The sequence below is a fragment of the Cannabis sativa genome, chromosome 1 (genome assembly GCF_029168945.1).
Source record: "Cannabis sativa cultivar Pink pepper isolate KNU-18-1 chromosome 1, ASM2916894v1, whole genome shotgun sequence".
NCBI classification, from domain to species: domain Eukaryota; kingdom Viridiplantae; phylum Streptophyta; class Magnoliopsida; order Rosales; family Cannabaceae; genus Cannabis; species Cannabis sativa.
The window spans coordinates 52440811-52512899 of record NC_083601.1 but is presented as its reverse complement, the minus strand read 5'-3'; the positions used below and the strand labels follow the sequence as shown (position 1 = coordinate 52512899).

Here is a 72089-nt window from a genome sequence, read left to right as displayed (position 1 = left end):
CTTAAAATAGCATAAAATTTTATCATTCAATTTTTCTTTATACTATTAAATCTTATGTCTTCATAAAATTTTAGATGACAATCGACAAGTCTTGGACCACTTTGCGAAATCGTAAATGTCCACAATATTGGGATGGTCTAAATGCATTTTTAGAGATGGCCTCGAAATGTAAAGATTGTGATGGTAGAATTAGGTGCCCATGTGTAAGATGTGTGAACAATAGGCTTCAAACTTTACCTGTTGTGAAAGCACATATATTCGATTGGGGTTTTTTTACTGGTTACGAGAAGTGGACTTACCACGGGGAGGCATAATCTAGTGCCACTAATGCAATGAATGACCATGATGCCGCTGATGATGATACTGAAATTGACGAGATGATTCCGATAGTGGATGACTTCCTTCAGCCGTCATTCGAAATGGATGATAATCCAGATGCAAATCAATGGCGCGACGAATTATTTGAAGAAATTGAGGCCGAGTTGTATCCTGATTGTGATTGGATATCTTCTCTTAACTTTTTGGCAAAGTTATGGCATTTGAAAGTTAGGGTAAAGATTCCTAACAACATATTTGATGAATTAATGAAGTTATTAAAATTTGCTTTTCCAAAGGAATCCAAAGGAAAATAAAATTCCATCAAACTATTATGATGCCAAGAAAAAATTGAAAAAATTAGGGTTGGGGTATGAGTCAATTCATGTGTGCAAGCACAATTGCTGTTTATTTTACAATGAACATGCAAATGAAGATTCATGTCCAGTCTGTGGCACTAGTAGATGGATAACTTCAGAAAATTTAGGAGCAAAAAAGGTGCCTCATAAGGTGATGCGTTACTTTCCGTTAATTCCGCGACTGAAGAGACTGTATACTTCAAGGCATACGGCAAAATTCATGGTATGGCACAACAGTGGTAAATCAAAAGATGAGGGTGTGATGCGACACCCTGTGGATGGTGCAGCATGGAAGGACTTTGATGCCAAACATCCTGATTTTGCTAGTGAACCTCGAAATGTTTGTCTCGGTTTAGCTGCCGATGGCTTTAATTCGTTTGGCAACATGAGCCAACCTTACAGTATGTGGCCTGTAGTTTTGGCGAACTATAATTGTAACGCCCTAATGCTAAGGCACGTTACAGTACTTTTTCAATTATTGTGCAATCTTTGCTAATCAACGAAATTTCTTGAAAAACGTGTCAAATTAAAACTTTTGTTTTAAATATTAAACTTTGCAATATAATATAATATTTACAGATTCTGGGATCCCGTTTTTAAACTTTGTAAAATTTACTTTTCAAACTATACATTTCAAAATACATAACTTTCAGGTCGCACAGCGACTTTCAAAATACAACTCCCAGATGTCCCGAGACCGAACACTCCAGGTCGCGCTGCTTGACATGTACAATCTCACCCGAGCTCAGGTTCATTCTTGTTCAGCCTTCGCCTTTCCTTTACCTACACATGGAAGCAGAAACTGTGAGTCAACAGACTCAATAAGAAATGCATATAACATACCATATAATTTCCGACCTGTAAATAGGCGCCCATACACCTATTTAGAGAGCTTAACAGATGAGTATGAACATTCAATACCAGGGTACAACCACTATACCACATACACATCGTACCTCACTGTACGAGTGTTGGTAGGGTTTACCCCGAACACTGAGTAACACTGAGTGATGTACCACACACCTTAGCATTTTCCCGTGCCCGTGTTGGTATCACTGTATCGTACTCACAGCCACAATAATCACTATACCAATGCACTCTATAGCTTATTCATACAAGTGTTGGTAGTGCTTAACATAATTCAAGCATGCATATATAAACACATATACACACATTCAGATAATCATATCATACATTATACACAGTTCTTACCTGTTTTCCGAATTCAAGTGTGCTGGCCGACCTGAACGGAATTCACGTGCTAGATGGATACCCTAATCACAATAATTGCAACACAGATGAGTGACTCGCTAAATCACTTTTCGGGATTTAAACTTGAAACTAAAAGTTTTTCTATCGATAAACCTCATGGCAATACCATCAATATCTCAAAATTGGCCAAAACTAGGGTTCTGGAATTTCCCCCAACAGGCAGACCGGTTCCCAACCGGAAATCCGGTTCAGGGTCACCATCCGGTCGACCGGTTGGTACTGGTCCCCTAGAACCGGAATTAGGTTACGTCTCGGGAACCCAAAAATCATCCCCCTTAACTCAATTCAATCCCAAACCTTACCAAACTCTCCAGTACACCTATACAATGTATAAACAACCATTTCCAACCAATAAATCACAGAACAAACCAAAAAATCAAATCATGCCATTAAAGCTCAAAGCTTGAGTTTCAAAACTCAAGCTTGCTTAAAACTAACATCAAGCAATAAAATCAGCTGCTAAGGACTTCAATCAACTCAAACCAACCCTAGAATTCGAACCCTAGGCACTTCAAACCTTAACAGCCCCTAATTTACAATATCACCATTTCAACCTAACTTAAAAAACTTGAAAACTAAGAAGGGTTCATTGGAGCTTACCTTAGATTGATTTTCTTCTTTGAAATCCTTGCTGAAATCCAACAATCAACAACAAACTCCTTTGATTTTGGTCCCAGCCGAGAGAGAGAAAGAGAGAGGGTTCAAGAGAGTGAAATTCCAATTTTTTTGATTTTTCTTCCAAAGAGAAATGGATTTTCTCTAACTAAACCCTTGCTGAAATTAAAAGCCACTTGGCACCTCCCTAGGCAGCCACTACACTATACCTCAAAAAGACTTAAATGCCCTTAAGGTTAAAATTAAATATTTTCCAAGATTAGGGGTAAAATGGTCAATTCCATAACCCCGCTCAATCCCGATAATTTATTTTCTCTAAAATATTTCCCACTATGAAATAAGGTTCTAAACTTACCCATGTGATCAATCTAGCCATCCATCGCATTTTCCGTTGTCGCCGAACAAAAATTACAAAAATAACATATTTCACATATAAGCTAAATAATACCCGTAGAGTTTAATAAAATCTCCGGAATTGAGAAATTATAACTCTAATATTTATTTCTAAATATTGGGGTCCACAATTAAATTAATTCACAAATAATAATAAAATAATAAAAATTAGTGCTAATTGCCTTTACTAATCCACATTACTAGAGCGGTCATTACAATTATCCCCCCGTTAATAGGATTTCGTCCTCGAAATCTAACCTGAATAGCTCTGGATGTTGAGTCCTCATATCGACTCCAATTCCCGAGGTGGCTTCTTCCACCTTACTGTTCCTCCAGAGCACCTTAACCAGTGCAATAGTCTTGTTCCGAAGAACTTTTTCCTTTCTATCTAAAATCTGTACAGGTTGTTCTTCATAGGTTAAGTCCGGTTGCAGTTCAAGGGCTTCATAACTCAAGACATGAGTCGGGTCCGACACGTATTTCCTTAACATAGAAATGTGAAATACGTCATGAAGTACGATAATGCTGGTGGTAAGGCTAGCCGATATGCTACCTGGCCGACCTTCTCGAGTATCTGAAATGGCCCAATGAACCTAGGGCTTAGCTTACCCTTCTTTCCGAAGCGCCTAATACCCTTCATTGGTGAAACCCGCAGGAAAACATGTTCCCCTGCCTAAAATGTAACATCTCTGCGCTTCGGATCAGCATAACTTTTCTGCCTGCTTTGAGCAGCAAGCATCCGAGCCTTGATCTTATCAATAGCTTCATTGGTCCTCTGCACTAACTCTGAACCCAAGTACTTCCTTTCTCTTGTCTCGTCCCAATGAAAAGGAGAACGACATTTTCTACCGTATAACATCTCATAGGGAGCCATCCCTATTGTACTCTGGTAGCTGTTATTGTAGGAGAATTCAATTAAAGGCAAGTACTTACTCCATGAACCCTCAAAGTCCATGACACAAGCTCGCAGTAAGTCTTCCAAGATCTGGATAGTTCTTTCTGACTGACCATCAGTCTGAGGGTGAAAGGCTGTACTAAACTTTAACTTGGTACCCATAGCCTTCTGAAGACTCACCCAAAACTTCGATGTGAACTTTGGATCCCTATCTGACACAATAGATTTAGGGGCTCCATGGAGACGAACTATCTCCTTCACATACAATTCAGCGTACTGATCCACTGAATATGTAACTTTCACTGGTAGAAAGTGAGCTGATTTTGTAAATCTGTCCACAATAACCCATACTGAATCATACATCTCCGTAGTTCTAGGCAAACCAGTTACGAAGTCCTTTGCAATGTCCTCCCACTTCCATTCTGGAAGGACTAAAGGTTGCAATAACCCTGCCGGCCTCTGATGTTCAGCTTTAATTTGCTGGCAGGTTAAGCACTTGGACACGTAGTCCACCACATCTCTTTTCATCCCATACCACCAGAAGTAGGGTTTCAAATCTTGATACATTTTGGTGGTTCCCGGATGCAACGAATAAGGCATGGTGTGAGCTTCATCAAGTATCTCTTTCTTAAGCTCACCAACATTAGGAACACAAACTCGAGCTTTGTATAATAACATTCCACTGTTCGAGACTGAAAAGCCTCTAGGCCGACCAGCCATTACTTCGTCTCGAACCTTAACTAGCTCGGGATCTTCCAGCTGTGCCTTTCTGATTCTTTCCAACAGATCAGATTGGAGTGTTAGATTATGTAATTTCCCGACCACAAATTCAATCCCTGCACTAACCATTTCCGAAGCTAGTTGAGGGGCTATCATAATTGTGGTACAAACTTGCCCGGGACCTTTTCTGCTTAAAGCATTGACCACAACATTGGCTTTCCCGGGGTGATACAATATTTCGCAATCGTAGTCTTTAACCAACTCCAACCACCTTCTTTGCCTCATATTCAGATCTTTCTGGGTGAAAAAGTATTTAAGACTTTTATGATCAGTATAAATCTCACACTTTTCACCGTAAAGATAATGTCTCCATATCTTTAAAGCAAAAACCACAGTAGCGAGCTCTAAATCATGAGTTGGGTAACGCTGTTCATAATCTTTCAATTGACGAGAGGCATAGGCTATGACTCTGTCAGCTTGCATCAGAACACATCCCAGACCCTGTCTGGATGCATCACAATAAACCACAAAATTTTCTTGATCTGATGGCAAAGCTAACACCGGAGCTGTTATCAAACGTTGCTTCAACTCCTGAAAGCTTGTCTCACACTTATCTGACCACACAAATCTCTGATTTTTCTTGGTCAATTCGGTTAGGGGCATAGAAAGTTTAGAAAATCCTTCAACGAAACGCCGATAATACCCTGCTAATCCGAGAAAACTTCGAATTTCTGTCACAGACTTGGGCCTCGGCCAATTCTTCACTGATTCTATCTTATTTGGATCAACCATAATTCCATTCTTTCCAACAATATGTCCCAGAAAGGACACCTCAGACAACCAGAATTCGCACTTTTTAAACTTGGCATACAGCTTGTGATCCCTAAGTTGCTGTAACACCATTCGAAGATGATGCTCGTGCTCCTCTTCTGACTGAGAGTATACAAGAATGTCATCGATAAACACTATAACGCAGTTATCGAGGAAATCCTTGAATACCCTATTCATGAGATCCATAAAGGCCGCAGGGGCATTAGTCAATCCGAACGACATTACCAGAAACTCATAGTGCCCATATCTGGTTCTAAAAGCAGTCTTCGGTATGTCCTCCTCCCGAATTCTAAGTTGATGATAACCAGACCGTAAATCAATCTTCGAAAACACTGTCTTTCCCTGAAGCTGATCGAACAGATCGTCGATCCTGGGCAATGGGTACTTGTTCTTAATTGTCAACTTGTTTAGTTCCCGATAATCAATACACATTCTGAGGGAACCATCTTTCTTTTTCACAAAAAGAACCGGAGCTCCCCAGGGCGATACACTGGGTCGAATAAACCCAATATCAAGCATCCCCTGGAGCTGCAACTTAAGCTCCTTGAGTTCCGCTGGAGCCATCCTATATGGAGCTTTAGAAACAGGTTCGACTCCAGGTGCCAAATCAATTATAAAATCAATCTCTCGCTGTGGCGGCAATCCCGGAAACTCCTCGGGAAATACGTCAAGAAAATCTTTCACCACCCGGACTACCTCAGGCCCAAATGTTTCAGGTCTGCTGGAGTCAAATACAACCGCTAGAAATCCTACACAACCATTGCACAGTAAATCCCTAGCCCTCAGCACAGAAATAACCGGGATTCGAGACTCCTGAACTGGTCCAACATAAACAAATGGATCTTCACCTTCCGGCTGAAAAGTCACCATTTTACGCCTACAATCTATACTGGCCGAATACTTGGATAGGAAATCCATTCCCAGTATAATATCAAACTCAGTTAGTTTCAATTCTATGAGGTCAGTACTCAATTCCCTATCTTCGATCCTAATTGGCATAGACCTAATGCGCCTATTAGAGATAACCAATTCTCCGCTAGGCATTAGGGTTCTAAACCCTCTTTCTAAAATATCACAAGGCCTACCCAAAAGATCAATTACTCTTGTAGCCACATATGAACGTGTAGCTCCCGAGTCAAATAATACTGTAAATAACAAGTTGTTGACGGGAAGCTGACCTGTCACAACAGAAGGACTGGTTGCAGCATCAGCTTGGGTAATGGCAAACACTCGAGCAGGAACCGGTTTCATTTCAGCTTTCGGCTCCTCTTTCTTTGCCTGGGGGCAATCTTTCTTAAAATGCCCCACCATGCCACACAGGAAGCATGTCTTCCGGTTACACTCTCCCGGATGATGTTTCTTGCACCGAGGACACTCAGGGTAAGAGTAACCCTGGCGTCCTCCTCTGTCTTGGTTCCCACGAAACCGCTTACTTTGCCCCGAACCACTAGAAGCCGGAAAAACTTTTCTTTTCTGCTCAGTGGTGGAATCACCACCATCCCTACCATAATCAGGAGTAGGAACAGTGGGGGTTCCACCAACACTCGGAGTCACCCGGGGCTCCTGAAGGAATTTCACTGCACCCTCGGCTCTCAAAGCCTTTTCAACCATCTCTGCATACGTGGTTGCTTCAGTGGTAGTAATCACTAGATCATGCCGAATCTTTGCACTCAAACCCGCCAAATATTTTTCTTTCTTACTGAAGTCGGTTGGGACAATCCCAACTGCAAGCTTGGCCAAACGGTCAAACTTTGTCGTATACTCTGTAACCGACATTCCCTCGATTTGAACCAATTCGGTGAACTCTTTCCGCTTTGCATTGCGGACTACTTCATTGTAATACTTGGAGTTAAACAATTCCTTGAATTCTTCCCAGGTCATCAGCGTGACGTCTCGAGTGAGGGTTATCAGCTCCCACCACACGAGAGCGTCTTCCTGAAACTGAAAAGTGGCGCAGGTCACACGGTCATTTCCAACCACTCCCATAAAATTAAGGATGCGTTCAATCACTGAAAGCCACTGCTCGGCCTTCATCACATCAGGGCCTCCCAGAAACACTGGAGGTGCCTGTTTCCGGAATCTTTCATACAACGGCTCCATACGGTTGCCAGCAACAGGTTGTTCTGCTGGCACCGCAGGAACTGCAACGGCCTGAAGCACTTGAGGAGGCACGGTAGGAGGACCCTGCTGCCTCAATCTTTGGATCTCTTCATCTTGCTGGCGGATTCTATCTTGCATTTCAGTGAATCTTTGCTCCCAATCAGGAGGAGCTTGAGGTGGATTTATAGGGCGACCACCCTGAGCTCTGCCACGGCCACGGCCGCGACCACGAGGATTTTGAGGATTCCCCTAACCGCCTCCGGTCTCAACCATGCCACCCTGACTTCTTGTATTTCGCGGGGCGTCCATTTTATAGGACTTAGCCTGCGAATCCATAAGCCAGGCAGGTTAGACAGCGATCAAAACTTAACACCGCTCTTAAAGACTTAAAGGCAACACACTTTTATAATTAATTAATTAAAATCTAATATGCTTCCTAACATGCTTTCACATTCATATTTATTTTAAGTACTAAACAAGTACAGGCTTACTGAACCGTGAACCGAGCTTTCTCTGATGAAGATTGTACATGTCTTAGCAAGCTTCGGTAGACAAACCTGGCGGCTCTGATACCAAAATTGTAACGCCCTAATGCTAAGGCACGCTACAGTGCTTTTTTAATTATTGTGCAATCTTTGCTAATCAAAGAAATTTCTCGAAAAACGTGTCAAATTAAAACTTTTGTTTTAAATATGAAACTTTGCAATATAATATAATATTTACAGATTCTGGGATCCCGTTTTTAAACTTTGTAAAATTTACTTTTCAAACTATACATTTCAAAATACATAACTTTCAGGTCGCACAGCGACTTTCAAAATACAACTCCCAGATGTCCCGAGACCGAACACTCCAGGTCGCGCTGCTTGACATGTACAATCTCACCCGAGCTCAGGTTCATTCTTGTTCAGCCTTCGCCTTTCCTTTACCTACACATGGAAGCAGAAATTGTGAGTCAACAGACTCAATAAGAAATGCATATAACATGCCATATAATTTCCGACCTGTAAATAGGCGCCCATACACCTATTTACAGAGCTTAACAGATGAGTATGAACGTTCAATACCAGGGTACAACCACTATACCACATACACATCGTACCTCACTGTACGAGTGTTGGTAGGGTTTACCCCGAACACTGAGTAACACTGAGTGATGTACCACACACCTTAGCATTTTCCCGTGCCCGTGTTGGTATCACTGTATCGTACTCACAGCCACAATAATCACTATACCAATGCACTCTATAGCTTATTCATACAAGTGTTGGTAGTGCTTAACATAATTCAAGCATGCATATATAAACACATATACACACATTCAGATAATCATATCATACATTATACACAGTTCTTACCTGTTTTCCGAATTCAAGTGTCTTTGGCCAGGCACGAACGGAATTCACGTGCTAGATGGATGCCCTAATCACAATAATTGCAACACAGATGAGTGACTCGCTAAATCACTTTCCGGGATTTAAACTTGAAACTAAAAGTTTCCCTATCAATAAACCTCATGGCAATACCCTAAATATCTCAAAATTGGCCAAAACTAGGGTTCTGGAATTTCCCAACGAGCGAATAGGTTCCCAACCGGAAATCCGGTTCTGGGTCACCATCCGGTCGACCGGTTGGTACTGGTCCCCCAGAACTGGAATTCCGGTTCTGTGCTGGGAACCCAAAAATCATCTCCCTTAACTCAATTCAATCCCAAACCTTACCAAACTCTCCAGTACACCTATACAATGTATAAACAACCATTTCCAACTAATAAATCACAGAACAAACCAACAAATCAAATCATGCCATTAAAGCTCAAAGCTTGAGTTTCAAAACTCAAGCTTGCTTAAAACTAACATCAAGCAATAAAATCATCTGCTAGGGACTTCAATCAACTCAAACCAACCCTAGAATTCGAACCCTAGGCACTTCAAACCTTAACAGCCCCTAATTTACAATATCACCATTTCAACCTAACTTAAAAAACTTGAAAACTAAGAAGGGTTCATTGGAACTTACCTTAGATTGATTTTCTTCTTTGAAATCCTTGCTGAAATCCAACAATCAACAACAAACTCCTTTGATTTTGGTCCCAGCCGAGAGAGAGAAAGAGAGAGGGTTTAAGAGAGTGAAATTCCATTTTTTTTTATTTTTCTTCCAAAGAGAAATGGATTTTCTCTAACTAAACCCTTGCTGAAATTAAAAGCCACTAGTCACCTCCCTAGGCAGCCACTACACTATACCTCAAAAAGACTTAAATGCCCTTAAGGTTAAAATTAAATATTTTCCAAGATTAGGGGTAAAATGGTCAATTCCATAACCCCGTTCAATCCCGATAATTTATTTTCTCTAAAATATTTCCCACTATGAAATAAGGTTCTAAACTTACCCATGTGATCAATCTAGCCATCCATCGCATTTTCCGTTGTCGCCGAACAAAAATTACAAAAATAACATATTTCACATATAAGCTAAATAATACCCCTAGAGTTTAATAAAATCTCCGGAATTGAGAAATTATAACTCTAATATTTATTTCTAAATATTGGGGTCCACAATTAAATTAATTCGCAAATAATAATAAAATAATAAAAATTAGTGCTAATTGCCTTTACTAATCCACATTACTAGAGCGGTCATTACAATAATCTTCCACCTTGGTTATGTATGAAAGACAATAATTTTATGTTGACCATTCTTATTCCTGGAGATAAATCACCCGGAATGGACATAGACGTATTTTTAAGACCCTTGGTGGATGAGTTGAAGGAGTTGTGGGTTAACTGAGTAGATACGAGAGATTGTCGAACCAACACTGTCTTCAAGTTGCGTGCAACTCTTTTGTGGACAGTGAATGATTTTCCTGCTCGTAGTTATTTGTCTGGTTGGAGTGGTCAGGGATATAAAGCTTGTCCTACTTGTAATGAAGATACATCTTCTATTCGAGTAATTGGTAAGACATCTTACGTGGGTCATAGAAGATTTTTGCCAAATAACCATCGAATGAGAAGGGATACTCAATTTGACGGACAAATTGAGAGAAGACCTCCTCCAAGACGTTTTACTTGTGAAGAAGTATTAGAACAAGTAAACAAACTCCCACCCACCTCCCTGGAAATCATGAGCTCTTTGGTGGTGTGAAGCGTAGGCGAGTTGCAAAAAATCATAATTGGCGGAAACAAAGCATCTTCTACGAGCTTGACTATTGGTGTTCAAATATTCTTAAACACAATATGATGTCATGCATGTTGAGAATAATGTTTGTGATAGTTTATTGGGCACAATATTGGACAATGAGAAATCCAAGGACACTACCAATGCAAGACACGATTTATTCGAGTAATTGGTAAGACATCTTACGTGGGTCATAGAAGATTTTTGCCAAATAACCATCGAATGAGAAGGGATACTCAATTTGACGGACAAATTGAGAGAAGACCTCCTCCAAGACGTTTTACTTGTGAAGAAGTATTAGAACAAGTAAACAAACTCCCACCCACCTCCCTGGAAATCATGAGCTCTTTGGTGGTGTGAAGCGTAGGCGAGTTGCGAAAAATCATAATTGGCGGAAAAAAAGCATCTTCTACGAGCTTGACTATTGGTGTTCAAATATTCTTAAACACAATATGATGTCATGCATGTTGAGAATAATGTTTGTGATAGTTTATTGGGCACAATATTGGACAATGAGAAATCCAAGGACACTACCAATGCAAGACACGATTTAAAGAAGCTAGGCGTCAGAGAATCGTTGTGGATTTATGAAGATGAGAGGGGGAAGCTGTTGAAACCTCATGCACCTTACGTGCTTAAACCTGATGACAGGATCCAATTTTGTAAATTTATTAAGGATGTGAAATTTCCCGATGGCTTTTGTTCGAATTTGAGAAAAAAAGTAAATGAAAATTTAACAAATGTCATCGGATTGAAGTCACACGACTGCCATGTAATAATGCAACGATTACTGTCTGTTGGTGTTCGCAAGTTTCTCCTGAACGCTATATCGACCACCATCTCTGAACTGTGCAACTTTTCAGGCAAATTTGTTCAAGGACTATAAATGTTAAAGACATGGAGGTTGCTCAACAAGATCTTATTTTAATCTTGTGTAAAATGGAGTCCATATTTCCTCCTACATTTTTTGACATAATGATTCATTTGGTCCTTCATTTGCCTGAAGAAGCAATTTTGGGTGGACCTGTTTTTATGAGGTGGATGTATCCATTTGAAAGATACATGAAAAAATTGAAGAACTACGTAGGAAATAAAGCACGTCCTGAAGGGTCGATAGCAGAAAGTTACGTTATTGATGAGGCTTTGACATTTTGTTCAATGTATTTCAAGGGGGTTGAAACAAGGTTTAACCGTCTTGATCGTAATGAAGATGAGTGTAGCGTCCCCGCTTCAAGCCTCCATTGGGCCCTTACACCCACGGACTAATGGCTCTTATACACGAGTACGCCACTCTGGCTGCTTCCTGGATTGATGACTGACCCTACAGACCAACACAAGTGTTTCCAGCGTGCTTTGTCCTCACTCACACACATCCTGGGAAAACTTCCCAGGAGGTCACCCATACTTGAAATTGCTCCAGGCCAAGCACGCTTAACTGTGGAGTTCTTTCGAGATGGGCTACCGAAAAACAAGATGCACCTTGTTGACATAGGTAAAACCAATCAATTCATTTAAGCCCTCTTCAACTGTGTAGTCCCATACCTACGCAGTCTCAGAATCATCCCACTTGACCTTCCCCAGGCGGTGTGGGATTGCACAGCTTACCCGGTTTTTCCCCTTACGGATCACGGGACTACTGACTGTCACAATCACCCCCCCTTACCGGGTCCGACGTCCTCGTCGACCACACTTCCAGCTGGGTCAAGGCTCTGATACCATTTGTAGCGTCCCCGCTTCAAGCCTCCATTGGGCCCTTACACCCATGGAATGAATGGCTCTTATACACGAGTACGTCACTCTGGCTGCTTCATGGACTAACGACTGACCCTACAGATCAACACGAGTGTTTTCAGCGTGCTTTGTCCTCACTCGCACGCTTCCTGGGAAAACTTCCCAGGAGGTCACCCATCCTCAAATTGCTCCAGGCCAAGCACGCTTAACTGTGGAGTTCTTTCGAGATGGGCTACCGAAAAACAAGATGCACCTTGTTGACATAGGTAGTACCAATCAATTCATTTAAGCCCTCTTCAACTGTGTAGTCCCATACCTACGCAGTCTCAGAATCATCCCACTTGACCTTCCCCAGGCGGTGTGGGATTGCACAGCTTACCCGGTTTTTCCCCTTACGGATCACGGGACTACTGACTGTCACAATGAATACAACAACAAACTTATCTAGGTACTCCTTGAACACCCTATTCATCATATCCATGAAGGCTGCTGGGGCGTTAGTTAGTCCGAATGACATTACTAAGAACTCATAGTGTCCATACCGTGTTCTGAATGCTGTCTTGGGTCTAGCTGGTTACTACAGACGCTTTGTTGAAGGATTTTCCAAGATCGCAACTCCTCTAACCAACTTGACTCGAAAGACGCAAAAGTTTGTCTGGTCAGAAAAGTGTGAGGGTAGCTTCCAAACACTTAAGGAGAAACTAATAACAGCCCCTGTATTATGTGTTCCCAATAACAAGGATAAGTTTGTCGTGTACTGCGATGCATCGAAACAAGGGCTGGGATGCGTGCTGATGCAAAATGACAAAGTAGTAGCGTATGCCTCAAGACAACTTAAGGAGTATGAACAGAGGTACCCAACACACGATCTGGAGTTGGCAGCAGTAGTTTTTGCGCTAAAAATATGGAGGCACTATCTCTACGGGGAGAAATGTGAAATTTATACCGACCACAAGAGCCTGAAGTACTTCTTTACGCAGAAGGAACTCAACATGAGACAGAGGCGATGGCTAGAGCTTGTTAAGGACTATGATTGTGAAATCCACTACCATCCGGGGAAGGCCAACGTAGTAGCAGACGCGCTAAGTAGATGCAGTTATGCCAGCTTGGCTATACTGGCACAAATGGAAATGCCACTACAACAAGAACTCCAAAGAAGTGGTATAGAGATCATTACACAAAAGTTAGCTAACCTAACCATTGTCTCGACGCTACTATAAGAACTTAAAGATGCACAGATTGTTGATGAGTTCTTACAGAAGAAAAGAGCAGGCATGCCAGAGAAGGAGGCAGAGGATTTCTCAGAAGGTACATACGGCATGCTAAGGTATAAGGGAAGAGTGTGTGTAGCCAACGACATAGAGCTTAAAAGAAAGATCATGATGGAAGCACACACTACACCCTACTCAATGCATCCAGGGTCAACCAAAATGTACAATGACTTAAAAACCTTGTATTGGTGGCCAGGGATTAAGAAGGGTGTAGCTGAATTCGTAGCTAGATGCCTCACTTGTCAACAAGTTAAGGCTGAACATCAGAGACCAGCAGGGATGTTGCAACCCTTGGAAATCCCAGAATGGAAGTGGGAAGATATAGCCATGGATTTTGTGACAGGACTACCCCGAACAACCAAGCAACACGACTCAATTTGGGTAATTATAGACAGACTCACCAAGTCAGCACACTTTGTTCCAGTAAAGTCTACTTACAACGCAGAGCAGTATGCTGACCTGTACGTGCAAGAGATATTGAGGCTACATGGAGTTCAAAAGACGATAGTCTCTGATAGAGGTTCAATATTCACCTCTAAGTTCTGGGAGAGTCTACATAAGGCAATGGGGACGCGATTGAAATTAAGTACAGCATTTCATCCCCAAACAGATGGACAATCTGAACGCACCATCCAAATACTCGAGGATATGCTTCGAGCGTGTGCACTGGACTTCACTGGCTCGTGGAGTAAGTATTTACCTCTAATGGAGTTCTCCTACAATAATAGTTATCAAGCCACAATCGGAATGGCACCATATGAGATGTTGTATGGACGAAAATGCAGGTCACCGCTTCACTGGGATGAAGTTGGAGAAAGACGTTATTTAGGTCCAGAAGCAATAAGAGAAGCTTCAGAAGCAATTGAAAAGATACGGCAAAGGATGCTCACCGCCCAAAGTAGACAGAAAAGTTATGCAGATCTGAAAAGACGGGAGGTTGAGTTTTCTGTAGGGGACTTAGTGTTCTTGAAGGTATCACCTATGAAGGGGATTATGCGTTTCGGAAAAAGGGGAAAGTTAAGCCCAAGATTTATAGGTCCTTTTGAGATACTGGACAGAGTTGGTCAGGTAGCTTACCGTTTGGCCCTACCGCCCACATTAGCAGAAACGCATAATGTTTTCCACATTTCCATGTTACGTAAGTATGTACCTGATCCGACACATGTGCTTAAGTACGAGAACTTGAACTTACAGCAGGACATGAGCTTTATAGCACGCCCTGTGCGCGTGATAGAAAAAGGAATAAAGGTCTTATGAAATAAGACTATACCCTTAGTCAAAATCCTGTGGAGTGAAACTTTTGATAAAGAAGCGACATGGGAGTTGGAGAAGGACATGCAGAATCAGTACCCCGAGTTATTCTCAAGTAAGTAAATTTCGAGGACGAAATTCTTTTAAGGAGGATAGATTGTGATAACCAAAATATTTGACTATTATTTTCCTATTACGCTAGTCTAGATAACTCGATATGGAAATAACGATTTCATAATATTTATACATATATTTGTTTGCTAGAGAATAATATTTCTAAGAATATTACCAATTTGTAATGGTATCTAAAATAAAAATAATAATAATAAATATATTATGGATATCAGTAGTGTTTTTTTTTTAAAGCCAATATAAAATATATAAAAGAAAATTGTGAGAGTATTGATATATTATTAGGTGGTAATATTTGATCATGGAACGTATGGAGGTGGTTATTGTCCAATTTTAGTGGAGTTTGTTATAGTATATTCATTTGATAAGATAATTAAGGTATATATATTTATAGTATATAAAATTCAAATGTTTAAAATGTTTGGAGTCCTATGTGTGTGGCACTTGATTATGAAACAGTTAGTTATGCATAGGTATATGATGGCCTACGTGTATATATGAAAGGTAATGAGAGAATATTAAGGATTTTTATTAATTGACCTTGTATTATGTATGTTGAGGTTAGTTTTGGTCTTAGGTCATACATGGAGAGTTACGTGGGTTAGTCAGTATAGTGATAATATATTAAACTTAGTTAACTCAGTGAGGTGTATACGTGAGCTTATTATTCTCAATTACATGAGCTAATCAGGTCTATATTGACCAGTTCTTAACCGATTATAGCTTGAGAATAATTTAGAAAAAATCTATGTGTTATTATCTAGGAATTTTTATTAGTTTTATATTAACTAGGGTTGATGTGATTGGTTAGGATGATGAGTTCATGAGCTATAAATAGAGCCTTAATTCTTCACTTATTTCCTCACTCAAGTAGCTAAATTATTTTTCTCTTGAAGCTTTCTTCCTCCCTCCCACACACCACTATAGCCACGCCACCATTACTACCATCCACCATCAACTTCCTCCCATAGCTATCAAAGCCAGCCTCTCATATATATATATATATAATATATATATATATACATCTTTCTTTCATTATCCTGGAGTCACCATCCATTAAATTTTACGTTCATGTTCTAGTGCTCAACTAGATCTCATAGGAAGCTAATTAAGGTATAACATTCTATGTTTAAGGTTTCGTGTATATATATATACCACTCTAATATATTCTAATTAATAAGTATAAAATTTAGGTTTTTCATAAGACAATTATTTCTCAAGGGTCACTTTCATTGCAATCAAAGCTAGGATCTCCACATTCGAGGTAAGGAAATTAAGTAGAAAAACATAAGTTTTCTATATGTAATAACATTCATAGGAAGAGCGGGAATAGTAAAAGAGAAGTTAACTAAGGTCTTCTGCCTGACTCTTTATTGTTTGTTATTTAATGTACTGTATAATATATATTCAAATAATATGTTTATAAGATTCATGTTATTTATGTATGTTTACAGTATTAGAGCATGGCCATTGCTAAAGATATATATTTAAATAATATGTTTATAAGATTCATGTTATTTAAGTATGTATGTAAATAGTGTGTTTATAAGATTCACATTATTTAGTTATGATTATTTTGTTATTTAAATAATGTATAGTAGTTTGCCATTATTTAAATTAGATAGACTATAGTTTATGTGACATGGTTTGACCGAGAAGATAATGGTTAAATACTTGACTGTTGGGTCTATATGGTAGATAGGGGGCCATTTAGAAGTGGGTACGATTTTACTGAACCCAGCCCTCCGCCATTTAGTCCAATAGCTAGAGTTTATTTGCCAAAATTGGACTCGGGCGTAATCATTATTATGTGATTTAGCTTAGAACCTAGTTATTAGTGACTAGTGATATGATTAAGTTTATGTTTTGCTATCTGCCTAAATATTTGCATGTGCATTTTAATTAAGTTTTGTTTTTATTTATGTGACTACCTGACACACATTTCCTTACTGAGTTTAGTAGCTCACCCTTATCAAATTACCATGTGCAGACCAAGGTAACTGAAAGTTTAGAAAGCCGGTGGCGAGTGGAACTTTGGATGCTTGTGTGTGTGAACTCGCTGAGGGCCATATAACTGCGGGCGGTCTAAGGCGCTCTATTTATTTATTAACGTTATTAAACTTATGTCGCAATTATTTTAGTTATTAATTATTATGTCGTTTGTACGAAAACTGGCCAGTTGTGAACATTTTCAATTATTAAATAAAAATGCGACATTATATTTTTCCGCGTTTAACGCTTGTAAATAAAACTAATATTTCTATAAAAGTACGGGCGTTACAGTTTGGTATCAGAGCCTTGACCCAGCCGGAAGTGTGGTCGACGAGGACGTCGGACCCCGTAAGGGGGGGTGATTGTGACAGTCAGTAGTCCCGTGATCCGTAAGGGGAAACACCGGGTAAGCTGTGCAATCCCACACCGCCTGGGGAAGGTCAACTGGGATGATTCTGAGACTGTGTAGGTATGGGACTACACAGTTGAAGAGAGCTTAAATGGATTGATTGGTACTACCTATGTCAACAAGGTGCATCTTGTTTTTCGGTAGACCATCTCGAAAGAACTCCATAGTTAAGCGTGCTTGGCCTGGAGCAATTTCAAGGATGGGTGACCTCCTGGGAAGTTTTCCTAGGATGCGTGCGAGTGAGGACAAAGCACGCTGAAAACACTCGTGTTGGTCTGTAGGGTCAGTCATCAGTCCATGAAGCAGCCAGAGTGACGTACTCGTGTATAAGAGCCATTCATTCCGTGGGTGTAAGGACCCAATGGAGGCTTGAAGCAAGGACGTTACAATGAGGTTGTCCCACGAAAGCTTTCTGTGTTTCAATCTCAATGTCGACCCATTACAAAAGGTAATCTCCGACCACTTGATCGCGCATCTCGTGAACAAATAGAGTGGTATATAATCAACAATTCACCTGAAATTCAAGCTTACTTAGAGTGAGTTTTTTTCTTTATTAATTTTTTTTTCACCTTAACTTTCAATCAATTAATTCAAATCTATTTTATTTTACAGTGAACACTTGGAAGTGATCCGACAAAATTACCCGAATGGAGATCATAATGTTCTACACAAAAAACATTTTCGTCTGTGGTTTCACAAGAAGGTGAATATATATGTGTAGTAAACGTTTATTATCTTAAGTGGTGTTTGTCATTTTCTAATGAGGTACTTATTTTTATAGATATATGACTTGCACAAGTCTGGATCATTAGAGAATGGCAAAGAGTTGCTAGCTTTCGCATTCGGGTTTGATCACTTAGGTACTTACTATGAAGGTTGTATTGTGAATGGAGTTCGATTTATGGCTACCAAAAGAGATGAGAAGAGGAGCACACAAAATAGTGGAGTGTTTGTGGCAGGAACAGAAGGTTTTAATTATTACGGCACACTCACTGAAGTGCTAAAGTTAACCTTCACTGGTGTTTACTCTGTCACATTATTTAAGTGCAAGTGGTACAATGCAAATCCAAGACCAAAAAAAACAATCGTCGAGAACCTTATCACTAGTATTAATGTCAGTGGTGTATGGTATAAAGATGACCCATACATACTTGCTAGCCAAGCAAAGCAAGTGTTTTATCTCGATGATTTTTTTTTTTTGATGAATAAGATCATTGTATTGCTCAACCAAACTATTACAATTTACAATCACTATATTCTCCCTGCTTTGATGTTTACTGTCATGTCTCAAAAAATAGCTTTACAACTAATTACAAATACAAACCAAACTTTCAGACCAATTACAAAGCCCCAGCCGAACCCATTAGCTTCCTATCAACCATTCCTTCTCCTCTGTTTTGATCTTGCTTGACACTCCAAGAATTCTCAAAGTACAAGCCTGTTGTATTCTCTGTATAACCACCTTGGTATGCCATAATTTTTGATGCCATAACACATCATTTCTGGCTTTCCAGATATGGTACACCATTCCAGCCATAACAGCCCTTAAAATGCTCCTCCTAGCAGTCAGCACAACCTTACTCTTGCTGATATATGTTGTTATCTGCTGCAAATTAGTTGCTGTCAAACTCAATTGCAGCCAAGAGATTATACCCTGTAAGCACCTTCGGCTATATGCACATTCAAAGAACAAGTGCTTGCTTGATTCCTCTTCTTGTCCACAAAGCAAACATGTTAAATCAATGGATGTATTATATTTCCCTATCCTCTCCTTAGTGTTTAATCTTCCCCAGAACACAAGCCACAAAATAAATCTATGTTTAGGAATAATGAATCTATCCCAAACACTTTTGGACCAAGAAATGCGTTCCCTATTGTCAAAAAGAAGCTGATATGTCAACTGGATTTTGTACCTCTGCTGCACAAAACCAGTAGCATCGATCTTTTGCTTCAATTTGTTTTTCACCCCAACAATTTTCCTCCATGACCAACAACAATCAGAAGGTGGTTCATAATCCCACCAACTAACAGTTTTCAGATATACATTATTAATCCATTTCACAAACAAACAGTCTTTTTTACTTGCAATATCCCAAACATACCTTCCCATGGCTGCTACGTTCCAATTTCTGATGTTTCTAAACCCGAGACCACGTTCAGATTTAGTTTGACAAATGCTTTCCCAAGCTACTAATCCTGGACCCGAGCATTCATGTGTGCCTTTCCATAAAAAAGACCTGCAAACCGCTTCTATATCTTTCAACAACTTCTTTGGCAATATCAAAATTTGAGCCCAATAAGCATGGATAGCCAAAAGAACAGAGTTTATCAATGTTGCTCTCCCCATGTAAGACAAGTTTCTAGAGCTCCACCTTCTTATTCTTCCAGTCATTTTCTCTAGAAGCTCTTGGCATTCCACTCTTGATAGCCTTTTCGAGCAAATCGGTATCCCCAAATATCTGAAAGGCAAAGTACTTCTAGAAAACTTTGATGCTTCTAAAATCCTTTGCACCTCCAATTCAGGCATCCCAGAGCAATACACTGAAGTCTTCTGAACATTTGGTTCCAAACCGGATGTTGAAGAGAATAGCTTTAGACCTTTAAGCATAAGCATTGTTGAAATGAAATCCCCATGGCAAAAGACCAACAAATCATCAACAAAGCAGAGGTGGTTCAATTTGAGAGATGAACATCTATCATGGAACTTGAAACCTGGCCATTCCCCAATCTTCCTAAATATCCGAGACAAATATTCCATGCCAAGAACAAAAAGAAGAGGGGACATGGGATCTCCTTGTCGTAACCCTCTTTTTGCTTCAAAAAACCCACACATGGAGCCATTAAGGAGAAGAGAAAACTTAGGAGTCCTAATGCAATTCATAATTAAGTGTATGAATTGCATAGGAAACTCCAAAGCAGTTAACATCTCCTCCAAAAAGTCCCAATCAATAGTATCATATGCCTTCCTTAGATCAATCTTGATCATGCAACTAGGCTTGCAATTTTTCCTTCCATATAATCTGACTAAATCCTGGCAAACCAATATGTTATGTGCTATGTATCTCCCATGAACAAATCCTCCTTGGTTTTCTGCAATAAGATCAGGAAGGATTTTCCTAAGCCTATTGCAGATAACCTTGGTAGCAACCTTATATAGAACATTACAGCAGGAGATAGGCCTGAAATCAGCTACACTCTTGGGACAAACTGATTTGGGAATGAGAGTGATGGTAGTAGCATTTATTTCTTTAAGAATGTTCCCAGAATTCAAAAAGGATAATACTGCTTCCTCAGTGTCTCTACCAACTGTTTGCCACGAATCCTGATAAAACGCACTACCAAAACCATCTGGTCCAGGAGCCTTGTCTCCAGGGATAGAGAATACAGCCTCCTTCACTTCCTCAGCAGAGTATGGAGCAGATAAAATTCCTTTATGTATGTCATTGAGTTTAGGTCCCAAGTTAACAATTGGTGATGAACTGTCTTACGTTAGTCAATTTCATCCCTAGCAATCCCATATAATAGTCTAGAAAAGCTTTTTGAACACCTTGGATTGTCTCTCCGGATCCCACTCTCATCTTCAATGGAGAATATCTTGTTTTGAAGTCTTCTAGTTTTCAATGAAGCATGAAAGATCGCTGAATTCTCATCTCCATATTTAGCCCAATTAAGTTTAGCATTTTGAGAAATAAAAAGAGAAAAAGCTTTATGTACCTCTGTGTAATGCTGATTAACTCTTATTTCCTCCTCTATCAATTCCTTGTTCATCGGATCTTTACTCAATCTTGTTTGTATCTCTGCAAGGGCTGAACTAGCTACCATGTCTTCCTTGTGAATGTCTGAGAAGCCCTCTCTATTTAACTTCTTTAAAACTTCCTTCAATCTTCTCAACTTAATGACCACTTGATACATTTTCGACCCTTGCACACCAGAACTCCAAGAATCAGCCACCAACTTTTCAAATTGTGGAGCAAGTTTCCACATATTGAAATATCTGAAAGGCTTCTTTCCTGAGTTACTATCCTTGTAAATGGACACCAAGATAGGAGAATGATCAAAGGACATTTCGGGTAAGAAAACTGCCTCTGAACTTGAGAAGGAATTCATCCAACTTGGATTAATCATTGCTCTATCAATTTTTGAATAAACCCTCTCCTCCGGTTTCTGCTTATTATTCCAAGTGAAAAACGCCCCAGAATACTTCAAATCTTCAAGGTTGCATTGCAAAATACAATCCTTAAGTCTTTGAGAAGGTGTAGCTTGGGCTTTCTTACCAACTCTTTCATTTGCATAAAGTATCTCATTGAAATCTCCCCAAACCAGCCATGGTTCACCAATATTAATGGCTAACTTTTCCAGTTCAGACCATAACTCTTCTCTTCTTTTCTCATCATTAAAACCATAGACACAAGTAACATGAAACTTTCCCACTCTCTGTTTTGGAAGAACAGTACAATGAACAAGTTGACTTGTGCAAAGCCCAATGTCTACAGTATAAACATTCGGTTGCCAAGCAACAATTATTCTCCCTTTATCTAGCCAAGGGTTATTGTTTGTGAAGCACCAACCTTGAAATAAACTTGTATACAAATCACCCATACTCTTATTCTTAACTTTAATTTCTAGGAGGCTAACAAACCCAACTTTTTTTGAATAAATCAGATTCCTGATTTCTTTGTGTTTCTGATGGTTGTTAATCCCCCTAACATTCCAACATAGTAATCTATCCATTGGAAGTAGAGGGATCTCCCCCCTCTCTCATATTGTCATTTACAACCATCTCATTCTCACTATCCAGGTACTTAAACCTATTATTCACTTCAGTACCCCCTGGCACTTTTTCAATGCACACTTTCTTTCCTTTCATAACTCTTTTGAAATCCTTCAGGACCTGTTTCAATCGGTTGAGTACCCTGTGTCTTTTTTGGAACCCAAACTTGCTTCCCTTGATCATTTTTACTCTCCACATTCCTACAATTATCTGTACTATGCCCAATCCCTGAAAAGTTATAGCAAACCAGAGGTATCCACTCATACTTAACCCTTAACTCTACCTCATGATCATGTTCATCAATGAAAGTTATTTTATCAGGAAAGTTTTGTGCCAAACTGACCTGAATTAAGACTCTCGGATACTGCAATCTATCTCTGTGCTTTGTGATCTCATCGACTTGCAAAGGTTCACCAACTTGTGCTACAATCTTGAAAAGAGAAGTTTCTCCCCAATACTTGATGTCCAACCCTTGCAACTGCACCCAAGTTGGCACCGAATTCACCTCTTCCTTAGTAAAATCATCTATAGCATTCCATGGTTTCATAACCATTGGTTTCCTATCAAAAAATACATACCCTTGCTGCAACACTTTATCTCTTTGTTCCAAATTCTGAAACCTAATTATGAAGATGCCTTTAGCAAGTAGCCCCACCTTCACCACCATGTCCTTCCATAATCTTCTAGCAAAGCCATCAAGAATCGATACTGGAGGATTAGCCCCAATTACATAGCACACCAGAGATGGCTGCCAATAGTGAACTTCATCCTCTATATCTGCAAAATCTATCTTAACTTTGGAAGCATTTTTGACCTCAGGTTGCTTGGCCGAACTAGCAAAACTATTATCCAGGTTTCGCACAATACCAGATCGCAAGATCGGGGGAGAAACTTTTTTCCCTGAGTGAACATCTTGAGTAGTACGATTAGCTACACTCAACCAGTCTGAGAAATCATGTCTGATCTCACTTCTTCTCTGAAAAATAGCTTCGGTTTCCTCTGGTGAATAAATCTTTTCCACATACCGTTCAGACCCCTGTTCCATTGACACTTTGCACTGTTCCATTGGATTCGCGATTTGTTCCTCCTGTAAATCCTCCTCCGAGATCTCCAATTCCTGTACACCAAGCACTGCATCCATAGATCTGGTCTTAATAACCCTATCCGAAGATGTAGGCCCCGACTTCTTCCCCTTCAAATTCCCTTTTCCGGCCATTTTCCCCCTTTTTGCCATAGCACCGGTGAAACCGAAAAGAGAGAGAAATTTTAGGAAAAGCTTGTTTTATCTCGATGATTTGTTGAGAGGAAAAAATTGGAAAATAGTTGAGAATGTAAATCACCGACAAATTTGGGACATCGTGGATGATGATGCTAATGTCGAAATTGATTTGGTACACGACACGAACTCATCCAATTTTGTGTTAACAGTTGATCTTGGGGAGTTAATTTTGCTACCTAATCAACCTCCGATGGACATTGGCACTAAACCATGTTCGCCTGTCAACGAAGATGACCGCAACATGGACGACGAAGATGCTACTGAAGAATCTGACGAAGAAATTTTAGTTGACTTTTGTGAAGATGGTGTGAATGATCATTTAGTTAATAATGATAGTGATATGGATGATTAATTTTCAATCATTTTATATTGTAATACGTACAATTATTAATTTCAAGTTAATATTTCTTATTTCAAGTTAACTTTATTAGTTTTAAATTATTGTTACTATTACTTATAAATGAATTTTTTTTTTCAAAAAAAAGTAATGTCAGCTGATGTATCCACTTATCATGGTGGAGACGGGGGTGGTACCGATCCACCAGACCTTAGTAGGGTACCGCCGACTTGTCAGACGGCTCCACCGCCAAGAAGAAAGGGACGTGGGCTTGCTACCAACTTAGATGTTGAGCAAAGAAGGCGGGTTGCAGGAAAACCATTACCACTAAAACTTGATGCCGTGATAGGCAAAGTGGTTGGTAAGGAAAATTCAGCTTTTGTACGTCAAATGGGTGTTGAGGTCACAATTACGTTGTCAGGACACTACTTGAATTTTAGTGAAATCCCTCAACACTTTAAAGACCAAATTGTACAAAAAATGAAGGTAAAACACATTAACAAGTTTAATGTTTCAAATATTTAATTTCAATTAATACGTAATTTTTTAACAAATACTATTTGTTTGTAGTATTTGTATGATATTGATGGCCATCCCGAGCCTAAAAGAGTGATGACAACTCTTTATCATGAGATGAAGAGAAGATATTCTAAGAGAAAGAATATCAGGCACACGTGGTTTCAGGAACATTATTCTGGGGATCCAAATGATTTGGCAAGTGTTATTGAAGCAGTACCTGATCACTGCACTACAGAGAGTTGGAAGCAAATCATTGACTTATTTTTGAGCCCAAAATTCATTGCGCGTTCAAATCAAAACAAGAAAAATAGAGGGGAAATGCAGTATTTGTCAACGCAAGGCTCGAGGTCGATGGCAGCGTCTCGTAATGAACATGTAAGTAAAATTATCAACTTTCTATTAGCAATTTCTTTTACTAAACACAAACTAACTCTATTTTTAAACAGGACGTCCCTAAGACTACGCAATTCATACTTGGAAGAGAGGCCACGCCAGAAAAGGAACAGAAGACACTTGGATTACCGAGACATGCAAAGAACTACATGTAAGTTTCAATATGTTTTTTAATAATTTTCTTACAACTAATGCATGATGTTGTTATTGTATTTCTAATATTTTATTTGATCAGGAGAAAATGCTTGAAGAGGTTGCTAGCATGATCGATACAGAAGATGATTCCAGCGATGGGTCTGTTAGCAAATACAAGCGATTGAAAGCTATGAATAAAGTTCTTGGGAGCCGGTCGGACTATCTAAGAGGACTGGGTTATAAATTGAAAGGCAGCTCGACTACAAGTTCTAGTACTCAAAGTTGAACTCAATCACAAGTACCGACTTCATCCGTTACTCTGGAAGATATGGGAGTCTTCGCCGAGTTTATGTTAAAAATGCGTGATAAGATTGATTAGTCTGGCACCTCCAGTGACGCGTCTCTGCATGACCCGCGGTTTGATAATTTTTTACAAAATTTTTTACCATCACAACTGCAAGGTAGCGCGTCCAATTCAGCCTCCCCTCCAACAACAACAACAACAACCACGATCGCCTCAGCTGCCTCAGTTTTTTCAACAACAACAACAAAATTCTCCCAACATGTCTGCTGGCTCTTCACAATCGCCTCAGTTGCATTACATGTTCGGGCTTCCCTCACAGTCTCCTCCTATATTTTTTTCGGATGCCGCTGGAGGATCTCAAACACAACCTATGGTTGGCAATATTGGAGGCTCACCCCAACAACAATACCCTGTGTACGGTCAATTTGGGTCATTGTTGCAGCAACAACCTGTGTATGGTCAAATGGGAGGATCTCCACAACAGCCTATGTATGGTCAGTTTTTCAGTGCTCAGAGTCAGCAACAACAGCAACAACCAATTTTAGTTCGCCCGCATTCTCGACAATATGTGGAGATCTTACCTACGCCTCAGACTGGACAACCTTATTACCCTACCCCGCCTGCTCAATCCCGTGAGAATCTTGATGGTTCAAGACTTAGCTCGAATGCAGATGAATTTTTAGAGTATACTGATTTGAACAATGATAGTTAGGTTTTTTTAATTATGTCAAGTTTTATGTTTTAAAGTTTATTTAAAGACAATTTCCTAATTTTATTTAAGATAGTATATTTTTTTATTGTAATGGACAAATTAATTTTAATGCTTAATTTCTTAATTTTAATGTTTAATGCTTAATTTCTTAATTTTGATGTTTTATTTCTAATTAATAATATATTTATTTATGAAATAATTATTATATATAAAATAATTATTATAATTAATTTAATTATATTAAATAATGAGAATAATGGTTTTTTTTAATATTTAAAAATATTATTGCCGGCGGAACAATAATTGGGGTATGCCGGTATTAATCCATCTGCGTGTAAAAGTGCAGACATTAATATCGGCGGACCCGACCGCTATTAATCCGTCGGTATTAATATTATTACCGTCGAAATACCATTTTCGTCGCTAATAACCACTTATAGCGACCAATTATTACCGGCGGATAATTACCGGTGAAATCCGGCGGTTCTAATTATTACTGGCGGTCTGGCCATTTAACACCGGCGGAGGCATCCGCCGGTAACAGACAAAACTGTTGTAGTGTCTATTTATATACGTACTCTTATTATTTCTAGTTAGTTTTTTAAAAAAATTATGTTATCTTTTCTTTGACAAAAAAAAAAGATTATTATTTTTGAACTAATTAAATGCAAATGTAGTTATAAAATTAATAAAAAAATAGGATTTAAATCTCTTTTTTTTTTTTTTTAAATGGATAGGGATTTAAATCCGTTTGACTGGAACTGCCAATTGGGTTTGCCACCATATATGCACATATGTACACGTGTCATATTTTGATTGGCCCAAATAATTTTAATTAAATTGGTTTATTCTATATTATTTAGGACATAGTTTATTCAACACTGCATTAGTTCTAAAGCTGATTCAGTAACATTTCATATTTACTTGTTTACTTTAAAATTGAGTTTGTGCCATCTAATAATAGCCTGTACCAGTATGCAGGTGTATTGCTGGAAAGGTCTATGGTTTTCAGCTAGATAGGACTTGGAGGGATTTTCTAAGGTAGGACTAGTTTAACAATTGATCACCGACACATCATCATGTTCAATTAATTTCCCACAAGCCTAAGAAAAAAAAAAGACCCAACTGGATTTCATTGCAGTTTACTGACCATGGCGTTGAGGGAGTAGTGCCTGTAGAACTTTTACCACCTGATTTTCGTTTCAAATACCAGTCTAAACCAAATGACAGGGCTAAACGTGCTAAAAAGGAAGAAGCAAAGGGTTCTGCACAGCAAGGGGAAGAAAATGAGGTATAATGGACCCCCATCTTGTTCTTCCCTTGCTTTCTATAATAAGTTTTTTTGCTTAATTTTGTTCTCTCTCACCGGTACAGATCTCAACTCCTGCGAGTGAAAATGATGAAGGAATCAAAGGTGATCTCGAGGCCTCTACAACCCCAATGGATGCTAAACCTGAAACTGCTGGTGTGACTGACATGGTGTCCCATGGTGCCAGTCCAATGCCGGACGAAAACCAGAAGCAAAGCTCTCACACAGATGCCGATCCAGAGATGGGCCAATTGGAAGCAGATTCTGAGGCAGAGGCGGGGATCATTGAGGGTGAGGTTGATTTAGATGTAGCTTCCTGACTATGCCAACAACAAGTTCGATTTGGAAGAGAACGAACTCATCTTCATTTCCGGAATACCAAGCAAACTTTTACAGCCTTGTAATGCTCCATTGTTAAAGGTATTATAACCAGCTTAGTGAAACTTTAGTGGCTCATTCCTTCAAAGCTGCAAAAATATTTATTTCTTATAGGATCAAATCATTACTTCTTTATACTCTTAGTCAAAACAGTTTTGCTCTTTTTTTTATTTGTGAGTTTTGTAGGCTAAAAATGAAATGACCTCTTTTAGTTTTATACATTAGTTATATATAAATATATATTTTAAGAAGAAAAAATCAAGAACTCATCATTAATTTTATAAAAAACTAATTGTGAATAATAAATAATAAATTAATAACTAGAAAATAAAAAACTGTATAAAAAGGAAAATAAAACTCATCATTTTTTTTATAGAATAACTGATGAGTGGTTAAAGCTTGTCAACGATGAACAACAATGATATAAGTCTTGTGTCAATATAATTAGTGAATATCTCTCCCACTGTGTCTATCCTGAAATCATCAGAAGTGTAAATTAAAAAAAAAAAACAAAATTATAATTTTTATAGAAGTAATAAAAAGATACACTTTTTTCTGTTAGAATTATAAAAAATTATATGTAAAATTACCTTATTGTTTCTCCATATTGGTTTTGTCTCTGCAATTTTGTTGCACGGCGATACAATACATTTTTGTAGTAATCTCGAACACGTTTTGGGACCTGTTTTAGAATTTTGTCAAATATTTACTAAGAAATAAATTTAGTATTTTATCGAATCTTTATTATATAATTTTGTTCTTTTAAAAGAAATTAAAAAAAAAAATTACCTGATTCAGCACTAATTGAAAGTTCTGTAATACTGCTTCTGCAGAATCGATTGATATTTCCATCTCAGGAGCCTTAAAATAAAACAAATTATTCATCAATAAAAATTCACCTTTTAAATTAAGTGTTTCAAGTAGAGCTTAATAATAAACGCAAGAGAAGACAATTTCAACTTTTGTTATATTATATAGTATTAGGCAGTATTAGGCATTAGTAACATTGTTTGCTTAAAGTTGTATGAGTTGCTAACCTTAAATATTAATTTAAATAATAATAAAAGGTAAATTTAATACAATTCTTATATTTTGTTAAATATATAAAATACATTTTTAAATTTATTTATAAGAAATTGTATCTAACTAATTTATTTTATTAAATAGTAAATAAAGTAAATAACTAAAAAAAATTTGATATAAAGTATGATTAATTATTTGCATTAATGTCGAATTTAAATTTAAATTAAAATTTATATAAAAAATTAATTATCTAATTTTGTTGATACTTTTAAAAAATTATTTAAATTATATTTTAATAAATAAATTAAATTTAGTCTTAATTTTTTTTTAAAAAAAATAATTAATTAATTGATTTAACTGGGTTAGTTTTAACCCGTTAACGAAAAATAAAAAAAAATCGTTAAACTAACAATTTTCTTTAGATATTCACATTTAATGTAAGACAAATATAATATAATAGAGATAAGTTTAAATAATAATAATAATATATTTTTAAATATATGCAGGTTTAAATAAATTTAAATTTGAATCACAATGTTTAAAACAAGAGCAATTACATAAGCACATTTAAGAGTTTTTTGTGGCTAAACCCTATCAACTATCATTCCACTTATACTTAACTCTCTAAATTCAAATTTTAGTGGTAAAACCCTCCAAACTATTCAACTCTTAATAAATTTAAGGTGTTATCTATTTTTCACAGTTAATTGCGAACTTGAGGTTAAAATGTTAAGTGTAAGTAAAATGATAATTTGAAGGGTTTAACCGCTAAAAGCTCGCACATTTAATATAATAGAGATATAAAGAAGAGATGACAACCAAATAATTAGGGTTTTTAATTCCAAAAATACATCTCACCTGATGTTGTATTGGTGGGAAGGACATTAAAGCAGGGGGATCATCTTTATTAATTGTTGGAATTTCAGTCCCATGATCATTACTAGTATGAAACCAAAAAATTAGTACTATAATTGAAAAAAAATGAATTATATATCATAATTATGAGATAACTAATTAATTAAGAAACTTACTTGTTGAGATTTTGAATGGAATTTGAGAGGCCATGTTGAGAATAATGTGGAGGAAGAGGAGATTCTTTAAAGATGTTTTTCATAATACGACCAACATCATTATTTTCAAGAAAATACTTTGATATATCATCTTCTTCAATATTTGATGTTGGGTATTTGAAGTTTAATAAATCTTCATTTTCCATATCTTTAACATTCTTCCCCTTATTATTATTATTATCATCATTACGAGAAGAATCATTCATCTTCATCGTGATAACTAAATGTATCAAGCAATAATAATGTGTTTCGAATAATTAAACACAAACTAAGTTTGTATGTATTTAATTATCTATCGTAAAGTAAAGAAAGAATACAAAAAGTTGAGGTATAGTAGTAATTACGTTCTTATATATATATAGACATTATTATCACTTCCTAATTACATTAGAATTTGTATATATACATGCTCTTTTTTAAGTTAGTTTAAAAATTATTATGTTATCTTTTTTTTTCTTATGTTACTTTAAGTTAATTAAAATTATTATATGAGGTATTTGCGTGAAAGCAATTTACAAAGTAATGATCATTTATTTTTTTTTACGGTAAAATTATTTAAATTCTATATTTTTTAACAATTAATTACATAAACTAATTTTTTAACGGTAAAACTTATCAAACTCACGTGATGGACCACCCACGTATACTCTCATTTACACGTGTCAAGTTTTTAATAGTCCACGTGATATTAAAATTATTTTACAATATAAAAAATAATTTAAAAATTATCAAAATTAAAAATATATATCTTATTTATATTTTTCTTTTATTTTCTTTTTTTTTTCTTTTTTATCTGAACTAATTAAAAAAACATATATTCTTGACACTCTCTCTCTCGTTGAAACCCCGCACCAGTCCCTTGGTTCTGACGGAGAAGGCTTCGTGACATTGGCAGCAAGTTCGTAACGACGAAAGCTTATGGATGATATGGGGAGAACTTTCTGAATCAGATATAAAGGTAGAAGATGAAGATATATGTTTACGTGTAACATTAATGAAGAGACAGCCTCAAAAGATGGATGAGGAATTGGAAAAATGGTTTTAGTATTGGATTGCATATCTCCAACCTCAAAGCAATTAATTAGGAAGAGTAGAATAGAGCTTGAATCAGACGACCATAATCTGAGTCTGAATCAACAACATATGAAGAGGCATCTTCAGTACTGCCATTTGAAGCAATTAATAAAGTTGTATGTGAATTGTTGTTGTCATCATTCACTACTAGTCAGTGGAAGACAAGCCTCTTCTTTCTTTCTTCAAGTTGGAAACAATTAATTAGCTCATAGTGAATAGTATCTCAAGTAGTGTTTGAAGTAACAGATCCTGTAATTTCAAAACTTTAGGTGTTCATAGCTTATTAGAGCAAACGGTACTTCAACTGTACAATGAATGCAGTAATCTGCAAGTAAAGCCATACTGGATTCAGTGTTATTTTGGATGAGTGGTGTGGTGCGAATAAGATGGCCTAAATTGCCATCTTAACAACAATTATGCTCCAAATCGTCGCTTCAAAGCTATTTACTGTATCTCAATTCCCTTCATTAACTTTTTCTTTTGTCTTGTTTTGGCCCTTTGCTATTTTTCTTTTGGACTTTTTCATCTTTACGTTTCAAAATAGTTTTTTTTTTTTTTTGGAATTCTACATAGAAATCTCTATTTTAACTAGCGCTGCAACCTAAATCGCAACAAAAAATAGTATAGCAACTCACATAGAAACTACCGGAGAAATCACTTTAAAAATCCAAACCGTAAATTTAAAAAAAAAAAAATTAAAAAAACAGTACATGGAATAATTTCCTTTTTCCTTTTTATATTTTATACATTCTTTTTAATTATTTTTATTATATATACCTAGGTATGCACACGGGGCGGGGAATTAGCGGGGAGTGCTCTCCCCGTCCCCATCCCCGTTAAGGATTTTAATCCCCATCCCCGCTTATTCCCCATCGGGGACGGGGCGGGGAATCCCCTAATGGGGCGGGGACGGGACGGGGAATCCCCTATTGTAAAATAAATTTTATTTTAAAAATTTAAATGTATAAAATTAATAAATTACATAAAAGATAAAATATTACATATTATTTACTATTCAATATAGTAATTATTATATAAAAACACAACTTCAAAAATTGTAAAAATGATATTAATATACTAAAAAAATACAAACGCATATATAAAATATAAACTATTAATAAAAAATAATTAATAAATTAAACGGGGCGGGGAGTGTCATCCCCGTCCCCGCCCCGTTTAACATTCGGGGACAAAATTTAATCCCCGTCCCCGCCCCGTTCCCCATTTAGACGGGGAATCCTCGCCCCATTAGGGGCGGGTCCCGGCGGGGCCCCATCCCTACGGGGAAAATGTGCATTAATATACCGTATATTATATTCATTTATTACTTAATTAATGGTAAAAAATTCTTAGACATTTATTACTTATGATTGGTAGGTAATAATATTTGATATATATACACGTAATAGTAGAGGAAAAAAAATCTCAAAAAAAGAAATAGTAGAAAAAAAGAAAAAAAAAATATTTTTTTATGTTATTTTAAATTTAATTTATTTATAAATATTTATTTACGTTGTTACGAAAATTATGATTACTACGTAAGTATACGCAATCAAGTAGTATCTCACGCAAGTGAGGTCGAACCACAGGGAATTGGATTAAGTACTACTAAAATATACTTATGATTCTATTTGGTAAAACAATACTTTTTACAATTTAAAGAAAATAATTCAGAAAATTAAAAAGAATAGATGAAGATTAATCAAGAAGAAAGATTAGGGAGGTGAATCCTGTTGTTAAGTTACCAACGTTAATACCTAATTGTTATCCTTGTCTTCATGTGAATGACAGATTATGAATTAACCTAACTCTTTTCAGATCTTTTAGGTTCTAAATCTCATGTTCTCTAATTAACTTCTTAATTAAATCAACATGAAATCAGCATTAAGCAATAATCTAATTGTCACTAAGGCTATGTAAATACTTTCGTTTCACATCAAAACCTAGACTATCCAATTTTAGCATTCTCAATTCTCACTTTTCAGATTTTGAATTGAGATCATTAAACATGTAAAAGGTGATCAAACTTGCACATGAAATTAAACACAAATATAGATAGTATTCACAAACAAGATGGAGGAATGGCAATTATTTATTAACTAGGCATAAATTTAAACAACATTCATCATCCTCCCTTAATGGCAAATTAAGCTCATAAAAATTATAAAAACATCCATGATTAAATCTGAAACAAAACTAAACATAAAAGAAAGAAATAAGGGTAAAAGAAAGAAACTAGAAGGTGATATCGCTCCGGGTCTTCAAGATAGCTTCCTCTCCCCCTTCATCCACTTTTTAGGTCTTTTTCTGCTTAGGGTGACCTTCTGAGTCGTATTCCTTATATAGGGATGAGAGGTGTGCCTCCAATTGAGAGAAAAATCAAAATTAGGTCAAAACCACGACGTCCGTACCTAGTCGCGACTAGCCTTTAAGCTGGTCGCGACTACAGGCAAACCTCGAAAATCAGAGGTTCTGCCGAAATCTCGAAGTCGCGACCTGGCTCATTGGTGGTCGCGACTACTGATGCCTCTCGAGCAGATTTTTCCAATTTTTCGCCAGTTTGTCCCGTTTTTTCACCATTTGACTGAATTTGAACATTGACACCCCGGAAACCTGAAACAATGAAAATCAAGCGTAAAACCGCTCCAAAAGACACCAATAGACGAGAAAATGCTTACTTTTCAAACCCAAAACATAGGCTAAATATAACCTAACAAAATTCCGCCAAACTAGATTCTTACTCGCCCCCGAGTAAGATAAAAAAAAACTAACTACGCTATCAGATAATCACTACACTGCTGACTCATGCTCTGCTTTCTTCCTTGCAAAAACTAGAATTTCGATCCTACTAACTCTAACAATTAACTCAGATGCTCAATTCATAAGACTATGTATAACCACAAAATTTATTCATATGTGAAACATTGTTATAAAAGTTTTACTCTTTCCAACAGTTCCGCGGCAGATAACTCATAAGCTTGCATGCTTACCTTTCTCCACTAATGTTGACAATATCCTTTGGAATCATTAGGTCTTTTCAAGGTTTAGGCATTATGGCTCAGATATTCAGAAATAGACAAAAGACGGTTTTGGCTCAAGATATCATAAGCACACAAACAGAACCCACAAGCTTCTTACTTTTCTTTTTCAAAACCTCATAATGTTCCCGCATTTACCAAGATTGAGAGAAGATATCTCTATTATTTTTCCCAACATCACTGAATTTTTTTTTCAAACACATTCTTACTTTTTATTGTGTTTTTTTTTTCATCATTCATATTTCATTTTTTTTTCAGTGACATCGAATTACACATTTTTTTTCTTTTCTCAATCTTACAAGTTCTTCTCCCTCTAACTATTTTCTCACACTAAATATTTCTCCTCCCCCAAACTAATTATTTAGCTTATGATATCATGCATATAATGGTGAAGAAAAATCAGTAGTATGGTTACAATTTTTCGAAATTTTTCGGATCAATGGGTGAAATTAAAAACATAACGGGTTTAGGCTCAATAGGGTTAACTAGGGATAGACACTAATATGGTAGGCTTGAAAGGCTCAAACTATCCAACAAATGCCTAAGTCATATTCCAATTGAATACTATCAAGGATTTCGTCTCAAAAGAATAAACATGCAAGTTCTAAGCTATCCCGTCAATCTTACCACAAACCATAGTAAAATAATTATAACAATTTTCACAGATTGAGTAATTGCAATTATACACAGGTTTCTAAGCATCCAAACTAATCCAAAGAGTTAACAGAATCAAGCACACAGTTATTTTACAATTTCAGATCACATTACACTAATCAGCAGTATACAACTATCCTCTAGCTTATTGTCATTCCTTAACTAAAACAGAAAATTAAAGTGCAGAAAATAAAAAATTTTAAATCTCTCCCCCAAACTTAATATGACATTGTCCCCAATGTATACAATAAAATGCAGAGAGAAGAGACTTACCTGAGACCCTTTCAGAAAGGGTTAGGTGGACCCTTTTCATCCAAAAGAGCCCTCGTACTAAATGAAGAAAATTGACCACCACTAGTGTTGATTTCAGAGTTTTGCACAAGAGTAAGCTCACCTTCAGAACTACCACACATCAATCTTTTCCAACGACGCTGAATCGTTCGAAGTCACTCTTTAGGCTTTGCTTTCTTCTTATCAGCTTTGACAAAAGACCCCTTCACCATCTCAATCTTGCAACAGGTAGGAATGTCGGTTGGGGCAAAAACATTAAAACTGACCTCTTCATCTTGCACTCGCAACTTTAACTCTCCCTTTTGAACATCTATTAATGCTCAGCCCGTGGCTAAGAATGGTCTTCCCAAAATAATGGGAATAGTTGAATCTTCCTCCATATCAAGGATTAGGAAATCTGCAGGGAAGATAAACTTACCAACCTTCACCAGTACATCTTCAATTATCCCACGAGGATGAGTCAAAGAACGATCTGCCAGTTGTAAAGTCACTGTTGTAGGCTTTACTTTTCCCAATCCTAGCCTTTTGAAGACAGACAATGGCATTAGATTAATGCTTGCTCCCAGATCACATAGAGCTTTAGTTTCCACCGAACCCCCTATAGAGCATGGAATATTGAAACTACCCGGATCTTTAAGCTTGGGCGGTAGTTTCTTTTGCAAAATGGCGCTACACTCTTCAGTTGATGCCACTGTTTCATAGTCCTCCATTTTTCTCTTCTTAGACAATATCTCCTTCATGAACTTCACATAACGGGGCATTTGTTCCAAGGCTTCAGCAAAAGGAATGTTGATGTGTAGTCTTTTGAAGACCTCTAGAAATTTTGTAAACTGCTTGTCTAGATTGGTCTTTCGAAGTCTCTGAGGATAAGGTATCTTCACATGATGATCAATACTGATTGGTGGAGACTGTTGTGGTGGTGCTGGGCTATCAGTAATCTTCTTATCTGATGATGTTTGAGTTGGCCTGTTTGATCTTTAATCTCCTCATCCACTGGTTGTATCATCTCAGGCCCGTCATATTTTTTCCACTCCTCAAGGAAATTGCTTTACATTGCTCTTTTCCTTTTGCATCACTAGTGCTAGGTGAATTTCCTTGAGCTTGTTTTGCCACTTGAGTAGCCAATTGTTCCATTTGAGTTTTTAGAGTTTTAATAGAGGCTCTAGTTTCCATCATGAATTGGAGCAATAAATCAGCTTGGATAGTGGAGCCTCCACTAGGACTTTGTTGTTGAAGCTGTTGTTGTTGGTTTTGTTGAAATTGGTTTCTCTCTTTGGTAGAACCCATGTTGGTTGTGCCCATAATTATTGTTTTGGGAATAGTTTCCAATGGCCTTTGCTTGATCCATTGGCAAATCATCCACATTTGCCTGACACTCTGAAAAGTGATGATTGCCTCCACATATCTCACAAACAACTTGGGCTTGTTTAGCTTGCCCTGCGATTAGCTTTGTCAAGGCCTCAACCTGAGCTGTCAACTTTGTAATGGCATCCACCTCTAGCACACCAGCTACCTTCTTAGTTTGACTCCTTTCAGTTGGCCACTGTTGATTGTTTAGAGCCATCTCCTCCAATAGATCGTAAGCCTCATTTGCACTCTTTCTCATAAAAGCTCCACCAGCTGCTGCATCTATAAGAGTTCTAGTGTTACCAACTAGCCCGTTGTAGAAGTTATGAACCAGCATCCACTTCTCAATACCATGATGAGGGCACTTTCTGATCAGATCCTTAAACCTCTCCCAAGACTCATGGAGAGATTCATTGTCTTGTTGACAGAAGTTGTTGATTTCTCCTCGCAGCTTGGCAGACTTTGCTGGAGGAAAGAACTTTGACAAAAATTTCGTTGCCAGATCATTCCAGGTAGCAATAGAATTGGGTGGTAAGGAGATTAACCATCTTTTGGCTCTTTCTCTGAGCGAGAATGGAAACAATCTCAGACGAATGGCATCATCACTAACTCCATTAACTTTAAAAGTCTCACAAAGTTCCATGAAGTTCGAGAGATGCAGATTAGGATCTTCAGAAGGGAGGCCACCAAACTGAATTGAGGACTGCACCATTTGAAGTATGGCAGGTTTGATTTCAAAATTATTAGCATCCACTACCGGTGGCCTGATACATGACTGCACCCCCGTAAGAGTAGGGAGAATGTAATCTCTCAAGCTATGGCCATTAGCTTGATCTTCAACAGAACCACCATTATTACCGTTGTTGCGTCCATTGTTTGCAGCATTAGCGTTGTCAGCCATGATTTCTGATGTTTCAGCAGTTGCTGAAACTCTTTCCCGCCTCTTGTTCCTTCGGTTTCTTCTACAAGTTTTCTCAATTTCAGGGTCAACGGGTAATATAACTGCTTGCCCTTGGCGGGGCATGCACTCAAAATACCTGAAATAGATAAGAACAGTTTTGCAAGAGAAACCTTAGAAATTCAGCAAGAGAAAATATACCAAACTAGAAGTTAGTATAATTTTGTGTAATATTAATCTTTAAACAATTCCCCAGTAACGGCGCCAAAAACTTGTTACGAAAATTATGATTACTACTCAAGTATACGCAATCAAGTAGTATCTCACGCAAGTGAGGTCGAACCACAAGGAATTGGATTAAGTACTACTAAACTATACTTATGATTCTATCTGGTCAAACAATACTTTTTGCAATTTAAAGAAAATAATTCAGAAAATTAAAAAGAATAGATGAAGATTAATCAAGATGAGAGATTAGGGAGGTGAATCCTGTTGTTAAGTTACCAACGTTAATACCTAATTGTTATCCTTATCTTAATGTGAATGACAGATTATGAATTAACCTAACTCTTTTCAGATCTTTTAGGTTCTAAATCTCATGTTCTCTAATTAACTTCTTAATTAAATCAACATGAAATCAGCATTAAGCAATAATCTAATTGTGACTAAGGCTATGTAAATACTTTCGTTTCACATCAAAACCTAGACTATCCAATTTTAGCATTCTCAATTCTCACTTTTCAGATTTCGAATTGAGATCATTAAACATGTAAAAGGTGATCAAACTTGCACATGGAATTAAACACAAATATAGATAGTATTCACAAATAAGATGGAGGAATGGCAATTATTTATTAACTAGGCATAAACTTAAACAACATTCATCATCCTCCCTTAATGGGAAATTTAGCTCATAAAAACAATAAAAACATCCATGATTAAATTTGAAACAAAATTACACATAAAAGAAAGAAATAAGGGTAAAAGAAAGAAACTAGAAGGTGATATCGCTTCGGGTCTTCAAGATAGCTTCCTCTCCCCCTTCATCCACTTTTTAGGTCTTTTTCTGCTTAGGGTGACCTTTTGAGTCGTATGCCTTATATAGGGATGAGAGGTGTGCCTCCAATTGAGAGAAACATTAAAATTAGGTCAAAACCACGACGTCCGTACCTAGTCGCGACTAGCCTTTAAGCTGGTCGCGACTACAGGCAAACCTCGAAAATTAGAGGTTCTGTCGAAATCTCGAAGTCGCGACCAGAGTCTCGACCACAAAAAAGGGTCGCGACTACTGATGCCTCTCGAGCAGATTTTTTCCAATTTTTTGCCAATTTGTCCCGTTTTTTCACCATTTGACTGAATTTGAACTTTGACACCCCGGAACCTGAAATAATGAAAATCAAACGTAAAATCGATCCAAAAGACACTAATAGACGAGAAAATGCTTACTTTTCAGACCCGAAACATAGGCTAAATATAACCTAACATACGTATGCCAATTAAATTGTGTCATGTGTACACCATAAATACATAAACAGTCCACCATGACAGTGAACAACAAAAAATAAAAAAAAAATATCAAAATGCTAACAGAACCCGAGTTTTGTCGCCAAAAAGTAAATTTTGAGAGTTAATTAGTAGCAAGGTAGAACTTTTAAAAACCAGTTCTCTTTCACCTAATTGGTTCTTCTTCTCTACCACCTTGGCTTTGTTTCTCCTCGAAGCTTGTTGCAAGGTGACGGAACACATTGTTATAATAAACCTGATCACTTTGTGGCATCTATGTTAAAAATAAAATTGTCTCAAAAATTTACTAACAAATGAATCAAATACTTTACAAAAATCTATGTTTTATATAATTTTGTTCTTTTAAACAATCTTTCCTTTAAAAAAATAATAAATAAAGAAAATAATAATAACCTGATTCACCACTGCTTTAAAACTTTCTAATACTGCTTCTGCATTATTGATTGACAGATCCATCTGAGGAGCCTTAAAAAAAACAAAATTTATTCATCAATAATCTTTTAAATTCAGAATTTTTTGCTTCAAGTAGAGTTTATAATAACAAATGCAAAATAATAAAATTTCGACTTTAATAAAATCACGAAATTAAAATCAAATAATAAAATTTCAAACACAACTTACTTTTCTTTCTTTTTTTTTTCCTTTCAGTGACATTGAGTTACACATTTTTTTCTTTTTTTTTTCTTTTCTTTTCAATCTTGCAGGATTTTCTTCCATCTATTTTTCTTCTCACACTAGGTATCTTGGCTCCCCCAAACTAATTGTGTAGCTTATGATATCATAGATAAAATGGTGAAGACAAAATTAGCAGTGTGGACATATATTTTTCGGTTCAATAGATGAGAAAAAAACAGGTTTAGGCTCAAGAGGGTCAACTAGGGATAAAAATTTAATGGTAGGCTAGAAAGGCTCAAACTATCCAACAAATGCCTAAATCATATTCCTATTGAACATTGTCAAAGATTTCGCCTCAAAAGAACAAAACATGCAAGTTCTAAGCTATCTTGTCTGTCAATCTTACCACAAACCATAGTAAAACAATTATAATAATTTTCACAGATTAACAAAATTGCATTTACACACAGGTTTTTAAGCATCCAAACTAATTCAAAGAGTTAACAGAATTGAGCACACAGTTATTTTACAATTTCAGAGACACTTTACCATCAACAGCAGCATACAACTATCTTTAGCTTAATTAATCGACTAACAACTAAATAAAAAGACTAAACTAAAACAAAATAACTAAAACAATTAATTTTTTTTTAATTTCGTGATTGAATCAATTATATGATTTAATTTCTTAGAGAATCTTTTGGGATTAAATGTAACAACTATAAATAAGTGTTTCTCTATTCTAAAAGGGAGTTCTGATCTCCAATCTTTAAAGCTCATACTTGAGATTCAGAGTCAAGTTTAGAGAGAGAGTCCAAGATCATAATGAGTGTGCGTAAAGGAATGTAATAGGAGTATCACTCTAGAAGTGATTTTCTATTTCTTTGTAATTATTCACTGTGTTGAGCATGTAATCTTAGGCTTATTCAATTGTATACTATTGACTATTCCTAATCAATAAAAGATCCATAATTCATTCATTCTCGAGCTAAGTTTTTCTTGTCTAATTTTAATTTTGTGATTGGTTTTAGTTTTGTTTATGCATTCTTGAATATTGTTACTGTTGTAACAATCGGTTTTGAAGGTGATCATTCACCACAAAATCTCCAAGGTACTTTATTTTCATTTAATTAAGGATTATGTTTTGAGAGCATGATTAAATAATTCTGACTATCAATTCAGCAAACAAACTATTCAAAATTGACAAATCAAACCAACTCAACAAAACTCATATTATGTCTAAATTTTCTTACAAAATTTTATTATCAAAACTCAAAACAAGCAGAAGAAGACATGGATCATGAAGAAAGAGTTCACTTTTTTCTTATGTAATTCTAATTATTTTAAAGATCTTTTCAAATATATATATATATATATATTGAAGATAGGATTATAATATAATTTTACCTGATTTTGTATTAGTGGCCGGAAGGGCATTGAATTTGAAGCAAAAGAGTCTTCATTATTCATCAAGAATGGTACTTGAGTTTCATTAGTCACATGATCATCACTAGTATCATATATCAAACCACAAAATCAATAAATATATATATATATATCATAAAATTATATAATGAGAGAAATTAACTAATAAAATAAACTTACATATTGAGTTGTTGCATGAAATTTGAGATGCCAAGTTGATGAGGATTGTTATTATTAGGAGAAGTATTAGAGTCTTTAAATATGTGTTTCATAGTATCACCAACAGGCTCCTTATCATAAAAAATAGTTCCTTTAAGAATAATGGTACTTATTAAATCATAATCTTACGATATTGGCAATAATTGAAAGTTTAATTGCATCCAATTATTATGACTTATTAAATCATTATCTTCATGATATAATTCTTCAATTAAACCACCAACATCCTCATCAATAATTACTTCATTATTTTCCTTATTATACCATGTTGATGGAAATTGGAAGTTTAATAATTATTTTTGAAATTCTCCCATATCCATCATACTGTTAATATACACATTTATCTATTTATATACGTATGCTTATTATTGATTTTATTTATAACATAGACTAATTAGCAAATTCCTAATATACATGATTTGTCTATTTATATACGTAGGCTTATTATTTCTAATTAGTTTTTTTAAAAAATTATGTTATCTTTTTTTTTTTTGACAAAAAAAAAATTATTATTTTTGAACTAATTAAATGTAAATAAATAAAAAATAGAATTTAAATTTTTTTTTAAAAAAAAAAAAAATAGATAGGGATTTAAATCCGTTAAGTTTGACTGTTAATTGGGTTTGCCACTATATATGCACATGTACACGTATCGTATTTTAATTGGTCCAAATAATTTTAATAATTTAAATATTACAAAAAATTGTTTTAAAATTAAAAATAAATAAAATAAGTTATTTCTCTTCTTCTTGGATCTCTGGTTCATCCATCATTACTATCCATGATGACCAACGCCACAATCTATTACTTTAATCCAAATCAACACCAAAAAAAATTAGAAAACAATTCCATTTTCATATCTATCCTAAAAAAACCCAAATCAAATAAATAAAACTCCAATCCCTCATCTACCTTTCTCTAGCACCGACAAAGCCCCCACCTTGCGATTAGATCTCTTCCTCGACGATTGCAGATGGTAGGGGACGATTAGTATTGTAGTGTGGTGCTTTGGTTTATCGCACAGAGAAAGAGTGAAATAAGATTGGTGAGAGAAAAGGGGTTCATTCATGGATTTGGATTTTAGGATTTTTTTTTTGTTTCTTTTTTATTTATTTATTTTAAAATAAATTTTTATATTGTTTAAATTAGGAAAATTTGCGACAAAAGTCCTCAAAATGTTCACTTTGTTATATATTAGTCCCAAGCTCGAAAAATAGCGGTGATAGTCATCAAGCTCATGATTTTTATTTGTCCGTTAGTCCCAATTTTAACTGAGCCGCTTATTTTTTAAAAATTGACATGTGTCAAAATATTATTGGTCCAAATTATTATTGTAATTTTAAAAATAAAAATAAATAAATAAATAAATTGTTTAAAAAATAATTTCTTTTTTCTGTTTCTTTTTTTTTTTCCTTTTTCTTTCTTTTCTTCTTCTCCGTCTTCTTCTTCTTCTCACTCTGCCAGAAAACCTACCAACCCCCAGCCCTTTCTCTTGGCGTGGAGAAACCCACCAACCCCCAACCCACATTCAGACCGGTTTTATCGATCCGTTCTACCATGTCTGCTTCGGTGGAATGATCTTCTCCTACCTCGCCGCTCTGCCCGTAGAGCATCGCCATCTCGAGCACCAGCAGCACACCAAGGAACACGACCATTGATTCATTCCTCAGGTTTGGGCTTTCTCTTTTTTTATTATCAATTCATTATTTGGATGTCTGAATTGGGAAGATTCCATTTTGTTTAGTTTTGTTCGTTTTTAGGGTTTAAGTTTTACTTTATGTGATTTGGAATTTTTTTTGAACTGATGAGATATTCAACTGAGGAGATTTTTCTAGGTTCATTTCATGCTTGAAGGACCGAGAATGGCCGACATCAGGTTTGGGTGTGGCTGTTCGACGAGAGAGAGAGAGAGAGAGAGAGAGAGAGAGAGAGAGAGAGAGAGAGAGAGAGAGAGAGAGAGAGAGAGAGAGAGAGAGAGAGAGAGAGAGAGAGAGAGAGAGAGAGAGAGAGAGAGAGAGAGAGAGAGGGTGGGCTCACGAGATCGGTCAGAAGGGAAAATTGGGTTTTGGGACCTAGGGATTATGAAATTTTGGTCTGGTACAAGTTGGTGTTACAGGTTTGTTTTTGGTAGAAAGAAACCCCAAAATAGGTGGGTGACGGCTGGAAAGTTATGAGTTTTTTAGGTATGGGATTCAATCGATTCTGGCCATGGTGGTTGTGGAGGTGCGTAGAAGGAAGAAGACGAAGGGAAAAGAGAAGAGAAAGGGTCAGGGTAATTTCTGGGTATTGAAAAGAAGAAAGGAAGAAGATGACAGAAAAAATAAATAAAATAAAATAAATTTATAATTTTAAAATATTTTTTAGTTTTTATTTTATTTTAATTATTTTTAATTAAAATTATTATTTGGACCAATAAGGCTTCAACACGTGGCACTCTTGAATAAATTCACGAAGCAGTTAAATTTAGGACTAACGGACTTACAAATGGTGCGACCTTGAGGACTATTGCTGATATTTCTCGAGCTTGAGAACTAATCTGTAACAAAGTGACATTTTGAGGACTTTTACCGCAAATTTTCCTTTAAATTATTAAAATTGTTATGGCCAATGAAAACACGTGTACATATCGGTAAACTCAATTGGTATTTAATGGCCAAATTTAACGATGCAGAATTAAAGACAAGAGGGTTTTACAAAAAAAAAAATAAAATTAAGTGTATAACAATTAAAAATAGGGAAATTCTACCATGTACCTTTTTAAAATAGATATATTGATGCACCCCTATCTGTTTTAGCATCCGAAATAATTTTTTATTCAAATTTTTTCTCATGGTCATGTACGTTATAGTTATTTAAGACATCCTGCAAAATTTTAAGAAATTTAAAAAAGTTTAACACGCCGAAAACTATGTTCAAACAGTGTATTGCACGCGTGACTATTTTATTTTATATGCGTGTAAAATCAACTGTTTGAACATTGTTCTCTATATTGTAAATTATTCTGAATTTCTCAAAATTTTATAGGATATCTTAAATAGTTATAACATACATGAATATGAAAAAAAATTAGACTAAATAATTTTTCTGAATGCTGAAATAAATTAAGGGTGCATCAATACATCCCTTTTAAAGGGGTGCATTGTAGAATCACCTTTAAAAATATATGGGGATTTAGCCGCAAATTTCTCTATTTTTTTAATTTATGTTCAGAATAAATTTTAGCTTATGATTAGTATTTAGTGGCCAATAAAAAGTTGAGTTGATGACATTATGTTATGAGTGTTGATGTACATTGTCACTAGTAATAATACATATAGAAAATTTCCATACCACATCGTCAAGGTTACAAATTTTAAAAGAGAATCTCAAGTATAAAGGGTGACTTTTGTAATTCTCAATATGAAAAGGAATAATATATATTTTTTTGAATGGAAAAGTATTTCATTAAATAAATAAAAAATAAAACTCATCATTCTCTTCTAAAAGACATGAGTGGTAAAAGCTTGTCGTCGATGAACAACAGTGATATAAGTCTTGTGTCAATATAATTAGTGAATATCTCTTTCACTGTGTCTGTACTGAAATCATTAGAAGTGTAAATTAAAATAATTATAATTAGTGATATAAGTCTTGTGTAAATATAGTTTTCGGCGACATATTCTTGTCCAGTGCCTTGTACTATTCAACTATCTTAAGGTAATAGCAATTTTTGCAATGATCTATTTCAGTTCTTATATGCACTTAGTAGTAGACACTAACTCTCATTTGCCACTAGGCCCCAGGTAAAAGTGAAAATGATTTGCCCTCTGAGAGTATGGTAAGTACTATAATGCATTTGTTTTAGCAAGTTATACAAGCATTTATTTTTTGTTCAGTTCATTTTGTTCATGCTGCATCGAAGAAAGAAAATGAGTTAAATTGAGAGTTTTGTGTCATTAATATTAGTCATCTTAATATATATATATATTTTTTTTTGATGAAATATCAACTTCATTAAATTAAATTTCTGAATACAAAATGTCTAGTATAGAAACTGGAGCATTAGACACAGAAATAAGACGACCAGATAGAGACCGCGACATCCTAGCAACAGCATGTGCTAGGCGGTTTGCTGATCGTTTAACAAAAGGCAAAGAAAGCATAAGTGAAATACAATCTTGAACCAAGTTCCCAAAGATAGAATGAAGAGGTGAGTGGCTGCGAATAGCTTGGATTGAAACTAAGCTATCCGATTCCAACTCAACATGTTGCCAACCTTGGCGTTTGATCCAGCTGAGAGCTTCTTTGATGCCCATAACCTCCACAACCTCAGGAGCAAAGACACCATTAGAGCAATGGGCTTTAGCATCGATGAGGGATCCAGAGTTGTTTCTTGCAACCATTCCATAGCCATACTGGTGGTCACTAGCAAAAATAGCAGCATCAACGTTTATCTTGATTGTATTTATACCTGGTTTAGTCCAAAGCTCAGCTCCATCATCACAATTACCAGAGTAAATGTAAGACAGAGAGGTGTTGTCTTGAGCTTTTCGCCAATGATCAAGAGCTATGCGGGCTGATGTTACAACATTTGCAATAGAAAGCGCCTTATCTTTCCAAACAATTGAATTTCTGGCTTTCCATAAGGACCAACAGACCATAGAGAGGGAACAGACTCGGTCGTCATCAAGGCAGTCAAAAAGACTATCCAACCAGCTAGCAAAAGAGAGATCAAGTGAGACCCCAGCTGGTAGGCCCATGTGACTCCAACCGGAGTGAGAAAAATTGCATGAGAGAAGGATGTGGGAGATTGTCTCTGGTGAAGCATGACAGACAGGGCAAAGCGATGGAATATCAACATGCTTAGTTCTGAGATTAACACAAGTTGGAAGCGTCCCAGAAGCAGCACGCCAGAGAAAGTTTCTAACCTTTGGTGGGATCTTCAATTGCCATAACTTGTGCCAGAAACCAGAATTGTTGCTACCGAGTCTTGGGTCTTTGGATTGTTGAAGAATACGGTAGGCACTTTTGACAGAGAAATGGCCAGTGCTTTCGTTAGACCATGTCTAGAAATCCGAGGAAGCAGAGAAGCTTAAGGGAATGCTTAGAATCAGATTAGCATCCCGATCATTGAACATATCTCGAACCAGATCAATATCCCAGCTTCGGTCTTCAACCGAGAAAAGAGAGCTTACATGATGACCAATGAGACCCACATGAGATGAGGTTATGAAAGGATTATCAGGATCGGGTAACCAAGGTTGGTGCAAAATATGAGTTGAAGTTCCAGTACCTATAGTTCTCCTAGCTCCATGACGAACCAGATCTTTTGCGCTCCAAATACTTCGCCAAACAAAACTGGGATTACAACCCAAATCAGCTGAGAGATAATCATCATGGGGAAAGTATCGCGCTTTATAAAGCCTGGAAACAAGAGAGTCGGGGTGACAGAGAAACCTCCACCCTTGCTTAGCAAGCATAGCCAAGTTAAAATCATGGAGAAGACGAAAACCTAAGCCCCCTTCATCTTTTGGACGGGAAAGTCGGTCCCAATTCATCTAAATAATTCCATTGCCTTTGCTATTCGTAGTTTTCCACCAGAAGCGAGCCATTAGCTTTTCAATCTCATTACAAGTGCCAAGAGGGATAAGAAAAACACTCATGGCATAAGTGGGAAGAGATTGGATTACAGTCTTCAAGAGAATTTCCTTGCCTGCACCAGATAGTAACTTGCCAGACCAGCTATTGATTCTATTCATGACTTTATTTTTGAGAAAGCCTAGAATAGCATTTTTATTCCTTCCAATAATATTTGGCAGACCCAAGTAAAAGCTGTTTTCGGAAGCTTCAGGCATATGAAGAGTAGTGCAAATACTGTGGCGGAGCTGACCATTAACATTTGGGCTGAAAAAAACTGATGACTTACCAAGATTAATCTGTTGTCCAGAAGCATGTTCAAATCGTCTAAGGAGAGACATGACGCTACTAGCAGAACCATTATTAGCTTGGCAAAAAACATAGTTGTCATCAGCAAACAGCATATGATATTTACTGTACAAGTTATGTATCTTTTTATGAAGCTATCTTACTGTGCACTAGGCTAAACTATGATATTTATCACTTATTTTATTTGAGCATGAAGGTTCGATTAGTTTCTTTTCCTTAATAGGAAAGTTTATGCCTATTGAAAGGTCATTTTTATTTGGAGTTTTATGCCTATGAATACAGATTTATGTGAAGACACAACTGTAAAGATTAATTTTAACAACTTGACGTGCTTCCAGAAAGAGGAAATAAAATGATCATACGAGGAGCATGTTAAAAAGCTGCTTGAGATGACTCCACCAAACCAAAGGGTAAAGATTTTCTTCATAAAGTTGATCGAGCATATACTCAGAACGTGAAAAGAATTGGGTGAGAATGTCTCAGATGCCTCATCATTTTCTCTTGCTTAGACTTTTAGAAAGAAAATTGATTGTTGTTATGAAGCTTAATTTATTTACGAGTTATCTTTTTGTGCTTATTAAGAAGCGTGATGGCTGTCCCCCATTTGAAAAACAACCTATAGAGAAGAAAGTTGTCCAAGATGGAGCTAAGAAACGGTATGCAAGTCCACAAATTTCAGTCCTTAATTATCCTATAAAGCACTTGTCTATTTGTTACTAGCTAAGGAGTTTTTTATTTTTATTTTATAATATAATGTATATACAGTACATAGTATATATCCTATCCTATTAAGGCATTCTGTGTTGGAGAGACTCTTTAGCTATTTACTTACGAGTAGTGATCATTTTATTTGAGATGGGTATGTCTTATATGTTGGATTTGGATTTCGCCCAGGCTCTTTTGCTTTGTAGGTGACAGAACTGGGGAATATCCCTCCTACTGGAGTATATGGAATGAATGGAATTGTGGGTCTCTTCGTGGCTTTGTTATCTTTTAGTGAATTTAGAGACTGTTTAAGTTTACTTTAATCTGAATAAGCTAAAATTAAAAATGAATATATTCCTAGTCCCTAGCCTTGTGTTTTACTTCTATGTACTCCTGTGTAATTTGTTTTGTCTCCTCATAAATTGGTTTATTTATTTTTATATCCATCTAAAATTGATAAAGCAACATGCTTCTTGATTATATTTCTTTCTTTCTTATGTGTTTGAAATATGTTTGTTTATATATTCTTCAGTAGGCCAAGGTGGAGACTTGGAAATAAAGAACTCTCTCAATTGTGGAAATGGTCAGATCAGAATCCGGTGTGTTATCTTGCCTTTCTAAAATGATTTTATTAACACTAACATTTGCCAGGATGTGAACTTAATTAACTTCCAAGTAACACTAGAAGTGGAATTAGTTCATAATGTCATAACTATCTTTGATGTGTAAAGTTAAATCTTTTCTTTTGTTAATTTAGAAATGAGAATCCTAGCAATATATATAATAACAGTAACATAATTCTCAGTTTTCATTCCTTTAATCTTTTAGGGGAATGAAAAGAAATTCCCTTGTATTTCTAAAAGAGAATATTATTACAAATCATGAGAAAATAATAATTCGGTAATGATAACTTAAATATCCTTTTGTCTCCAATTTTCTTCTACAATTCGTTTTAGAGTTTTGAAAGTAACAAAACCTGTTAGATATTAAGTTTACAAACAGATTTTACTCCTAAGCCCTTGTATTTAACTTAGTACGAAAATTTTAGGGAAAAAAACAAAAAAATACAAAAAAGGAAAAAAAATTACAAAAATACTTTGGGCCGGCCCATTAAACATTTATACAGTCCACATACAAATATTTACAAAAATACCACATGCACTAAGCCTTCAGCTGTACAGAGCGAACCATGAAGATGAAAATACGCGCTCGTTTCAAAACCGCAAAACAACCAAAATGAAACCAAAACGAGAAAAATACAACTATTAATTCTGGCAAAATCAACTGGAAAAGAATGCCTGCAATGATCTAAACTGAAAATGACGAAAAAAAAATCAGAAAAACTGTGAAGAAACTGAAATTACACATTTGTTTTCTATTTTATTCGATCAAAATAACTCCCCCTAATATCGAAATCTATATTCATGAAATGTAGATCTGTAACAAACAGATCTGGAGCTCCCACTAAATCCAAAACAATGTATGATGTGAAAATTTTTTAAAAAAAACCTCATGAATAATACATCTACGTTATATACAGTTGCATTTTGATTTATTTTTTGTTTTGGTTGCCTTATAGTTGCATTATCGTTTTATGATAGTTTATATATTATGCAAAAATTTAATTTGATGGGGACTAAGAAATAGTAGTTATACATAGTAAGTTTTGTGCAAATAGTTGCATATTAATTTTATAGTGAAATAGCATATGCAAGTAGCAAAACTATAACAAAACTACAAAACAACTGTATGCAAGTGCAAATAGTTGCCTTATAGTTGCATTATCGTTTTATGATAGTTTATATATTATGCAAGAATTTAATTTGATGGGGACTAAGAAATAGTAGTTATACATAGTAAGTTTTGTGCAAATAGTTGCATATTAATTTTATAGTGAAATAACATATGCAAGTAGCAAAACTATAATAAAACTACAAAACAACTGTATGCAAGTGCAAATAGTTGTCTTATAGTTGCATTATCGTTTTATGATAGTTTATATATTATGCAAGAATTTAATTTGATGGGGACTAAGAAATAGTAGTTATACATAGTAAGTTTTGTGCAAATAGTTGCATATTAATTTTATAGTGAAATAACATATGCAAGTAGCAAAACTATAATAAAACTACAAAACAACTGTATACAAACTAAAATACAGGAAAAACTCTTTGAACATCAACATCCATGATAAATCTCATTGTTACCCGTTGATGATATAAAAATGGATCGACCGAGTTAATCTAATCTATTAGCTTTGCCACCTTTACTCATAAATCTTAATCATGTTTGTCCTAATACTTTTCTAATATTAATTTTATAACTCTACTCACGTCAATACTACTATAAGCATGAATTAGATCGTTTTCTTTTCAAGTATAGAATATCATCGGTAATTGTTTCTTATTATTTTATTTTGTTATCTAATTATTTCGACGTGGCTTTGAGCTAGTCCAGCGAGAATGAAAATGACATTAAAATTGTACGAATTTATTTGTACATGCTTATATCAGTTGAATGGCCTAGTCAAAGTCTTCTCTTTTGTCATGAAAGTATTACAGAAGTTGTAAAGTTAAACTAATAAGTTAAAAAGATTTAATTAAAAACTGAAATAAAATTAAAAATAAAAAGAAAAGAAGAAAAAAAGAGAGTGAAATGATGGATTGATTGATAGAAGTCAATCCTAGACCTAAGCAACAATATATAAGAAACTAGCTTTACAATTAAAAATTAAAAATAAAAAGAAAAGAAGAATTGTTATGGAAAAAAAATTAAAAATTAAAAACTGAAAATAAAAATAAAAATTAAAAATTAAAAACTGAAATAAAATTAAAAATAAAAAATTAAAAACTGAAATAAAATTAAAAATAAAAAGAAAAGAAGAAAAAAAGAGAGTGAAATGATGGATTGATTGATATATAATGAAAAAAGAGAGGGAAGAGAGTAGGATTTGATAGATGATGGATGGAATGATGACTAAGTGGTATTTGTGTAATAAAACCAACTTTGTAAGTAAAAATGTAGACATAAGCGTGTAGAGGTATTTAGGTAATAAATTGTGCAAAATGGATTTTTCATGTAAAAATTTCAAAATTTTATATAAACTGAAATCAATGATTTTTTATTTTATTTTTAGAAACCAATAAATTATGTAAGTTATCAAATTCCAATCTAATTATCCCAATTATGGAATACTATAGGCCTTACAAGCTTGTAGTTTCTGCGGAAGGGCATGAAACAGAACTAGCATAATTTTCTTTTAATTATTCCCAGATTATTTGCTGAACGTTTTGATCATTGACCTGTTCAGAATGCTTTAACGGATCCTCAACGTGTTCAGACTCCTTCCATAGCAGAATACTGGAAACCATTGGCTGAAGATGTGAGCACCTTAAAAATTTTATTTACTTGTTGATGAGCCATTTGACAAACTTTAAACTCGTTTATGTTCTCTCATAAGCATATGTTGGTTATTGGTTTTCATATATCATAATCCGTATCAGGTTAAATCTTCTGGCATTACTAAATAAAATAAATTCTTCAAATTACAGATGGATCCTGCTGCTGGGATAGAAGCTGAGTATCACCATAAAAACAACAGGGTGCGTAATTAACTTTTGTGGTGATTAGTTAGTTTGTTTCAGTGTTAATTATTTTTATTCTATATTATATAGGACATAGGTTATTCAATACTGCATTAGTTCTAAAGCTGATTCAGTAACATCTCATATTTACTTGTTTACATTAAAACTGAGTTTGTGCCATCTAATAATGGTCACTACCGGTATGCAGGTGTATTGCTGGAAAGGTCTACGGTTTTCAGCTAGACAGGACTTGGAGGGATTTTCTAAGGTAAGACTACTTTTAAAAATTGATCACAGAGACATCATCATTGTTCGATTCATTTCCCACAAGCCTGAGAAAATCAAATGACAGGGCTAAACGTGCTAAAAAGGAAGAAGCAAAGGGTTCTGCACAGCAAGGGGAAGAAAATCAGGTATAATGGAACCCCATCTTGTTCTTCCCTTGCTTTCTATAATAAGTTTTTCTGCATTTGCTGTGTTATCTCGTTAATGTCTTCTAATTTTGTTTTCTCTCACCAGTATAGATCTCAACTCATGCGAGTGAGAATGATGAAGGAATCAGAGGTGATCTCGAGGCCTCTACAACCCCAATGGATGCTGAACCTGAAACCGCTGGTGTGACTGACATGGTGTCCCAAGGTGGCAGTCCAATGCCGGACGAAAACCAGAAGCAAAGCTCTGACACAGATGCCGGTCCAGAGATGGGCCAATTGGAAGCAGATTCTGAGGGAGAGGCGGGGATCATTGAGGGTGAGGTTGATTTAGATGCAGCTTCCTGATTATATATGCCAACAACAAGTTCGATTTGGAAGAGAAAGAACTCGTCTTCATTTTCGGAATACCAAGCAAACTTTTACAGCCTTGTAATGCTCCATTCTTAAAGGTATTATAACCAGCTTAGTGAAACTTTAGTGGCTCATTCCTTCAAAGCTGCAAAAATATTTATTTCTTGTAGGATCAAATCATTACTTCTTTAATGCTCTTAGTCAAAACAGTTTTGCTCTTTTTTTATTTGTGAGTTTTGTAGGCTAAAAATGAAATGACCCCTTCTAGTTTTATACATTAGTTATATATAAATATATATTTAAGAAGAAAAAATCAACAACTCATCATTAATTTTATAAAAAACTAATTGTGAATAATAAATAATAAATTAATAACTATAAAATAAAAAACTGTATAAAAAAGAAAATAAAACTCATCATTTTTTTTATAGAATAACTGATGAGTGGTTAAAGCTCGTCGTCGATGAACAACAATGATATAAGTCTTGTGTCAATATAATTAGTGAATATTTCTTCCACTCTGTCTGTCCTGAAATCATTAGAAGTGTAAATTAAAAAAAAAAACAAAATTATAATTTTTATAGAAGAGGTACACTTTTTCTATTAGAATTATAAAAAATTATATGTAATATTACCTTATTGTTTCTCCATATTGGTTTTGTCTCTGCAATATTGTTGCACGGCGATACAATACATTTTTGTAGTAATCTCGAACACGTTTTGGGACCTATTTTAGAATTGTGTCAAATATTTACTAAGAAATAAATTTAGTATTTTATCGAATCTTTATTATATAATTTGGTTTTTTTAAAAGAAAATAAAAAAATAAAAAAAAATTACCTGATTCAGCACTAATTGAAAGTTCTGTAATACTGCTTCTGCAGAATCGATTGATATTTCCATCTCAGGAGCCTTAAAATAAAACAAATTATTCATCAATAAAATTTTACCTTTTAAATTAAGTGTTTCAAGTAGAGCTTAATAATAAACGCAAGAGAAGACAATTTTAACTTTTGTTATATTATATAGTATTAGGCATTAGTAACATTGTTTGCTTAAAGTTGTATCAGTTGCTAACCTTAAATATTAATTTAAATAATAATAATAAAAGGTAAATTTAATACAATTCTTATATTTTGTTAAATATATAAAATACAGTTTTAAATTTATTTATAAAAAATTGTATCTAACTAATTAATTTTATTAAATAGTAAGTTAAGTAAATAACTAAAAAAAATTTGATATAAAGTATGATTAATTATTTGCATTAATGTCGAATTTAAATTTAAATTAAAATTTATATAAAAAAATAATTATCTAATTTTGTTGATATTTTTAAATAATTATCTAAATTATATTACAATAAATAAATTAAATTTAATCTTAATTTTTTTTTTAAAAAAAAAAAATAATTAATTAATTGATTTAACTGTGTTAGTTTTAACCCGTTAACGAAAAATTAAAAAAAAAAATCGTTAAACTAACAATTTTCTTTAGATAGATATTCACATTTAATGTAAGACAAATACAATATAATAGAGATAAGTTTAAATAATAATAATAATATATTTTTAAATATATGCAGGTTTAAATAAATTTAAATTTGAATCACAATGTTTAAAACAAGAGCAATTACATAAGCACATTTAAGAGTTTTTTGTGGCTAAACCCTGTCAACTATCATTCCACTTATACTTAACTCTCTAAATTCAAATTTTAGTGGTAAAACCCTCCAAACTATTCAACTCTTAATAAATTTAAGGTGTTATCTATTTTTCACAGTTAATTGCGAACTTGAGGTTGAAATGTTAAGTGTAAGTAAAATGATAATTGGAAGGGTTTAACCGCTAAAAACTCGCACATTTAATATAATAGAGATATAAAAAAGACATGACAACCAAATAATTAGGGTTTTTAATTCAAAAAATACATCTCACCTGATGTTGTATTGGTGGGAAGGACATTAAAGCAGGGGGATCATCTTTATTAATTGTTGGAATTTCAGTCCCATGATCATTACTAGTATGAAACAAAAAAATTAGTACTATAATTGAAAAAAAAACAAAAAAGTGAATTATATATCATAATTATGAGATAACTAATTAATTAAGAAACTTACTTGTTGAGATTTTGAATGGAATTTGAGAGGCCATGTTGAGAATAATGTGGAGGAAGAGGAGATTCTTTAAAGATGTCTTCCATTATACGACCAACATCATTATTTTCAAGAAAATACTTTGATATATCATCTTCTTCAATATTTGATGTTGGGTATTTGAAGTTTAATAAATCTTCATTTTTTATATCTTTAACATTCTTCCCCTTATTATTATAATTATCATCATTATGAGAAGAATCATTCATCTTCATCATAATAACTAAATGTATCAAGCAATAATAATGTATTTCGAATAATTAAACACAAACTAAGTTTGTATGTATTTAATTATCTATCGTAGAGTAAAGAAAGAATACAAAAAATTTAGGTATACTAGTAATTACGTTCTTATATATATATAGACATTATTATCACTTCCTATTCCTAATTACATTAGAATTTATATATACACGTTCTTTTTTAAAAGTTAGTTTAAAATTTATTATGTTATCTTTTTTTTTTCTTATGTTAATTAAAATTATTATCTGAGGTGGAAGCAATTTACAAAGCAATGATTATTTATTTATTTTTAAGGTAAAATCACTTAAATTTTTTTTGTATTTTTCATCTAATTTTTTTTCAAATATACGCTAATATTAAAATATGAGCACAATTATATTTTGTTTTGCAAAATTAGGTGGGATGGGCTTCTGCTATTTTCTTCTCACGACAATCATTATTCAGACAAGTAAACCTTGGCTCGGGTCTCCGGTATCAAGCCACCTGAATCGGACTACCAAGCCTCCTGAAAAGCCTCGTCAGCCTGAGTTCCTATACAGGCAGCGAGCATGACGTCATTCCCCGGTGAAGTCTCCGATTGGAGAGTGTACCATTGGGGAGCGAGGGGACTATCTGGTGGCACACGCTTGGGGATCTCTTGAAGATCAAACGATAGCATTCCTAAGGAGCTTTCGGTAACGGTAATGGTGGTAACGAGTTGTCGTTTTTTGTTGTTTCTTTCTTGATTTCTTCTTCTGTCCAAACGGAGACTTCCAGATTGGTTGAGTTAAGTCCGTCTTTGTTGAAAGCGAGCTCTGTTTTTTAATTTTGATCGAGTGAGTTCCGATCACGAGTTTGGCGTAAACAGAGGAATTAGCTATGGGCTTTGCTTTCAGAACTCGAACATAGAGAAAGGGCATTCGTTCGATGAGGTCGTAAGCACTGTGACTTCGGTCACTGGCTATGGGTCGAAGCTTGTGATCCATTACAGTCAAAGTCCCACCACCACCATTAATTTCCATAAATTCAAAACTTTTTCTCGAAATTGAAATACACAAGAATGTAAGCACTGGTTGTATTGCATATGGGAACAATCGCTGATTTTGATCCACCACAAAGCACCATGTCCTGCAAAATTTGCCAAAACTAGACTAGAGACTCCACATGGGTTCTTACAATGCAGAAATTGAAAAATGTCAAAACATTCTGCTAAGACACAAAACAACATAGAATCTCAATCCAACTGAGAGTAAAAAGGTGAGAACTTACTGCATTACCACTGGTAATATGATGTGCTGCATTCGGTATACAAGAATTGCTAGTTGCACAAGCTGCTGATATTGAGTATACAAGAGTTAACAGAATTGAGCACACAGTTATTTTGCAATTTCAGAGACACTTTACCATCAACAGCAGCATACAACTATCTTTAGCTTAATTAATCGACTAACAACTAAATAAAAAGACTAAACTAAAACAAAATAACTAAAAAGAACTGAATAACTAAAACAATTAATTTTTTTTTTTAATTTCGTGACTGAATCGATTATATGATTTAATTTCTTAGAGAATCTTTTAGGATTAAATGTAACAACTATAAATAAGTGTTTCTCTATTCTAAAAGGGAGTTCTGATCTCCAATCTTTAAAGCTCATACTTGAGATTCAGAGTCAAGTTTAGAGAGAGAGTCCAAGATCATAATGAGTGTGCGTAAAGGAATGTAATAGGAGTATCACTCTAGAAGTGATTTTCTATTTCTTTGTAATTATTCACTGTGTTGAGCATGTAATCTTAGGCTTATTCAATTGTATACTATTGACTATTCCTAATCAATAAAAGATCCATAATTCATTCATTCTCGAGCTAAGTTTTTCTTGTCTAATTTTAATTAAGTTCTAATTTTAATTTTGTGATTGGTTTTAGTTTTGTTTATGCATTCTTGAATATTGTTACTGTTGTAACAATCGGTTTTGAAGGTGATCATTCACCACAAAATCTCCAAGGTACTTTATTTCCTTTTAATTAAGGATTATGTTTTGAGAGCATGATTAAATAATTCTGACTATCAATTCAGCAAACAAACTATTCAAAATTGACAAATCAAACCAACTCAACAAAACTCAAATTATGTCTAAATTTTCTTACAAAATTTTATTATCAAAACTCAAAACAAGCAGAAGAAGACATGGATCATGAAGAAAGAGTTCACTTTTTTCTTATGTAATTCTAATTATTTTAAAGATCTTTTCAAATATATATATATATATTGAAGATAGGATTATAATATAATTTTACCTGATTTTGTATTAGTGGCCGGAAGGGCATTGAATTTGAAGCAAAAGGGTCTTCATTATTCATCAAGAATGGTACTTGAGTTTCATTAGTCACATGATCATCACTAGTATCATATATCAAACCACAAAATCAATAAATATATATATCATAAAATTATATAATGAGAGAAATTAACTAATAAAATAAACTTACATATTGAGTTGTTGCATGAAATTTGAGATGCCAAGTTGATGAGCATTCTTATTATTAGGAGAAGTATTAGAGTCTTTAAATATGTGTTTCATAGTATCACCAACAGGCTCCTTATCATAAAAAATAGTTCCTTTAAGAATAATGGTACTTATTAAATCATAATCTTATGATATTGGCAATAATTGGAAGTTTAATTGCATCCAATTATTATGACTTATTAAATCATTATCTTCATGATATAATTCTTCAATTAAACCACCAACATCCTCATCAATAATTACTTCATTATTTTCCTTATTATCCCATGTTGATGGAAATTGGAAGTTTAATAATTGTTTTTGAAATTCTTCCATATTGATCATACTGTTAATATACAGATTTATCTATTTATATACGTATGCTTATTATTGATTTTATTTATAACATAGAGTAATTAGCAAATTCCTAATATACATGATTTGTCTATTTTTATACGCAGGCTTATTATTTTTAATTAGTTTTTTAAAAAAATTATGTTATCTTTTTTTTTTTGACAAAAAAAAAAATTATTATTTTTGAACTAATTAAATGTAAATAAATAAAAAATGGAATTTAATTTTTTTTTAAAAAAAAAAAATAGATAGAGATTTAAATCCGTTAAGTTTGACTGTTAAATGGGTTTGCCACTACATATGCACATGTACACGTATCGTATTTTTATTGGTCCAAATAATTTTAATAATTTAAATATTACAAAAAATTGTTTTAAAATTAAAAATAAATAAAATAAAATAAGTTATTTCTCTTCTTCTTGGATCTCTGGTTCATCCATCATTACTATCCATGATGACCAGCAGCCACAATCTATTACTTTAATCTAAATCAACACCAAAAAAAAAAATTAGAAAACAATTCTATTTTCATATCTATCCTAAAAAAACCCAAATCAAATAAATAAAACTCCAATCCCTCATCTACCTTTCTCTAGCACCGGCAAAGCCCCCACCTTGCGATTAGATCTCTTCCTCGACGATTGCAGATGGTAGGGGATGATTAGTATTGTAGTGTGGTGCTTTGGTTTATCGCACAGAGAAAGAGTGAAATCAGATTGGTGAGAGAAAAGGGGTTCATCCATGGATTTGGATTTTAGGATTTTTTTTTTGTTTCTTTTTTATTTATTTATTTTAAAATAAATTTTTATATTGTTTAAATTAGGAAAATTTGCGACAAAAGTCCTCAAAATGTTAACTTTGTTATAGATTAGTCCCAAGCTCGAAAAATAGCGGTGATAGTCCTCAAGCTCATGATTTTTATTTGTCCGTTAGTCCCAATTTTAACTGAGCCGCTTATTTTTTAAAAATTGACACGTGTAAAAATATTATTGGTCCAAATTATTATTGTAATTTTAAAAATAAAAATAAATAAATAAATAAATTGTTTAAAAAATAATTTCTTTTTTCTATTTCTTTTTTTTTTCCTTTTTCTTTCTTTTCTTCTTCTCCGTCTTCTTCTTCTTCTCACTCTGCCAGAAAACCTACCAACCCCCAGCCCTTTCTCTTGGCGTGGAGAAACCCACCAACCCCCAACCCACATTCAGACCGGTTCCATCGATCCGTTCTACCATGTCTGCTTCAGTGGAATGATCTTCTCCTACCTCACCGCTCTGCCCGTAGAGCATCGCCATCTCGAGCACCAGCAGCACACCAAGGAATACGACCATTGATTCATTCCTCAGGTTTGGGCTTTCTCTTTTTTTATTATCAATTCATTATTTGGATGTCTGAATTGGGAAGATTCCATTTTGTTTAGTTTTGTTCGTTTTTAGGGTTTAAGTTTTACTTTATGTGATTTGGAATTTTTTTTGAACTGATGAGATATTCAACTGAGGAGATTTTTCTGGGTTCATTTCAAGCTTGAAGGACCGAGTATGGCCGACATCAGGTTTGGGTGTGGCTGTTCGACGAGAGAGAGAGAGAGAGAGAGAGAGAGAGAGAGAGAGAGAGAGAGAGAGAGAGAGAGAGAGAGAGAGAGAGAGAGAGAGAGAGAGAGAGAGAGAGAGAGAGAGAGAGAGAGAGAGAGAGAGAGGGTGGGCTCACGAGATCGGTCAGAAGGGAAAATTGGGTTTTGGGACCTAGGGATTATGAAATTTTGGTCTGGTACAAGTTGGTGTTACAGGTTTGTTTTTGTAGAAAGAAACCCCAAAATAGGTGGGTGACAGCTGGAAAGTTATGAGTTTTTTAGGTATGGGATTTAATCGATTCTGGCCATGGTGGTTGTGGAGGTGCGTAGAAGGAAGAAGACGAAGGGAAAAGAGAAGAGAAAGGGTCAGGGTAATTTCTGGGTATTGAAAAGAAGAAAGGAAGAAGATGATAGAAAAAATAAATAAAATAAAATAAATTTATAATTTTAAAATATTTTTTAGTTTTTATTTTATTTTAATTATTTTTAATTCAAATTATTATTTGGACCAATAAGGCTTCAACACGTGGCACTCTTGAATAAATTCACGAAGCAGTTAAATTTAGGACTAATGGACTTACAAATGGTGCGACCTTGAGGACTATTGCTGATATTTCTCGAGCTTGAGAACTAATCTGTAACAAAGTGACATTTTGAGGACTTTTGCCGCAAATTTTCCTTTAAATTATTAAAATTGTTAAGGCCAATGAAAACACGTGTACATATCGGTAAACTCAATTGGTATTTAATGGCCAAATTTAACGATGCAGAATTAAAGACAAGAGGGTTTTACAAAAAAAAAAATAATAATAATTAAGTGTATAACAATTAAAAATAGGGAAATTCTACCATGCACCTTTTTAAAATAGATATATTGATGCACCCCTATCTGTTTTAGCATCCGAAATAATTTTTTATCAAATTTTTTCTCATGGTCATGTACGTTATAGTTATTTAAGACATCCTGCAAAATTTTAAGAAATTTGAAAAAGTTTAACACGCCGAAAACTATGTTCAAACAGTGTATTGCACGCGTGACTATTTTATTTTATATGCGTGTAAAATCAACTGTTTGAACATTGTTCTCTATATTGTAAATTATTCTGAATTTCTCAAAATTTTATAGGATATCTTAAATAGCTATAACATACATGAATATGAAAAAAAATTAGACTAAATAATTTTTCTGAATGCCGAAATAAATTTAGGGTGCATCAATACATCCCTTTTAAGGGGGTGCATTGTAGAATCACCTTTAAAAATATATGAGGATTTAGCCGCAAATTTCTCTATTTTTTTAATTTATGTTCAGAATAAATTTTAGCTTATGATTAGTATTTAGTGGCCAATAAAAAGTTGAGTTGATGACATTATGTTATGAGTGTTGATGTACATTGTCACTAGTAATAATACATATAGAAAATTTCCATACCACATCGTCAAGGTTACAAATTTTAAAAGAGAATCTCAAGTATAAAGGGTGACTTTTGTAATTCTCAATATGAAAAGGAATAATATATATTTTTTTGAATGGAAAAGTATTTCATTAAATAAAAAAGAAAATAAAACTCATCATTCTCTTCTAAAAGACATGAGTGGTAAAAGCTTGTCGTAGATGAACAACAGTGATATAAGTCTTGTGTCAATATAATTAGTGAATATCTCTTTCACTGTATCTGTACTGAAATCATTAGAAGTGTAAATTAAAATAATTATAATTAGTGATATAAGTCTTGTGTCAATATAGTTTTTGGCGACATATTCTTGTCCAGTGCCTTGTACTATTCAACTATCTTAAGGTAATAGCAATTTTTGCAATCATCTATTTCAGTTCTTATATGCACTTAGTAGTAGACACTAACTCTCATTTGCCACTAGGCCCCATGTAAAAGTTAAAAAGATTTGCCCTCTGAGAGTATGGTAAGTACTATAATGCATTTGTTTTAGCAAGTTATACAAGCATTTATTTTTTGTTCAGTTCATTTTGTTCATGCTGCATCGAAGAAAGAAAATGAGTTAAATTGAGAGTTTTGTGTCATTAATATTAGTCATCTTAATATTTTTTTTTTTTTTGATGAAATATCAACTTCATTAAATTAAATTTCTGAATACAAAATGTCTAGTATATAAACTGGAGCATTAGACACAGAAATAAGACGACCAGATAGAGACCGCGACATCCTAGCAACAGCATGTGCTAGGCGGTTTGCTGATCGTTTAACAAAACAGATTTTAACAAAAGGCAAAGAAAGCATAAGTGAAATACAATCTTGAACCAAGTTCCCAAAGATAGAATGAAGAGGTGAGTGGCTGCGAATAGCTTGGATTGAAACTAAGCTATCCGATTCCAACTCAACATGTTGTCAACCTTGGCGTTTGATCCAGCTGAGAGCTTCTTTGATGCCCATAACCTTTACAACCTCAGGAGCAAAGACACCATTAGAGCAATGGGCTTTAGCATCGATGAGGGATCCAGAGTCGTTTCTTGCAACCATTCCATAGCCATAATGGTGGTCACTAGCAAAAATAGCAGCATCAACGTTTATCTTGATTGTATTTATACCTGGTTTAGTCCAAAGCTCAGCTCCATCATCACAATTACCAGAGTAAATGTAAGACAGAGAGGTGTTGTCTTGAGCTTTTCGCCAATGATCAAGAGCTATGCGGGCTGATGTTACAACATTTGCAATAGAAAGCGCCTTATCTTTCCAAACAATTGAATTTCTGGCTTTCCATAAGGACCAACAGACCATAGAGAGGGAACAGACTCGGTCGTCATCAAGGCAGTCAAAAAGACTATCCAACCAGCTAGCAAAAGAGAGATCAAGTGAGACCCCAGCTGGTAGGCCCATGTGACTCCAACAGGAGTGAGAAAAATTGCATGAGAGAAGGATGTGGGAGATTGTCTATGGTGAAGCATGACAGACAGGGCAAAGCGATGGAATATCAACATGCTTAGTTCTGAGATTGACACAAGTTGGAAGAGTCCCAGAAGCAGCACGCCAGAGAAAGTTTCTAACCTTTGGTGGGATCTTCAATTGCCATAACTTGTGCCAGAAACCAGAATTGTTGCTACGAGTCTTAGGTCTTTGGATTGTTTGAGATGGGTATGTTTTATATGTTGGATTTGGATTTCGTTTTGATTTGTAGGTGACTGAACTGGGGAATATCCCTCCTACTGGAGTATGGAATGAATGGAATTGTGGGTCTCTTCGTGGCTTTGTTATCTTTTAATGAATTTAGAGACTGTTTAAGTTTACTTTAATCTGAATAAGCTAAAATTAAAAATGAATATATTCCTAGTCCCTAGCCTTGTGTTTTACTTCTCTGTACTTCTGTATAATTTGTTTTGTCTCCTCATAAGTCATAAATTGGTTTATTTATTTTTATATCCATCTAAAATTGATAAACCAACATGCTTCTTGATTATATTTCTTTCTTTCTTATGTGTTTGAAATATGTTTGTTTATATATTCTTCAGTAGGCCAAGGTGGAGACTTGGAAATAAAGAACTCTCTCAATTGTGGAAATGGTCAGATCAGAATCCGGTGTGTTATCTTGCCTTTCTAAAATGATTTTATTAACACTAACATTTGCCAGGATGTGAACTTAATTAACTTCCAAGTAACACTAGAAGTGGAATTATTTCATAATGTCATAACTATCTTTGATGTGTAAAGTTAAATCTTTTCTTTTGTTAATTTAGAAATGAGAATCCTAGCAATATATATAATAACAGTAACATAATTCTCAGTTTTCATTCCTTTAATCTTTTAGGGGAATGAAAAGAAATTCCCTTGTATTTCTAAAAGAGAATATTAATACAAATCATGAGAAAATAATAATTCGGTAATGATAACTTAAATATCCTTGTTTTTTTCCTCTATGTTTTTGTCTCCAATTTTCTTCCACTAACTATACTTGGATAATTTTGACTACAATTCGTTTTAGAGTTTTGAAAGTAACAAAACCTGTTAGATATTAAGTTTACAAACAGATTTTACTCCTAAGCCCTTGTATTTAACTTAATACGAAAATTTATATAAACTGAAATCAATGATTTTTTATTTTATTTTTAGAAACCAATTGTATTTCCAGGTTATTTGTTGAACGTTTTGATCATTGACATTTTCAGAATGCTTTAACGGATCCTCAACGTGTTCAGACTCCTTCCATAGCAGAATACTGGAAACCATTGGCTGAAGATGTGAGCACCTTAAAAATTTTATTTACTTGTTGATGAGCCATTTGACAAACTTTAAACTCGTTTATGTTCTCTCATAAGCATATGTTGGTTATTGGTTTTCATATATCATAATCCGTATCAGGTTAAATCTTCTGGCATTACTAAATAAAATAAATTCTTCAAATTACAGATGGATCCTGCTGCTGGGATAGAAGCTGAGTATCACCATAAAAACAACAGGGTGCGTAATTAACTTTTGTGGTGATTAGTTAGTTTGTTTCAGTGTTAATTATTTTTATTCTATATTATATAGGACATAGGTTATTCAATACTGCATTAGTTCTAAAGCTGATTCAGTAACATCTCATATTTACTTGTTTACATTAAAACTGAGTTTGTGCCATCTAATAATGGTCACTACCGGTATGCAGGTGTATTGCTGGAAAGGTCTACGGTTTTCAGCTAGACAGGACTTGGAGGGATTTTCTAAGGTAAGACTACTTTTAAAAATTGATCACAGAGACATCATCATTGTTCGATTCATTTCCCACAAGCCTGAGAAAAAAAAAAAGACCCCATCTGGATTTCATTGCAGTTTACTGACCATGGCGTTGAGGGAGTAGTGCCTGTAGAACTTTTACCACCCGATTTTCGTTCCAAATACCAGTCTAAACCAAATGACAGGGCTAAACGTGCTAAAAAGGAAGAAGCAAAAGGTTCCGCACAGCAAGGGGAAGAAAATCAGGTATAATGGACCCCCATCTTGTTCTTCCCTTCCTTTCTATAATAAGTTTTTCTGCTTAATTTTGTTCTCTCACCGGTACAGATCTCAACCCCTGCGAGTGAAAATGATGAAGGAATCAGAGGTGATCTCGAGGCCTCTACAACCCCAATGGATGCTGAACCTGAAACCGCTGGTGTGACTGACATGGTGTCCCAAGGTGGCAGTCCAATGCCGGACGAAAACTAGAAGCAAAGCTCTGACACAGATGCCGGTCCAGAGATGGGCCAATTGGAAGCAGATTCTGAGGCAGAGGCGGGGATCATTGAGGGTGAGGTTGATTTAGATGCAGCTTCCTGACTATGCCAACAACAAGTTCGATTTGGAAGAGAACGAACTCGTCTTCATTTCCAGAATACCAAGCAAACTTTTACAGCCTTGTAATGCTCCATTCTTAAAGGTATTATAACCAGCTTAGTGAAACTTTAGTGGCTCATTCCTTCAAAGCTGCAAAAATATTTATTTCTTGTAGGATCAAATCATTACTTCTTTATGCTCTTAGTCAAAACAGTTTTGCTCTTTTTTTATTTGTGAGTTTTGTAGGCTAAAAATGAAATGACCCTTCTAGTTTTATACATTAGTTATATATAAATATATATTTAAGAAGAAAAAATCAAGAACTCATCATTAATTTTATAAAAAAACTAATTGTAAATAATAAATAATAAATTAATAACTAGAAAATAAAAAACTGTATAAAAAAGAAAATAAAACTCATCATTTTTTTTATAGAATAACTGATGAGTGGTTAAAGCTTGTCGTCGATGAACAACAATGATATAAGTCTTGTGTCTATATAATTAGTGAATATTTCTTCCACTGTGTCTGTCCTGAAATCATTAGAAGTGTAAATTAAAAAAAAAAACAAAATTATAATTTTTATAGAAGCAATAAAAAGGTACATTTTTTCTGTTAGCATTATAAAATATTATATGTAATATTACCTTATTGTTTCTCCATATTGGTTTTGTCTCTGCAATATTGTTTCACGGCGATACAATACATTTTTGTAGTAATCTCGAACACGTTTTGGGACCTATTTTAGAATTGTGTCAAATATTTACTAAGAAATAAATTTAGTATTTTATCGAATCTTTATTATATAATTTTGTTCTTTTAAAGGAAAATTAAAAAATTAAAAAAAATACCTGATTTAGCACTAATTGAAAGTTCTGTAATACTGTTTCTGCAGAATCGATTGATATTTCCATCTCAGGAGCCTTAAAATAAAACAATTTATTCATTAATAAAATTTCACCTTTTAAATTAAGTGTTTCAAGTAGAGCTTAATAATAAACGCAAGAGAAGGCAATTTCAACTTTTGTTATATTATATAGTATTAGGCAGTATTAGGCATTAGTAACATTGTTTGCTTAAAGTTGTATCAGTTGCTAACCTTAAATATTAATTTAAATAATAATAATAAAAGGTAAATTTAATACAATTCTTATATTTTGTTAAATATATTAAATACAGTTTTTAATTTATTTATAAAAAATTGTATCTAACTAATTAATTTTATTAAATAGTAAGTTAAAGTAAATAACTAAAAAAAAATTGATATAAAGTAGGATTAATTATTTGCATTAATGTCGAATTTAAATTTAAATTAAAATTTATATAAAAAAAATAATTATCTAATTTTGTTGATATTTTTAAATAATTATCTAAATTATATTTTAATAAATAAATTAAATTTAGTCTTAATTTTTTTTAAAAAAAATAATTAATTAATTTATTTAACTGTGTTAGTTTTAACCCGTTAACGAAAAATTAAAAAAAAATCGTTAAACTAACAATTTTTTTAGATAGATATTCACATTTAATGTAAGACAAATATAATATAATAGAGATAAGTTTAAATAATAATAATAATATATTTTTTAAATATATGCAGGTTTAAATAAATTTAAATTTGAATCACAATGTTTAAAACAAGAGCAATTACATAAGCACATTTAAGAGTTTTTTGTGGCTAAACCCTGTCAACTATCATTACACTTATACTTAACTCTCTAAATTCAAATTTTAGTGGTAAAATCCTCCAAACTATTCAACTCTTAATAAATTTAAGGTGTTATTTATTTTTCACAGTTAATTGCGAACTTGAGGTTGAAATGTTAAGTGTAAGTAAAATAATAATTGGAAGAGTTTAACCGCTAAAAATTCGCACATTTAATATAATAGAGATATAAAAAAGACATGACAACCAAATAATTAGGGTTTTTAATTCAAAAAATACATCTCACCTGATGTTGTATTGGTGGGAAGGACATTAAAGCAGGGGGTCATCTTTATTAATTGTTGGAATTTCAGTCCCATGATCATTGCTAGTATGAAACCAAAAAATTAGTACTATAATTGAAAAAAAAAAAATTATATATCATAATTATGAGATAACTAATTAATTAAGAAACTTACTTGTTGAGATTTTGAATGGAATTTGAGAGGCCATATTGAGAATAATGTGGAGGAAGAGGAGATTCTTTAAAGATGTCTTCCATTATACGACCAACATCATTATTTTCAAGAAAATACTTTGATATATCATCTTCTTCAATATTTGATGTTGGGTATTTGAAGTTTAATAAATCTTCATTTTTTATATCTTTAACATTCTTCCCCTTATTATTATAATTATCATCATTATGAGAAGAATCATTCATCTTCATCATGATAACTAAATGTATCAAGCAATAATAATGTGTTTCGAATAATTAAACACAAACTAAGTTTGTATGTATTTAATTATCTATCGTAAAGTAAAGAAAGAATACAAAAAATGTAGGTATACTAGTAATTACGTTCTTATATATATAGACATTATTATCACTTCCTATTCCTAATTACATTAGAATTTATATATATACATGTTCTTTTTTAAAAGTTAATTTAAAATTTATTATGTTATCTTTTTTTCTTCTTATGTTAATTAAAATTATTATCTGAGGTATATGCGTAGAAGCGATTTACAAAGCAATGATTATTTATTTTTTTTTACGGTAAAATCACTTAAATTTTTTTGTATTTTTAATCTAATTTTTTTTTTTCAAATATACGCTAATATTAAAATATGAGCACAATTATATTTTTAATCTATTTTCTTCTCACGACAATCATTATTCAGACAAGTAAACCTTGGCTCGGGTCTCCGTTATCAAGCCACCTGAATCGGACTACCAAGCCTCCTGAAAAGCCTCGTCAGCCTGAGTTCCTATACAGGCAGCGAGCATGACGTCATTACCCGGTGAAGTCTCCGATTCGATAGTGTACCATAGGGGAGCGAGGGGACTATCTGGTGGCACACGCTTGGGGATCTCTTGAAGATCAAACGATAGCGTTCCTAAGGAGCTTTCGGTAACGGTAATGGTGGTAACGATCTTGTCGTTTTTTGTTGTTTCTTTCTTGATCTCTTCTTCTGTCCAAACGGAGACTTCCAGATTGGTTGAGTTAAGTCCGTCTTTGTTGAAAGCGAGCTCTGTTTTTTAATTTTGATCGAGTGAGTTCCGATCACGAGTTTGGCGTAAACAGAGGAATTAGCTATGGGCTTTGCTTTCAGAACTCGAACATAGAGAAAGGGCATTCGTTCGATGAGGTCGTAAGCGCTGTGACTTCGGTCACTGGCTATGGGTCGAAGCTTGTGATCCATTACAGTCAAAGTCCCACCACCACCATTAATTTCCATAAATTCAAAACTTTTTCTCGAAATTGAAATACACAAGAATGTAAGCACTGGTTGTATTACATAATGGGAACAATCGCTGATTTTGATCCACCACAAAGCACCTTGTCCTGCAAAATTTGCCAAAACTAGACTAGAGACTCCACATGGGTTCTTACAATGCAGAAATTGAAAAATGTCAAAACATTCTGCTAAGACACAAAACAACATAGAATCTCAATCCAACTGAGACTAAAAAGGTGAGAACTTACTGCATTACCACTCAGTGACGGACCCAAAACAGAATTTTTACTTTGTGGGGGCTTATTTATCATTAAAAAATATTTATACATATATTATAATTACTCTTATTAAATTTATTTAATTTTGTGGGGGCTTACTGCATTACCACTGGTAATATGATGTGCTGCATTCAGTATACAAGAATTGCTAGTTGCACAAGCTGCTGATATTGAGTAGTTTGGTCCATTCCAGCCCTGAAATTTTTGGCAACCTTAATAACAATGTGTACAAGTTTTGTATTTTGTCTGCCATGAGACTTAAACTAAGTTGATCTTTTGTTACCAAGTCTATAGGTAGTATAGCAGGGCCCATGTTGGTTCCTGTAAAAGGAACAGTAAAAGGATTTATCTACAAACTTAATGCTTCATTTGCTTCAGTAAAAACTTAATAAAACAAAGAAAAAACAATAACAATAAAAAATGGCAATAGAATTTAAAATGTGAAGTCGTAATTGAAACTAGGTGGAAGGCTCCACTGGGCCCACGTTTTGTTTATAATGGAATACCCGACCATATATATATATGACACTTTATTAATTAATTTAGTTTAGTTTAATTATTAGTTATCTTTCTTAGTTCTCTATACCAAATTGAATAAGAAAAATATTGTAATTAACAAGTGTGATTTTATTTGTTTTGGAAAGAACACTGTTACAGTGTGAAATTTATAGATATGCATCTAATTATATATTTATAGTATGGTGAAAAATTGAAGACGGAGGGAAAAAATCAGCGATGAATCGGTGGTAATACACAGTAGAGATTCGGGAATGGGAATCGGGGAATGGGAATGGAGTTGAAATTTGAAGTTGAAAAATAAAACAATATAAACCAAATATCATAAAAAATAAAAATAACTAGCATTGAAATTGGAAAGAATTTAACCTCGAAAATAGAAACAACCTCACCTAATGTTATTCAGATCGTTTCATCAATCAAAACAAAAGAAAAAGAAAAGTATATCATTTGTTATGAAGCAATTAATAAGTAAGTATTAATGGGGTTTAACAAGACCATACCTCAGCCTGACCATCTGTAAGAATGTATATAACATATGCCTAATCAACATGTTAAGAGCAATGTAAATGGCATTATAAGTAACTACATAGAATTAGTGTATATAACACAATACTGTACATACTAATAATATATATACCTTTGATGCTGATAAGTTACTTGAATGGCTTTCCATTCCATAGCAAATAAATGGTTATGAATAGCATATTGTTCATTCCTCTTGCATTGCATACCAAGGCCTCCAATTCCATGTTGCCCCATATCGATCAGGAGACATTAATGAAGAGACAGCCTCAAAAGATGGATGAGGAATTGGAGAAATGGTTTTAAACTGTTTATCGAATTAAACACTGTAAAACAGATATATGGTTCAAGACAAGAGTATTGGATTGCATATCTCCAACCTCAAAGTAATTAATTAGGAAGAGTAGAATAGAGCTTGAATCAGACGACCATAATCTGAGTCTGAATCAACAACATATGAAGAGGCATCTTCAGTACTGCCTGCCATTTGAAGCAATTAAAGTTGTATGTGAATTGTTGTTGTTGTCATCTTCAGAATAAAGCAAGTGATCAAAATACTCATCCATCATTCACTACTAGTCAGTGGAAGACAAGCCTTTTCTTTCTCTCTTCAAGTTGGAAACAATTAATTAGCTCATAGTGAATAGTATCTCAAGTAGTGTTTGAAGTAAGAGATCCTGTAAGTTCAAAACTTGAGTTGAGGTGTTCATAGCTAAGCTATATAAAAAATGATTAGCTTATGTAGTCTTTAGAGTAAACGGTACTTCAACTGTACTATGAATGCATGCAGTAATCTCCAAGTAAAGGCATATTGGATTCAGTGTTATTTTGGACTCGGTCCTGCCTCTCAGTTTCAATGAGTGGCGGTTTGAGCGGTTTGGGCGGGTGAATTTTATGTTGTTAAGATCTCAATTGCCTTCATCACCGTTTTTTTTTGTTTGTAATGTTTTGGCCCTTTGCTATTTTCCTTTTTATATATTATATATTCTTTTAATTATTTTTATTATATATACCGTATATTATATGTATTTATTACTTAATTATTGGTGAAAAATTCTTAGACATTTATGCCAGTTTGCTATATGCATGTAGAAGAAAAAAAAATCTCTAAAAAAGAAATAGTAGAAAAGAAAATATATATATTTATATTTGTTATTTTAAATTTTATTTATTTACGTTTATCAATTAAATTGGGTCATGTGTACACCATAAATACATGAACAGTCCATCATGACCGCTAATAGCAAAAAATGAATAAAAATATCAAAATGCTAACAGAACCCGAATTTGGTCGCCAAAAAATAAATTTTAAGAGTTAATTACTAGCAAGATAGAACTTTTAAAAATCAGTTCTCTTTCACTTATTTGGTTCTTCTTCTCTTCCACATTGGCTTTGTCTTTACTCCAAGCTTGTTGCAAGGTGACGGAACACATTGCTATAATAAACCCGATCACTTTGTGGCATCTATGTTGAAAATAAAATTGTGTTAAAAATTTACTAACAAATGAATCAAATACTTACAAAAATCTATGTTTTATATAATTTTGTTCTTTTAAACAATCTTTTCTTTTAAAAAAATAATAAATAAAGAAAATAATAATAACCTGATTCACCACTGTTTTAAACCTTTCTAATACTGCTTCTGCATTATTGATTGACAGATCCATTTGAGGAGCCTTAAAAAAACAAAATTTATTCATTAATAATCTTTTAAATTCAGAATCTTTTGCTTCAAGTAGAGCTTATAATAACAAATGCAAAAGAATAAAATTTCGACTTTAATTATATATATATGTATATCTACTAAACAACTTTTTAATTTCGGGATTGAATCGGATTTGATTATTGAGAGAATCTATTGAGATTAAATGTAACAACTATAAATAGGTATTTTTCTATTCTAAAAGGGAGTTCTGATCTCCAATCTTTAAAGCTCATACTTGAGATTCAGAGTCAAATTTAGAGAGAGAGAGTACAATATCATAATGAGTGTGCGTAAAGGAATGTAATAGGAGTATCACTCTAGAAGTGATTTTCTATTTCTTTGTAATTATTCACTGTGTTGAGTTGTAATCTTAGGCTTACTCAATTGTGTACTATTGACTATTCCTAATTGATAAAAGATCCATGATTCATTCATTCTCGAGCTAAGTTTTTCTTGTCTAATTTTAATTAAGTTCTAATTTTAATTTTGTGATTGGTTTTAGTTTTATTTATGCATTCTTGAATATTGTTACTGTTGTAACAATCGGTTTTGAAGGTGATCATTCACCACAAAATCTCCAAGGTACTCTATTTCCTTTTAGTTAAGGATTATGTTTCGAGAGCATGATTAAATAATTCTGACTATCAACTCAGCAAACAAACAATTCAAAATTGACAAATCAAACCAACTCAACAAAACTTAAATTATGTCTAAATTTTCTTACAAAATTAATCTTTATTATCAAAACTCAAAACAGGCAGAAGAAGAGATGGATCTTGAAGAAAGAGAATTCATTTTTTTCTTATGTAATTCTAGTAATTTTAAAGATCTTTTTAAATATATATATTGAAGATAAGATTATAATATAATTTTACCCGATTTTGTATTAGTGGCCGGAAGGGCATTGAATTTGAAGCAAAGGGATCTTCATTATTCATCAAGAATGGTACTTGAGTTTCATTAGTCACATGATCATCACTAGTATCATATATTAAAACACAAAATTAATATATAGATATCATAAAATTATATAATGAGAGAAATTAATTAATAAAATAAACTTACATATTAAGTTGTTGCATGAAATTTGAGATGCCAAGTTGATGAGAATTGTTATTATTAGGAGAAGTACTACTAGAGTCTTTAAATATGTGTTGCATAGTATCACCAATAGCCTCCTCATCAAAAAAAATAGTTCCTTTAAGAATAATGCTACTTATTAAATCATCATCTTCTGATATTGGTAATAATTGAATAACTTCATTATTTTCCTTATTATCCAATAATGATGGAAATTGGAAGTTTAATAATTGTTTTTGAAATTCTTCCATATTCACCTTAGTAATAGTTTACTATTAAGTTTTACTATATATTTTATGCACGAAAGGGAACTCTATTATTGATTTTATTTATAATATAGAGTAATTAGCAAATTTTTAATATACAAGGTTTGTCTATTTATATACGTACTCTTATTAATTCTAGTTAGTTTTTTTAAAAAAATATGTTATCTTTTTTTTGACAAAAAAAAGATTGGGATTTAAATCTCTTTTTTCTTTTTTTTTAAATGGATAGGGATTTAAATCTGTTTGACTGGAAGTGCCAATTGGGTTTGCCACCATATATGCACATATGTACACGTGTCATCATTTTCACTCTGAATCTGATTTATGCTCCTTTTTGAATGCCTTGGTTATCTCATATCCACAGGAACCAATGGCAAATATCCAAACACAGCATAACCCTTCTGCGTCAAATCCTTTACAGTATGGTTATACTTCTCCGACCACTGAGCTGCCGTCGGTGCTGCCTTCTCAGCCACCTGGTGAATGGCCG

General features: G+C 34.3%; 3 protein-coding genes and 1 non-coding gene across 4 annotated transcripts; 3 read left to right on the top strand and 1 right to left on the bottom strand.

Annotated features, from left to right (window-relative positions):
• Nucleotides 1-36441: 36441 nt before the first annotated feature.
• LOC115715444 (small nucleolar RNA R71) lies at nucleotides 36442-36548 on the top strand. The gene has a single exon (XR_004011315.2). It is a non-coding gene; the product is annotated as a small nucleolar RNA R71 (small nucleolar RNA).
• An 8998-nt stretch (nucleotides 36549-45546) lies between these two features.
• Nucleotides 45547-51338, top strand: LOC115713914 (THO complex subunit 1-like). The gene is made up of 5 exons (XM_030642393.2): nucleotides 45547-47356; nucleotides 47938-48004; nucleotides 50716-50787; nucleotides 50957-51007; nucleotides 51198-51338. Exons 1-5 carry the CDS (start codon nucleotides 47175-47177, stop codon nucleotides 51336-51338), a joined length of 513 nt encoding a protein of 170 aa, XP_030498253.2. The 5' UTR covers nucleotides 45547-47174.
• LOC115713913 (uncharacterized) lies at nucleotides 46313-46795 on the bottom strand. Its single transcript, XM_030642391.2, has one exon. The coding sequence runs from the start codon at nucleotides 46793-46795 to the stop codon at nucleotides 46313-46315; it is 483 nt and encodes a 160-aa protein (XP_030498251.2).
• Nucleotides 51339-61966: 10628 nt separating the features above from the next.
• LOC115713915 (THO complex subunit 1-like) lies at nucleotides 61967-64070 on the top strand. Its single transcript, XM_030642394.2, has 6 exons — nucleotides 61967-62124; nucleotides 62712-62783; nucleotides 62953-63003; nucleotides 63194-63253; nucleotides 63358-63507; nucleotides 63589-64070. Exons 1-6 carry the CDS (start codon nucleotides 62035-62037, stop codon nucleotides 63730-63732), a joined length of 567 nt encoding a protein of 188 aa, XP_030498254.1. The 5' UTR covers nucleotides 61967-62034; the 3' UTR covers nucleotides 63733-64070.
• The last annotated feature ends 8019 nt before the right edge of the window (nucleotides 64071-72089 follow it).

What these genes read in the sequence shown, in the direction of transcription:
- LOC115713914 (XM_030642393.2), top strand. Translation starts at nt 47,175, where the DNA reads ATGTCTCAGATGCCTCATCATTTTCTCTTGCTTAGACTTTTAGAAAGA. An exon ending in CAAGATGGAGCTAAGAAACG is followed by an intron (nt 47,357 to 47,937) that starts GTATGCAAGTCC and finishes TATATTCTTCAG; the next exon opens with TAGGCCAAGGTGGAGACTTG. An exon ending in ATCACCATAAAAACAACAGG is followed by an intron (nt 51,008 to 51,197) that starts GTGCGTAATTAA and finishes ACCGGTATGCAG; the next exon opens with GTGTATTGCTGGAAAGGTCT.
- LOC115713913 (XM_030642391.2), bottom strand. Translation starts at nt 46,795, where the DNA reads ATGCTGTTTGCTGATGACAACTATGTTTTTTGCCAAGCTAATAATGGT.
- LOC115713915 (XM_030642394.2), top strand. Translation starts at nt 62,035, where the DNA reads ATGTTTGTTTATATATTCTTCAGTAGGCCAAGGTGGAGACTTGGAAAT. An exon ending in GGAAACCATTGGCTGAAGAT is followed by an intron (nt 62,784 to 62,952) that starts GTGAGCACCTTA and finishes TTCAAATTACAG; the next exon opens with ATGGATCCTGCTGCTGGGAT. An exon ending in ATCACCATAAAAACAACAGG is followed by an intron (nt 63,004 to 63,193) that starts GTGCGTAATTAA and finishes ACCGGTATGCAG; the next exon opens with GTGTATTGCTGGAAAGGTCT.